General features: G+C 35.1%; 2 protein-coding genes across 2 annotated transcripts; both read left to right on the top strand.

The window, feature by feature from the left end:
* Positions 1 to 23,097: 23,097 nt before the first annotated feature.
* On the top strand, positions 23,098 to 23,733 carry LOC113312652. Its single transcript, XM_026561389.1, has one exon. The coding sequence runs from the start codon at positions 23,098 to 23,100 to the stop codon at positions 23,731 to 23,733; it is 636 nt and encodes a 211-aa protein (XP_026417174.1).
* A 9,786-nt stretch (positions 23,734 to 33,519) lies between these two features.
* On the top strand, positions 33,520 to 35,566 carry LOC113310186 (copper transport protein ATX1-like). The gene is made up of 3 exons (XM_026558775.1): positions 33,520 to 33,686; positions 34,288 to 34,363; positions 35,190 to 35,566. Exons 1-3 carry the CDS (start codon positions 33,678 to 33,680, stop codon positions 35,366 to 35,368), a joined length of 264 nt encoding a protein of 87 aa, XP_026414560.1. The 5' UTR covers positions 33,520 to 33,677; the 3' UTR covers positions 35,369 to 35,566.
* Positions 35,567 to 72,089: the final 36,523 nt, after the last annotated feature.

A 72,089-nucleotide genomic window follows, 5' to 3' on the forward strand; every position in this document is an offset into this window, starting at 1 on the left:
CAACAATGTCCCATTTGGCGAATGGCCATGGGATGATGACCAAGTTAAGCTCCGTTGCTGGTGTTTTAATCTTCCTGGCATAGCGTTGGCATCTTTCGCAACGCCTTTCTACGTTCTTTGCATCTTCGTCCATGCTTAGCCAATAGTATCCTTGGATTTTGGCTTTGATTGCCAAAGACCTTCTTCCGTTATGATTTCCAGCTTCTCCGCTGTGTATATCATGCATTATTCTTCTACCTTCGGTTTGTGAGAGGCACCGCATCAAAGGTCCAAGAAATGACCTTCTATACAGTATTCCGTCTCGTAGGTTGTACATTGCTGCCTTTGACTCGATTTTTCGAGCTTCTTTGACATCTGCGGGTAAGGTAACTTTATCAAGGCACTGGTGAATTGGAATTATCCAATCGTCCTCAGCTTTGACCTCGTTTCTTCCGTCTGACATGGGTTGATCTTTGTCAGACTCGTCGGTTTCGTTATCTGGTTCTTCCATTCCTTCATCATATTTTTCTTTTTCTTCTTCCCTCATGGCCCTGGTCTGGACGGCTAAGGTTTCGTCGGTGGCGGAGGTTAGTCCTTCTATCGAAGGTTCATAAATTCTCCCAATTTGGACCGAGGTAGTGTTTCTGTCCCTCAGCATTGATGATATAAATGCTAAAGCATCTGTGTGTCTGTTGTATTTTCGGCAGAATGTCTGAACGTGACCTCGTTGATCTTTGACGCATGCTCATGTGCTAGATTTAGGTACGAGGATAGTATTGGATCCAGAGTTTGGTATCTAAGCTCTATTTGTCTAATTGCCAATTGTGAGTCACTAGTCAAACGAACATCTGATAAGCCCAGCTCCTGTGCTAGGCGTAGGTCGTGTATGACTGCCTCATATTCCGTGATGTTGTTAGTGTATTGTTCGAATTCTAACCTGAATGCATAGATGAGTCGGTCTCCGGTAGGGGTTGTTATTACGATCCCTATACCTGCACCTTCTCCGTTGGAGGAGCCATCCATGAAGATCTCCCACCTTCGTGAGTTTTGTGGTTCCAAGAGGTCTTCTGGTTCCGGCTTTTCTTCCTCCATTCCTGAGATGTCGTCTATCTCTGCTTTGTCATTCAGATTTAGGTCCGCCAAGAAGTCTGCTAAGATTTGTCATTTCTCCGCTTTCCTGGTTTCGAAGATTATGTGAAATTGTTTGATCATGGCATTCCATTTTTCCACTCTTCCAATCTTCTCCGTGTTGTCGAGGATTTCACTTATTTGAGCCTTTGTGAATACTCGGATGGTGTGTGCATCGAAATATATCCTTAGCTTTTGTATTGCCACTACTAAGGCATATATGAGTTGTTCCACCTTGGTGTAGTTACGCTCCGTTGAACTGAGTGTCTTGCTGATGTAGTATACGGGCTTTTATCCTTTCCCTTGGTCTCGTACCAATATTGCGCTCACAGCCTAGCTTGTTGCTTCTAGGTATTAGGTGAGTATTTCACCTGGATCTGGTTTCTGCAGGATGAGTACTGATACTAAGTACTCTTTGATCTTGTGAAAAGATCGTTCGCACTCTTCGGTCCATGTAAACCTACTTCCTTTCCTTAGTGATGCTTTGCATTTGTCTGACGACCTTGATATGAATCTTCCCATGGAAGTTAAAATTCCATTTAGCTTTTGTACTCCTTTTAGAGTTTGTGGATATGGAATCTCCATTATTTCTCTGACCCTTTCAGGGGATACTTCGATTCCTCGTTTAGTGACCAAGTAACCCAAGAATTTTCCTGAGGTAACTCCGAACGTGCATGTGTCTGGGTTCACCTTCATGTGGAAGTTCCTCATGGCTTCAAATATCTCACTTAGGTCTGAGAGATGGTTTTTTGCTTCTTTGCTCTTGACGAGCATGTTTTCCACGTAGACCTCTAGTATTTTTCCTATCCATGGCTTGAAAATTTTGTCTACTAATCGTTGGTATGTTGCCCCCGCGTTCTTTAGTCCAAAAGGCATCCTTGTATAGCAATACATGCCTCGTGAGGTAAATAACGCAGTATGCTCCTAATCTTCTTCCGCAAGGGCTATTTGGTTATAGCCTGAGTATCCATCCATGAAAGATAGCCTTTGGTGGCCTTCAGTTGCATTGACCAGCTGGTCAATATTTGACAGTGGGTAGCTATCCTTGGGGCACTCTTTGTTGAGATTGCTAAAATCGATGCAAATGCGCACACCTCCGTTCTTCTTAGGAACAATGACCATGTTGGATATCCACGTGGGATATTTGACTTCTCGTATGAATCTAGATGCAAGTAGCTTTTGCAAATCTTTTTTTACCCCTTCGTGGTAGATTTCCGCCACCTTACGTATGCGTTGCTTAAATAGTGGTATTTCCTGTCTGAGCCGAAGGTGGTGTGAGACCAAATTCGGATCAATTCCTGGCATGTCTTCCATTGACCATGCAAAGACGTCTACGTACTCTTTTAGTAACCTTTGTAGTTGCACTCCTCTTCCTCTTCAAGTAAAGTTCCGATATTGAGCATATTTGGTTATGCCTTCGTCCCGATGTTGATTTTCTTTGTTGGTTCCACTGGTGAGCAGATTTGTTGCTAAGGTCGTTGAGGAGTGATTTTCTGTAATTGTCATTTGGCGGAGACATCTGCGCCTGGAGTGGCAGATGTACTTGTCTCCATGGCTGAGACGGCTTAGCTGCGTCCTGCACTTCCTTGATATTTTCCTTGCGTCTCTTTCTTTCATGCTGTTGAGCAGCAATTCTTTCTTCGCTGAGTCTGATTTCCGCTAGATTGCATAGCCTTGCGTCTTGCTGGTCGCCTTTGATTTCCATTTCACCCAAAGGTTTGGTGATACGTCGAAGTTGTTCCTCGAAATCTATGGACCCATAGCCTTCCCATGATTACATTGTAGGGCGAAGGTGCTTCTACCACACAGAAGCGTGTATTGGTTACTAAGGGTCCTTCATGTACCTGTAAGACGATTTCTCCCTTTGGTCTAGAGACTACTCCGTTAAAACTATATATTTTGCAAGTGGAAGAATCCATTTTCCATGCTGTCAAACCCATGTGTGGGTAGGGTTCGTAAAATAGCACATTTAACGAACTTCCCCCATCCACGAGGACCTTCGTAACATTCCATCAGTGTATTGTAAGAATGATCACTAGTGGATCGTTGTGCATTTCAACCTCCTGGTCGACGTCCTTTGTTGAAAAGGTTAATGGCGTGGCCATCCATTCCTCCCAAGTGCTAGTGGGTGGTCCACTTAGCTTGAACACTTCATGGGATTCAATCTTCTTTCTGTTTCGAGCTAACTCAAGTATGTCTTCGATCATTTCTTCTTGGCTTCCACTGGAGAAGGTGATCATGTTGATGTATTTTCCATCCTGAGGTAGTTCTACCATTTTCTTTGGGATCTCCTCAGTCTCCTCTGGATGTAGCTGTACGTACTCCATGAATTTGCCTTCGTCGATGAATCTTTGGATCACGTTGCGCAGGTGGTAGCATGTATCAGTAGTATGTCTGTAGTATTGGTGGTACGCACAGTACTCCTTAGCTTCCTTCGTTTTTTCTGGATGCTTTCCCCTAGTATTAGGGTAAGGAAAGCCTGGCTTTTCTCCCTCCTTTCTTAGGATGTGAGAGAAAGTTGTATTCAACTTCGTGTAGATTTTATCCATAAATTATTCTCTTCCTTTGCCTCTTTTTCCATCTCTGTGTTTGGATCGCTTGTATCGAGAGCTGGTCCTGCCCCTGGCTTCGTTTTGTCGCTTAGGTACCTCCGGAATTGGTTCCAGAGAGTTAGTTCGCTGTGGAGCTGTTGTTGTCTTTGCTTGGGGCCTGGGGTTGTCCTTCTGGATTTCTTCGAGTCTGATGTAACGGTCTTGGACAACCCTAAGCTCGCCTTCGGAATCGAGGGCTCTGTTGTGAAGCTCCACGAAGATGGCTGAGGTTCTATCAAGTCCGTACTTATAGCAGTTTATGCTAATTTCTGGATTGAATTTCCCAATTGCTTGGGATGTATTTTTCCACCTGTCTGTGTACTGCATCAGTGTTTCCCGGGGTCCGATAGCTAAAGCAAATAGCCTATCTAACTCTGCCTTTGTTGATTTTTTGTATATGTATGTCTCCAAAAACACCGTAGATAATTTCTCGAAGGAGTCAATTGAGTTCGCTGGTAAGTTGTCATACCATGCTAGTGCGGATCTCGTTAATCTTGCTGGGAAGTACCTACAAAGTACCACCTCGTTTCTTTCCCAATGGGAAAGGACACGAGTGTAATACCGTAGGTGGGATGCGGGATATGAGGTACCGTTGTATGCTTGAAACGTAGGTACCGGGCATTTCGGAGGGATGGATTCCCTCAAAATGCAAAAAGATAGTGGGGACGTGGTTGCCTCTTGTAGCACTTCTTCTAGTCTTGCGCCTGCGTGGCCAGTTTTTAGGCCTTGGATCTCCTTCCGCATTTTCTCCATTTGCTCCATGACCATGTTCACATTGTGAGCATCTTTGGAAAATGCTTCGTCGTAGTAGGTCTGAGAGGGTTTGTATGTTGAATCCGTTTCGTCTGGATTATGGTGCGCTCCCTTGCACCCTTAGGTTGATTCGTCTTTGGTGGGTTGAGATCCACCCTTCGTCTTCCTGAGATAGCTCCGTTTTCACGTCTCTGTTGCGGAGGGTGAGTTTGGGAACCTTCGATTTGTATGTCTAGAATACCTTTGAGTTTATGGTTCTCCTGGGCCATCTCGTGCATTGCATCTTAGTTTTCCTTGTTACGGAGTAACAAACCTGCTATTTGTGCCTCCATTTGGTCTGCGTTGTGGGCTCCACCTCCCTGAGGAGTGCTGTCGGCTGGATCTTCTGAGTTTTCCACTCCTTCGTCTACAATTGGCGCGTCTGGATCTATCTGAATTGGGGTTAGGTTTCCCAACCCTCGTCCCGTAGGAGCTAAGGTTCTAGGTAACCCTGTGTTGGCCGCAGGTGGTTTTGTAGTTATAGCGTGCTCCGGTAATTGCATGTCGTGGATTGGTTGGGCTCCCGATGTCTGACCCATCCCTTCAGCAAGAATAGGTGATCTTCTAGCAATTGTTCTTCTTGCTATTTCGCTTTGTCCGTCCTCCGCTTCATTCCTTTGGTTTGCTTGAGACGGCTTTTGGGATCTCCCTCTTGTGATAGATGGTCGTGAGCTTGTTGGTACATCAGTTGGTTTCTGCATGCCTTCGAATTTTGTTATCCTACGGTCACAGAAAAGGAGAAAAAGTCTGTTACTTGGGTATCTTCGTTAAAAGTAGCAATTAATGCTCTGACACGGAAGACAACTAAGCAGCTTTTTTAGAAAAAGGACTGAGATAACGTTTTTGACAGATGGGTATTAAATGCTTATGACACCCTTGGAAAAAACAACATTAAAACATTGAATACCAATGAAAAAGGGTGTCAGATCTTGCGAAAAACAAGGCTATTAAATGCGTTAGAAAATCTTTTTTCTTTAAAATTCGACTGAGATTCCTCTGTCAGTCAAAGGTTCTCAGATCTAAAATATGCTCTGTTTAAGAAGGGTTGTTTTAGTATAAAACAAACATTTTGGCGTTTTGTGAGTATGTTTTTTGAAAAAAAATTGTGGATCTATAACGAGGCACATTTTTAGAGGCTATGAACTCAAAAAACATACACAAATAATGGATGAACGAATCACTAGAGAGTGAGATTCATCGTTGGAACACAGATCCCTTCGTTTCAGAAGATGTATAAGTAAAATGTAAAATTGTGTCTAAACTCAGGTTCGTGAGCAAAATACGGTGGGCGCCAAACTGTGACTACTCGTTTTCCCGTAGTCTACGTAATGTATACAGCTCTGAGGATATGATACTAAGCAGTATTGATACCTCTGTTGAACTGATAATGCTAAGTAATAAATGATATCTAAGATCGCAATAATAACGAAGAACACAAATATAATGTAAAAGCTTCTAATTTATCATGAGACACAAGATATTACGTGGTTCGACATTCGTCTACGTCCACGGGGTAATGAGTGATTGTTTTGTATTAAGTTTGAGGTGGTTACAAAGATCTTAAATGCTTCCTAAAGTAATAGAGAGAACTCAAGTGGAAGTAAATACTTAAGTTTTAAACATTAAAGAGGTATAAGCTTAAGACTGGATCTTCTCTCCTAGATATTCAATGCCCTTAGTTTGTTGGTGAGGCTTGGTATTTATAGACCCTCTTGCTCCAGGTATATCTTTGCTGCCTCTGGGTCCATCGTCTGCTGATATCCTTTTCGTACCAATGGTACCTTCGTCCACCGCGTACCTTCTCCAGTTGTATTTCGCCACCTGAGCTGGCCTACATTCCTTCGGGAACTACCCAACCTTAGTACAGGTTGTACCTTCATTCACCGCCAACTTCCGCCAATCGGGTTCTGCCAGGCCTTCTCTCTCCACGTGCCTTGATTCATGCGTGTAGATAAGAGATTTGAGCATTTAATACTGATTAGATGCGTCATCTACCTCTGTCCCCTCGCCAGCTGCCTCTTTGTAGACTAGGCTTTTACCATTCTTATCTTGACCGTTTAGTCCTTCTTTCTTGGGATGAGATAAAGTAGATCTGCGGAGGTATCCTTTGCTACTTAGGCTTCTCAGTTCAGCGAAGGCTACACAGTTGAATATATGTGCGGCCACTAAGATCGTGACACGTGCTCCACAGAATATTGGTATTCACAATTCCAAAATATATTACGTACATAATTCAATTCTACGGGAAGAGTTAACCGAATGGAATATAGGTAATGACTTGTCCTTTCGTAACATTGTGGCATTTTCAACATAGTTGGATCCAAAGTTGGTTAAAAACACTGTATTTATGCGTTCTCGGGCGAGAGCATTGTGTCCTTTTCTGACAACGGGACCTTTTCAGCATAATTGGCTTCATAGTTGGCGAAAAATATCTGTAGTTAAGCATGCTTGGTATTGAGTAATCTTGAGATGGGTGACCTCCTGAGAAGCTGTTGTTGTATGACCGTGGCGGTGAACATTGAAAACCCCATGTTGAGATGACCGCATTGGCTAAGTGAGAAAATTATCGGTAGAGGGTCAGGCCATTACATTCTACGACATTACGCTTAAAAATGTGAGGTTATTCGTTACATAAAAATAATAAAACCATGATTAGTTAGTAAGTCAAATCGTTAAGTACTTAACCTAATAACAATACGCTCTACTAACAATAAACTATCTTATTCATAATCATTGAATAAAAATAACGTTAAACCATTTGTCAAAAAATATGTGAGACGATGCGAAATTACTCACTGGGCACCAATATTTGCCACCGTCACTATATGGCCCACTTATATAATTGTTAGACAATCTAACTAAGTTTGGTACTTCTTTTTTTCTTTCAAAAAAAAAAAAAAAACTTGAAAACATACTTATAGCAATATTTTTTCATCATAGTGTTTGGTAAAGATTTCATAAACTGTTTTATATGCAAAACACTTGCAAAATTTATCAATTTTAAAAGTGGAGGAGAAGAAGCTTTTAAAAGCTTCAAAAGAAAATGTTGTAGTTCACCCTCATTTCATTTTTTATTTTCCAATTCTATCCCGTCTCTTTTTATAACTGACAAAAATTATCCCTGAATCTATATATCACCAATTTTTATTCGTTATATTTTATTCTTCGAGGATAATTATTTTTTTATTTGAAACTACATTTTGATGTAAGTTTTTCATAGTTATGCAACCCGATATTTTGATGTTTCGGGTTGCATAACTTTAATTTATCAACAATAAATATTGAGCAATTATTGATTCTTAAAAAGTGGTTAAAAAAATATTACTTTTTTAATAATAATACTATACATATATATATGCACTCTAATATTAGAAAAATTAATTTATCTTAAGCACAATAAAATAAAATAAACAATTTTTTAGAGATATGTCTGCTTATGTCATTTTCTCACTAACTATAGTTGAACCCGATATTTTCCTGGACACAACTTGATCGCTTTTTTAAATAATTTTAGCTTTCGTTTATAATTTGCAACCATTCGATTGCTTTTTTTTACAGAGCTCGGCACAGTAACGTACATCGGCAATCATTCAATTGCTTTTTTACATAGCTCGGCACAGTAATATACATCGAAAAAGAACTTTTGTAAAGCTCATAGCAATGCCAAACTAATCCTAAGTATTAGCTAATAAAAATATATTTATTTGTAAAGAACGGGCCCCTAGCTCAGCTGGTCATCCCCGTTTCCCAAAGTTTCATGCGCTCCAGGAGGTTCCAGGTTCGAGTCCCCAATGACGTAATATTGCAGGAATTAACATGGACGGTAGAGTTAGCTTTCCCCCCTTGTGACACAATCTCAGCCCCCCTCCCGCTTCATCTCCCTTGGCTAGGTTACCCATGAGGCTCGCTGGTAGGTTAGCACGGCAACCTGTTCAATTCGTGTAGTAGTGCGTTGTTGGAGCTTAGCTTGTTAGGCTTCCAACTAGTTAATGTAATACTCTTTATCATGATTAGCAGAATAATATATATATTATCATTTTTATATTAACATTTGATAAAAATTATCATGCCAAATTAATAGAGTATTTATTATGAAGAATTATGGAACCTTAATGACATGATAAATTTTGTCTGTTAGATGCATTTCTAATCTCCATCACAACCATCACTTATGACAAACGAATACATCCGTAGATTTATTTCTTGTGGGGAAAAATCTGAACCACCACTTACATAGGCAAAGTTATCCAAACTGTGCTTTATATTCTTGATTTGACAATCATACTTGTTGAATAAGACCATTAAAAAGCTTTTCAACGTACAAAAATCAACAAATATCCATGCCTTTGTTTGGGAAATATGTTATATTGAAATTTTGTTATATTATTATCCATATGACAATAATTGACAAAAAACATTAAAAAAATTATATTCTCTCCTTTATTTCCTTAATAATTGTGCAAATAATAAGAATATTAACTTTCTACAGACGCAAGAAGTACTAGGTTTAGAGATGAGCTGAAAGACGAAGAAACATAAACATTCTTTGTGAGGGAAATGTAAGCTTGATCTGATGCATTGGATTTAATATAATTATTTATGGATTATATACAAGTCAGCTGTAATCTCCAAAGATATGAATCAGGGTGGGATTTACAGAATTGTTTGCTTATTGAATTATGATCGACATGTATTTGATGGATTTGGCTTTGGAGGAATTAAGGTTAAAGAGGTACGAAAAAACAGTTTCCATAATAACTTCATAACTAAAGCTAATTAATGTGCGGACATTATACGTCCTTCTCCTTTTTGTAGGTGGATTTATGTTTTTGTAGGTGGATTTATGTTTTTCTTCGGAAAATTATGATACCACTCTTCTTATTGCTTGATCAATAGTTTAGAAATTTTATTCTTTCTTTTGATACCTCTGTAAAAGTTTATCCGTTATTCTTCTTTAGTTCCTTAAAGATAGACTAATCTTTTCCTTTTTCTATAAAAAACTTCCATGCCTTTTTTATTTTTTGCATCCATTTATTTTTTGGAGGTGTGCTTTCCGAAGCATATTTACCATTCTGAATTGAGAGACTATAGGATCCTTTATCTCTTAAGTATTGAATGAGAGGGTCACAAAAATCTCTTAATTACCTTTAATTATACATTTTTACATTAGTTAATCTTTAACCAACAACAAGTCACCCAATGGTTACTTTAGGAATCTGAAATTGATTATGAAGTATACCCATATGGTATTCATGGAAGGTAAGTGGGAATAGATTGAATACTTATTTGGCTTGCTTCACTGCTTTGAAGTCATATGTGGTATGAATTAATACTTCTAGAACGAGACTTGTCAATGTGGGTCTGGTTGTTTGAGTTTACACAATGAGCTCATCCTAATGTGTGCAATAAAAAAACTTCCAATCACATACCTCGGTATTCCCTTAACCTTACAATAGTTAAATACTGGACTTAACATAATTCACTTTGTTTTTGTTTGCTCATATTTCGCTTTGTTTTTGTTCGCTCCTCTTATAAGCCCCAGAGCTATGGCAAAACAAACCTTTTTTTTAAGCATGCCATTTATTAAACTATCAAGGGACTATCACACAAGGGTATATAGTACCCCAAGATTCATCAATAACAACTAGATTGGTAGGCCATGAATCTTCATCAACATGATATCAGAGCAAAGTAGCAGTCTTCGGATCGAAGTCGTATGTATGGGGGATATTGGTTTCGAAGGTCGGAGGCCTTCGGCCAATGCTTTCCACAAAAAAAAAAATTGTATTTTTGATGGACACAACAGTGTCCACAAGAACTTAGTTGGAGGTATAGGTGTTCGATGCAATTGATTAAAGTTGCTAGTCTGGCCTTTGAATCGTGTTGTTGTGGTGAACTTTTCGAGTGATATATGTCCACTCCTTTATTTTTCGTCTTGATTCATAACTTCAAATTGAGTCTTTAACTTCGGTTATGTCTTGAAGTATAATCCAAACTCTACCTTGAAGGATTAGTGCTAAAAATGCTATTACAATATTACTAAAAATGAAGTACAAATACAATGGAAATTACAGACTCAACTCGGTTAAACTAATACTGCTATTCAAATTAGTATTGCTAGTATGTTATCAAATAAGTAGAAGTAACTAAACTAAAAAGATATAAAAGGTATTACAGATTTACCCTACTGTAAACTAAATAAATTGAAAAGAGGGAAACAACTTTGCTAAAAAAGGTGAAATACAATGAAAATTGGCTAAAAAATGACGAGTAAAGGTGTCGAATTCATCGGCCTATACACATACAATTTAGGTTTTGTGCTTGTTATTGTGATACAAGATGAACTTGAAGCTTGAAACATTCTCAGGGTGTTAGAGCATAGCTTAGTTGAACCCACCAAGTGTTGGTATGTCAAGTTTGGTTGTCATATTTTAGTATCAGAACTCATGTAGAGTCGCTTGATTAAATACTAGATTCAACTTCGTTTAGGTTAGGCTAGAAAGTCTAGGAATGTTAAGACATACAAGTATTACTCCGAAGACCTGAAGAATGAGAAGAAGTAACGACTACAACGATGACATCATCCTTCCACTTAAGGTTAGTAAAATTGACTTGAACTTGTTACATTCCTAACGTATCTTTCAAGTTTTGTTATACTAAAAACATAACATGCGAAGCTTGTATATAAATAATGCTCTAGTGGATAGACATGATCATAATAGTATGGTCATAGTGTTAAGGAATTATATTACGAAGTATAACGCTTATCTTTTGAACTTCGTAGATATTACATCGACATAATCTTGTATATAGTCTTATGATTATGTGGATGGGTTTATGATGAAGATTTCATCTTAGGAAACGTTGTTTTACATTTTTTTTAAAGGAAGTAGGTTCGTGAGATTGTTTCATGAATAGAAAGGGAAATCAATAGGTATATTGGTACGGCTATTCATTGCATATTTTTTGAATGACCAATATGAGTGAGTTGGTAGAACCGCTCTTAAGTCAGGTTATGTATCTTGTTATAACCGATCACAATACCTAGACATATGATTTGGTATGACCGGTTCTGATAATTGGTATAAAAGATCTTAAATAATCACCATGAGATGGCATGATCGATTATTGTAATTGGTGTGACCGATCCTTGTTATTGGTATGACCAATCCTAGTAATTAGTATGACCGATCACAAGTGGGTACCATGTTTAGGTAGAACCGATCCATGTGATTGGTATAACCGATCCGTACCCATGTATGTGACTTGCCATTGTGACTTGGTATGACATATCACATAGTAGTCTTGGAATTTTAGTAGAACAAATTCTAAACTTGTTTGAAAGTGTGGTAGAATGAATTCCAAGATGCAAATCCGTTTTCCATGAATTACATAATTTCTTCATGAACTTGTGTAGTTTCGGAATTAGGATTTGCTATATAAAGATGTCAACATACTTTGAACATGAGCATTAACTCTTATCATTTATTGTTCAAAGATATTCCTTGGTACTTAAGGTGATCCTGTACCGAAATAAAATAGATTGGTTAAAATTGAAACCATTTAAATTGAATTGAGAATCTCTTAATTAAGGTTTTTGGTTTTGTATGCTTTAATTACCAGCATTTAATGCATAGCTCTAGAGAATAAAAACTAGTAATGTGAATTACTAATTGGAGATTTTCTATGGGAGATTCTGAAATATTGGACTACATTTATTGGAATTAGGAAAACTGAGTATGGGAAATCATTGGATATCTTAACAATATTTTCGGTTTTGGAAATTCCTTGGTGTACGAATAACCTTGGTCTATAAATACCTAATTTTGCATTTCTAGCAAATTATCCTAAGAGCCAGGAAAACTTCATTTCTTGTTGTTTCTGGTGGAGCCGTCTATTCGGAGAGGAAAGTATCCCAATTAGGTGAAATCTCTTACGACTGCTCGTTTAAAGACTTTTGTGGGATGAAGAAGCTCTACGATTACAGTTAGTGAGAACTATATAATTGTAGTGTTATTAGTTTTCGATTATTGATTTGATTGACTAACTTTTGTTGAAACTTTGATTGCACCTAGTTTGTTTATTCTAGAGAATCTTATCTTCTGATATAAGATTTACTCAGACTAGATCAAAGTATCGACGTGATCTTTAGAACTGTTGTTAGATCTAAAGACATCTTGTGATAATTCATTATTAAAAGACTTTGTTATGTGTGTGATTGGTCACATGAGGATTCAAGTGTTGTGGTGCAGGTTTTTGAAGGCAATATAAGATTTGAAGACGAAGAAGAATTCTTCTTAGTTTTCATATCTTGTGGATTTAGTGCATAAAACTTGAGCGGCTGGGATCCAACTAGAATCGGTTTATCTTTGATAGATTTGATTGATTAGTTGAGAGAGATCGACATCACTTTAGTTTCTCTTTGAGATCTATACTGATTGATTGCAAATCTAAACTTGATTATTTCGATAGTCATTGGATAGATTGATCTAACCAGACAAAGGAGTTTATTAGATTAAACATAAGAGCCCTTGTCAAGAACTCACATATTTTCTGGCAAGATTGATTAGAGTGGTTATCAAACAGATTATTCCTTTGTTGTTTGGAATACGATCCAAAGGACTTGCTATTCACGTGCGTGATTATAGAAGTCGGAGGTGCAGGAATACTGAGGGAACTAAGTAGCTAGGGGTAGTTTGCTTGGTCTCAACTATACGAAGTTGGTATTTTATTTTGTATAGCGTCTTAATTCTGAAAGTCTTCAAAACTGGATTAGGTCCCGGAATTTTCTGCATTTGCAATTTCCTCCTTAAAAAAATATTACCGTGTCTTTTACTTTGTTTTCCGCATTATAATTATTATTATAATTAAGTAAAATACACGAGTACATTAACTCAGTGATACTTGATATTGATCCTATATAGTTTCGGTTATTTCCGAACCTATTATCAAGTACACACTTCGTTGTCGTATCGTCTCGATATTGTATCCATAGTCAATCACACAAGTGACCTTGTTGTTGTATTATCTCGATCTCGTATCCATATACGATCACACGAGGTGTGAAACGAATTGTCGTATTGTCTCGAATCTGTCCATAGACGATCAAATTCGGTAGAGGACTTATAGGTTGATGAATAAAATATTATGGTGTATTTAGGTACCCTCGTATTTTCAATTGGTATCAGAGCCAACAAACACAAAGAAATCTAACAAACTGTGTTTGGTGCGATCCAACCTATAAGATTTGAATATAATGGACGATTTAGTTAACGTTATGCAAGATTGTGAATACTCAAAAGTTGAAGATGTCACTACTTCGTTAACTCATGATCCAGGAGTTAAGGAAATCAAGAGTACATCCGAGTCTATCTCTCATGTTAAAGAAGATGCTGACAAAGAGTTGGTGAAACTTCTAAAGCCTATCAGATCTCCGTCTACTAGAATGTTATTATTAAAGACAAAATCTAAACTTCTTAAAAAAGATAAAAAAGAGATCAGATAAAAAGACATTCAACTAAATATTCTAGTTAAAGAGAATATGGATCTCTGTGTCAAAATAGAAGCCCTTGATAAAATTACTCAAAAGCAAGAGATTCATTCAAAGACTCTGACAAATGACTCTGTTGTGTTTTCTTCGGATGAAGAAACTAAAAGTCCTTACTCGACTTTTACAGATCGTGAAAATAAGACTTGTTTGATCACATCTAAAACATATCAAGATGATAGTAGTTTATCTAAATACATCAAGTCAGAAGAGAATGAAAAACTATCTTCTACAACTACTGATGATCAAACGAAATCTTGTCCAAAGGAAACTTTGAACCGGTTCCGTGAGAAAGATCTTAAGGAAAACATCTTTCAGTCACTTGACAAGAAACTCATACTTCTTCAAAATACTTTTGTAAAAGTATTAAAAGAAGTATTTTGTCTTAAAAAACTGAAAGATCATTCCTCAGTAGAAAGACAGAATGTACCCCAACCCGATAAAATCAACTCAAAAGAATCAGAAGAAAGAGTTGATGAAACTTCTGAAAGAAGGTTCCACCTCACTCATGTCGAAACAGTCTCTGTTTAAATCAGGGTAATTCCCCAACTGAACGATTCCATAAGAAAGGGAAGGAAATAATTTTTGCCAAGAAAATCAATCAGGGAAAATTCCCAATAATTGTTTTCGATGATCAAGCTGATGTGCATAGTAAGGAAATCCTTAGAATTAGAAAAACATATGAAAATATCATTAACAGAATTAAGAGAGATTTATCTATCTCTGAAAAGTCTCACATCAGTCAATTTTCTCCTCACGATCAAACCTATATCACAAGGAAAGATCACCTTCTTGAGAGAAAATACTTTGGGAAGAAACCTCCAAAGAGGAACATGAACTATGTTTCTAATACTCGTTGTAAGCATGATAAGGCCTACTCCGATACAACTTAGTTGTATGGAGTCTGTGCACCCTCATCCAGGCTTGTTCTCATAACTTTTGGGATGAGGAAGCACATAAAACGAGAGAACATGTTTTGTGTTTCTATCAGAAAATCTTTGTGACAATTTTTGGGTAACTGCGAATCCATTTTGTCTAAAATAATGTTTGTTCATGATTATCATGATCTTCCATAGTTAGGATTTAGTTGAAATTCTTTAATTTTAATAAATCTTCCAGCATGAGAGTTTTGGAAAAAGGAAACAAAATATATTTTTTATATATTTACGGAAATCTATGGGTATTTTCGGTCCGAAAGTTGTTTTTCTTAAGAAAACTCCTCTCTTTATTGTATTGAGAAATCCTGATTAATTATTATTTAAATCCTTGAGCATGCCTCCAATAACTCGTAGTGTTACAAAGGTAAATAAGGAGAAAGCTCAAATAGTTAAGGATTTTCAAGGAATCATTACGGAAAGGAAGAAGAAGATCATCTCAAAAAAAATGTCTGACTATGAGTTTGATAGTTCTACCGGATCCCAAGATGAGTCACGTCTGTTGGCTTTCAATTTCAAGATCCAAAATAAACCAAGTGGATATCTTATGATAGTATGGTAAACTTTATCAACGGTTGAAAAGACGAGGGTACCCAAATATACCTCAATCTAAAACTTTTCCACCTATAAGTGCTTTCTCCAAAAATGATTTTCTATAGACTGAGTCGAGACAATACAACTAATCGGTTCACACTTCGTGTGATCGTCTATGGATACGAGATCGAGACAATACGACAACAAGATAACTTGTGTGATTGATTATGGATACAAGATCGAGACAATACAACAATGAAGTATGTTTACTTGATAATAGGTTTGTCTATCAAGTAAAATAAGGATTGACGTTTCTGTATTTCACTTCTAATTATAATAAAACAATTATAATTGCGGAAATACAAGAGTAAAAGACACAACAAGATTTTGTTAACGAGGAAACCACAAATGCATAAAACCCCCGGAACCTAGTCCAGAATTGAATACTCTCAGAATTAAGCCGATATACAAAATCAAACCAACTTCGTATAGTTGAGACCAAGCAACTAAACCTATAGTTCACCTAGTTTCCTCGGTATCCCTGCGCCTCCAACTTGTTAATAAGTCACGCACTTGGAACAATTCCTTTGGTTCGTATTTTAAACAGTAAAAGAAAAACAAATTTGTTCGGTAACAACTCTTTCAAACAACGTGATTTGAGTTTGGAAAAGGCTCACCCGTTTAACCAATAAACTCCTTTGTCGAGTCCTTAGGTCAATCTCTCAACAACTACCGAAGTAATTTTTAGACTATGCAATCAATACTATTAATCACAAATAAGTGTGTTGATGTTGATCTACTCAACTAATCACTCCAATCTATCACAAAGATAAACTGATTATAGTTGGATCCCTTTCCAACCGAAACAAGTATTCTGCACACCAAAGATTATGAACCCAAAAAGTCTTCTTGTCTTCAAATCTTCTTTAATCTTCAATCAGCACCTGCACACAATCAACTTGAATCTCTTGTGATCAATCACACACAAAATGGAGTCTGTTAACGTTGGATTATCACAAGACGTCTTTAGAACTACAAACAGTCTAAATATCCCCGTCGAAACTTCGATCTAGTTTGAGTGAATATTATATCAGAAGAGAAGATTCTCAAGCATAAACAAACTAGGTGCAATCAAAGTTCAACAACCGTTAGTCAATCAAATCAATCGAAAACTAATAATAAACTGCAATTATCTAGTTTCCCACCAACGGTACTAATAGAGCTTCTGAATCCCAAAGAAGTCTTTAAACTGTGCGGCCGTAAGAGATTTCGCCTAATTAGGTTACTTTCCTCTCCGAATAAGCGGCTCCACCAGTAACAACACAACTACATAGTTTTGTTGGCTCTGAGGATTAGTTTGCTAGAAATGCAAACTTCAATATTTATAGACAAAGAAGTTTGGACACCAAGGAATTTCCAAAACCGAATATTCTCAAAGATATGCAATAAACACAAAATCGATTTTCATAATTCCTGAAAATGCACTGTCCAAATATTGACCGAAATCCCAATAGAAAAATCTTTAATCAATAAATGCACATTAATAATTATTATTTTCTAAAGATATGCATTTAATTTCTGGATATTAAATAGCATATAAAAACTAAGAAATCTTAATTAAATGATTCTCAATTTATTTCGATCCTGGGATTCTCCTTTAGCTATTAAGGAATATCTTTGAACAATTAATGATAAGAGTTACTGCACATGTTCAAAGTATGTCGACATATTTACTTTGCAAGTCCTTTTTCATACTTATAATCTTGGAAACGATTTGCCACACTTCCAAACAAGTTTAGAATTGGTTCGTCTGAATTCCAAGAACTATGTTATTTATTATCCTATCAAATCACCAATTATGGGTTTCTCGGTTCTACAAAAACAAGTTTGATTCTACCTCCATGTGAGTATTGTGCATAGTCACGCTAGTTACCAAAATTCGGTTGACTAGGTACTAGGATCGGTTCCCCACAACTTATCCTAACTACTTGTTTTCGGTTACACATGTCCATAGGATCGGTTCCCCAAAAACTACTTGTTGCACATGTTCATAGGATCGGTTCTCCCATCTACTAAAAACGTGTTGCACCTCTTACAAGGATCGATTCCCTCTTGCAAATTTGTTGCACCTCTTACTAGGATAGGTTCCCAAATGACTAGATAAAAGTTTTTATTTACAAGACATCGATCATACCATCTTGAGTGATTACTTAAGATCGGTTTCACTAATAAAAGTCATACCAATACATAAGTCAGGCCTTGTGAATAGTTTTTACAAGATACATAAACAAGTTTATGAGCGGTTATACTAAACACACGTATTGGTAATTCAAAATAGATTTGCAATGATTAACAATACCAATAAGCCTAGTGATTTCCCTTTCGATTCACAAAACAAGTTTATGAACTTACTTCCTTTAAACGAATGTAAAACATTGTTTCCTAGGATGAAATTTTCACTCATACCCATACATAATCACAATAGCATTCATATGATCATGTCGATGTCTTATATACAAAGTTTAATGGTTAAACAATAAACTTCGTATTGTATTCCTTAATACTATGTCTAACTAGAGTTTCATACACAGCTTCGTAGTTATGTTTTCAATATGCACGAATTGAAAGATATGTTAGGGAAAGAAACAATTCAAGTCAAATATTACTAACCTCAAGAGGAAGGATGATATTGTCGTTTTAGCTCCATACTTCTTCACATTCTTCAAGTCTTCATGTAATACTTGTAAGTCTCATATCCTAACACTTTCAAGCTAACCTATACGAAGTTGACTCTAGTATGTAATCAAGCGACTCTTTAAATGAGTTTTAATTCACTAAAATATGACAACCAAACTTGACTTACCAACGCTTGGTGGGTTCAACCGAGCTATGCTCTAACAATCTCCCCCATAGTCAATTTTAGTGACAAAACTCTTACATCATATGGATAAACAAATTAAAAAAATTCATTATACACATACGCTTGATTCCAAGTTCAACAACACAAAACCTGTATTAAATTCAATCCTTAAATGTCGTTGCTGACATTATAATAACAAAGTTAATACTCCCCCTAAAGGTAAGATAGGTAGATTTTCAATCCGCACGTCTTTGTTATTTCCATGTAGTTCCTCATAACTACATATCATATGGTATGTGACTCCCCCTTAGTCTATGCTTTCACTCTCTTCGTTAGAATAAATGTTTTAGCACAAATGGCATTTCCCTTAGTGATACCAACCCACAAAAAGTCAATATCACTTGTTTACTCCACATATTTCTCCCCCTTTTTGTCATGAAATGACAAACAAATGAAAAAATAAAGAACAAACGGAAAGGATCTTACAAATCTCACAAAGAGAATTTGCAAACCTATAAGAGTTGAGCACGAGGGTTTTACACACCATTTTAGATAACCAATATCAAAACCGAAACTACAAGTAATTTGGTTTTAACATTTTATCTAGAAAACAATTTCTTGAAGCAATATTTCCTAATAATTTAGCATATCAAAAATCGACTAAGCACCTTAGTTCTTTTGCTAAACCGATTGTACAAGTACAATCGCTTGTTCGATAAGACCAAGATAAAGGTCATAATTAACTTTATTTTTCTCATCAGGTTCTAATTATTCTCAAAAATAACTTAGACCTTTCGCTTTTAAACAAGACAAATACTAGGTTAGTTAAATAGTACTTCTTGTTAAGGCATTCGGTTAGACTTACATAAGCGAAACCTACACATTTGATAAGTGTAACTAAGATCCGAAAAACTTAGTTTCTCTTATCCGGAAATCACTTGGACTAAACAAATGATTCCGAAACACTTTTGTTAAGCCATAAACAATCCATACAAACCAAATAAATCAACTTGCATAATCATTTATCTTAACCGGAAGCAATTGAGACAAACATAGACATTATAGCACTGCAATTGCACCGAAATTTTGTAAGCCTAAAAAATTGATACCAAACAATAACGAAAGATAACAACAGTTTTTCTTAACCGAAAACAATTGAATCACACATCCATACCCAAAAAATGGAATCAACATCAATTGTACCGAAATTTTTTTAAGCAAAAGCAATAAGGATATGAAATAAAATCATGCTTTTCTTGAACAGGAAAACAATTAACTAACAAGATTGTTACCTCAAATTTCGCATCCTCTTCTCCAATATGTTTGCATCTTATTTCCAAGGATAATTGATACTGAAATATGATTATGTTGTCATCCTTATGCAAAACACAAGAATAACAACAACCAACCTTTACCAGAGAAAGGTTGAAAACCAGTTTTAACTACGCAATGCAAAAGTTGAAACCTCGAAACACATATACTTTTATGCTAAACCAAAAGATTCAACATATTGTGACTTTTTCACATATTGTTTCTATAGGAACCCCTCATGATCCTTTGATAAAGCCTACCAACATGGACTAGAACTTAATCCCGCTAAATCAAAAAGTCACCCAAACCATAAGGGTTCACACATTATGAGATCGAATATCAAGGTAATAAAACCAAAATCAAACATCCCATAAACACAAAGTAATGATAATTTTTTATAGTACTGAAATTAACATACTAAAGTTATCATAAGATCAGAACACAAAATTAAAGTTTTACAATACTTAAAACAAATTTTCAAAAGCTAACATAGTCTTATGGTTACAACAATAACCAAAAAGATTTAGACAAGAGTCTGAGAGTTTGAATTGGTGTCACTCAAGCCAAAATATTCTTCAGATTCGGTATCCTTATATTCTTCAGTAATCTCGGTGAGGTCTGAAACTAGTTATGGATGCTGGAGAGATGCAAAGCTGACTTGGCGCTCTAGACACTCATTCTTTATACTGAGCCTTCGATAGAAGGTCTCAAGATCAACATTTTGTGAAGAGGTGTTGGGACCAGCACTTGTTTTAGTCTTGGTATGACTTTGTCCTCTCATCCTTTTGATGATAGTGTCATTAGAGGCTTTGGCACAAGTCATTGAGAATCATTTGCATCAATTTAATAAGAGCTGCAGATTCGAGTAATAAGACATGGAAATCCCATGCTTTTTCCATTCTTCCATATTCTAATCATTTATTTGATAATGAACCTACAAAAATCAAGGTTTGAAGTTCCAATCACAATATGATAAATTAGTTCAGTTACTTCGGGACTCCACACTACCTTGTGCATATTACTAGGAGAAAGATTAGGTACAACAAGCTTACCAAAAAACTTGAGATGTTCTGGAACATCATCAATAGATAAACTGTTACCACTCCAACCACTACCACCAAGTATTTCAGAAATATGATGTTTGTTGAAGTCCCTGCTTCTGGGTAGTGAGACATTTTCTAACTGGAAGCCAAGAAGATGTGCAATAATACTTCTATTTACTTCAAACCTACGTCTCCTAACCATAGTGAAGAATTTACAGTCTTTTTCATCCACATTGTGTATATTACCATAAAACTCCCTAGTTAACTCTAGAGAACCAGGGTAGTTACCATAATGAATATCTCTCAGTCATTACGGTCATGAATCAATTCATCGTAAAACTTCATATCAACATACACAGACTTCTTTTCACAAATGATTTGTTTATTATGCATTGAACTATACATCTTGAAGCAGTTACGACCAAAAAAATAAATCCCAGCATTAACATCAAAGTAAATAGTTGCAAGAGAATCGATAGTTACATTAGTAATATTCAAATTCGGTGTGATTATCCTATGGGTTTGATTAAAACCTTCTCCTCTAGTAAAATCCCTATTGTGCATGTTGCTAGAATACACAAATTCGAAATAGAGAGAAAACCATTTACAATCGAAAATGTTTGTTAATGTTCGAACTGCACCCTTGGGTGTGAAGTTGATAAAAATGGCAAGTGCCCCTTGAAGAATGAGTGGGATTGAATCAAATTTTTGTTTCGGAAAAAGAAGAAATCAGGATTCTTGAGTTTTGATTTCGAACCAACTCTCTCTTTTTCTGTCGGACTGTTCGAAGAAGAGATTATAAGAGAGTTTATTTCTCTCTTTATTATTATCACCGAACATCATGTCAGTTCCGATTCGGTTTCACTAGAATCTGTTCTGGATTTGTACCATGAATCCGAAACCCATTTCTCAAATGGGTTATTTAGCCCATCTTCCAAACTCATGGGCTTAGAGGTGATTGAGTAACAAATGAGACTTTTGGACAGATCATCATTTGTATCCAACTGTTTCTCTCTGGTAACTGTATCTGTATAAAGTACATCGTTTATAAAAATATTAGAGCTGATATCAACAGAATTTGGACATGAATCCAGGCTGTCTTTTTCAAGAGAAAAATCCATGCAACACTCATGAAGATATTGCCTTCTTTCAGACATTGGCTCTTTAGAAGCTTGTTTTATAGATTCAAGTTCCAAGAAAAAATTATCCACTTCGTCTTGTAATTGATGACTATCACTGATAATTTTACAGGTCTTTTTGAAAGACTCATCTTCCTTTAACTCGTAAAGTTCGATTTCTAAAGATAGATCACTGATTTGTTTTTTATTTCAGCAAACTCACTGATTTTTCGACTTATTTTGTCTTTGGGATCTTCAGTGAGTCTGAGATACAATTGACATTCTTCTACAGACCAAATCTCTTTGGAGCGTAGAGACTCAACGATTTCATCGTTTGACATTTTCTCAAACAATTTTGAGTCATCTAATCTTGTTTTTGCGTTAACTGGATCATACATTAGATTCATACTTATAGGTTGGATCGCACCAAACACAGATTGTTAGATCTTTTCGTGTTTGCCTGCTCTGATACCAATTGAAAAGACGAGGGTACCCAAATATACCTCAATCTAAAACTTTTCCACCTATAAGTCCTTTCTCCGAAAGTGATTGTCTATAGACTGAGTCGAGACAACACAACTAATCGGTTCACACTTCGTGTGATCGTCTATGGATACGAGATCGAGACAATACGACAACAAGATAACTTGTGGGATTGACTATGGATACAAGATCGAGACAATACAACAACGAAATATGTTTATTTGATAATAGGTTCAGACTTAACCAAACTCTATGGATTGTCTATCAAGTAAAATAAGAATTAACGTTTGTGTATTTTACTTCTGATTATAATTGCGGAAATAGAAAAGTAAAAGACACAACAATATTTTGTTAACGAGGAAACCGCAAATGCAGAAAAACCCCGGGACCTAGTCCAGAATTGAATACTCTCGGAATTAAGCCTCTATACAAAATCAAACCAACTTCGTATAGTTGAGACCAAGAAACTAAACCCATAGTTCACCTAGTTTCCTCAGTATCCCTGCGCCTCCAACTTGTTAATAAGTCACGCACTTAGAACAATTCCTTTGGTTCGTATTCCAAATAGTAAAGGAACAACAAATATGTTCGGTAACAACTCTTTTCAAACAGCGTGATTTGCTTCGGCAGAAGTATTCTCAGTTAGAAGGTACGCAGCTTCTGTGGAGAAAAGAAGTTCATCCTGTTCTTGCTGCTCAGAATTGGAAATTCTTACGTGGAGCTTGTGCTACGTATGACCTTATCAGGCGCAGGTTCAAGATCTCTCTTGCTAACAAATGTGCATGTGTGATGTTCAAGAGGAAACTCTTACTCATGTGTTATATGAGTGTTGCTTTGCTACAAGAGCCTGGAATTGGATAGCTGATGTGTTCAAGTTACAACCTAATGCTAACCTTATTGTTTATTTTAAAGCAGCAAAAGCAAGGAGTCATATTGTCCGTGATATGTGGCTTATTACCAACCTTGTTCTTAGGTCGGAGCTATGGAAGTTGCGGAACAAGGCTGTTTTCGAGCATAAAAAGCCTAATTGGAGTATCTTTCATAAGCGCGTTCTGAAGTTGATACAAGATTATTCAATTCGGCTCAAGGGTCATATGAACAATAGTGATGATGATGTTGTTCTTCTGAACTATTTTATAGTTCAGCACCGTAGTGTGAAGTTGCATCATCCTGTGGCTTGTTTTTGGTTACCGCCTGAGGCTAATGAATTACAAATTTGTTGTGATGGAGCGGCGAGAGGTAACCCAGGCGTTGCGGGTGCAGGTGTAGTAGCTAGGGATGAGCATTGTTCAGTTCTTGGTGCTATGAGTATTGGGCTAGGAGTCACAACGAATTATTTAGCAGAATTGTATGGCATTATTGTTGGTTTGGAGTGGGCTATGCAATGGGGTTTTTCTTGTATTTGTATATGATCTGATTCTATGGGAGTTGTTGAAGCTTTCAAGAATGACTCAATTCCTTGGTTTGCAAGGAATAAATGGATTATGATCTGTAGACACTATACGTCTATACGTTTCATTCACACTTTTAGAGAGGTGAATTTTTCAGCTGATGCAATGGCGAAGCGGGGTTGTTTATTGAGTAATGAAGAGGGAATACACTACAATAGGAAACCACCTTTCTTAATTTCTGTTGAACATCCTAATGTTGCTTATTTTCGGTTCAAATAGTTTCAAGTTTTTGGGGTTGCTGTAACCTCTTTTCTTGTAAACTATTTCTTGTAAATTTTATTATCTATTAATACAATTTTTTAACTTATCAAAAAAAAAAAAGATTTGAGTTTGACAAAGGCTCTTCCGTTTAACCAATAAACTCCTTTGTCGGGTCCTTAGATCAATATCTCAACAACTACCGACGTAATTTTTAGACTATGCAATCAATACTATTAATCACAAATAAGTGTGTTGATGTTGATCTACTCAACTAATCACTCCAATCTATCACAAAGATAAACTGATTATAGTTGGATCCCTTTCCAACCGAAACAAGTATTCTGCACACCAAAGATTATGAACCCAAAAAGTCTTCTTGTCTTCAAATATTCTTTAATCTTCAATCAGCACCTGCACACAATCAACTTGAATCTCTTGTGATCAATCACACACAAAACGGAGTCTGTTAACGCTGGATTATCACAAGACGTCTTTAGAACTACGAACAGTCTAAATATCCCCGTCGAAACTTCGATCTAGTTTGAGTGAATATTATATCAGAAGAGAAGATTCTCAAGCATAAACAAACTAGGTGCAATCAAAGTTCAACAACCGTTAGTCAATCAAATCAATCGAAAACTAATAATAAACTGCAATTATCTAGTTTCCCACCAACGGTACTAATAGAGCTTCTGAATCCCAAAGAAGTCTTTAAACTGTGCGGCCGTAAGAGATTTCGCCTAATTAGGTTACTTTCCTCTCCGAATAAGCGGCTCCACCAGTAACAACACAACTACATAGTTTTGCTGGCTCTGAGGATTAATTTGCTAGAAATGCAAACTTCAATATTTATAGACAAAGAAGTTTGGACACCAAGGAATTTCCAAAACCGAATATTCTCAAAGATATGCAATAAACACAAAATCGATTTTCATAATTCCTGAAAATGCACTGTCCAAATATTGACCGAAATCCCAATAGAAAAATCTATAATCAATAAATGCACATTAATAATTATTATTTTCTAAAGATATGCATTTAATTTCTGGATATTAAATAGCATATAAAAACTAAGAAACCTTAATTAAATGATTCTCAATTTATTTCGATCCTGGGATTCTCCTTTAGCTATTAAGGAATATCTTTGAACAATTAATGATAAGAGTTACTGCACATGTTCAAAGTATGTCGACATATTTACTTTGCAAGTCCTTTTTCATACTTATAATCTTGGAAACGATTTGCCACACTTCCAAACAAGTTTAGAATTGGTTCGTCTGAATTCCAAGAACTATGTTATTTATTATCCTATCAAATCACCAATTATGGGTTTCTCGGTTCTACAAAAACAAGTTTGATTCTACCTCCATGTGAGTATTGTGCATAGTCACGCTAGTTACCGAAATTCGGTTGACTAGGTACTAGGATCGGTTCCCCACAACTTATCCTAATTACTTGTTTTCGGTTACACATGTCCATAGGATCGGTTCCCCCAAAACTACTTGTTGCACATGTTCATAGGATCGGTTCTCCCATCTACTAAAAACGTGTTGCACCTCTTACAAGGATCGATTCCCTCTTGCAAATTTGTTGCACCTCTTACTAGGATAGGTTCCCAAATGACTAGATAAAAGTTTTTATTTACAAGACATCGATCATACCATCTTGAGTGATTACTTAAGATCGGTTTCACTAATAAAAGTCATACCAATACATAAGTCAGGCCTTGTGAATAGTTTTTACAAGATACATAAACAAGTTTATGAGCGGTTATACTAAACACACGTATTGGTAATTCAAAATAGATTTGCAATGATTAACAATACCAATAAGCCTAGTGATTTCCCTTTAGATTCACAAAACAAGTTTATGAACTTACTTCCTTTAAACGAATGTAAAACTTTGTTTCCTAGGATGAAATCATCACTCATACGCATACATAATCACAATAGCATTCATATGATCATGTCGATGTCTTATATACAAAGTTTAATGGTTAAGCAATAAACCCCGTATTGTATTCCTGAATACTATGTCTAACTAGAGTTCCATACGCAGATTCGCAGTTATGTTTTCAATATGCACGACTTGAAAGATACGTTAGGGAAATAAACAGTTCAAGTAAAATATTACTAACCTCAAGAGGAAGGATCATGTTGTCGTTGTAGCTCCATACTTTTTCACATTCTTCAAGTCTTCATGTAATACTTGTAAGTCTCATATCCTAACACTTTCAAACTAACCTATATGAAGTTGACTCTAGTATGTAATCAAGCGACTCTTTAAATGAGTTTTGATTCACTAAAATATGACAACCAAACTTGACATACCAACGCTTGGTGGGTTCAACCGAGCTATGCTCTAACAACGGTTTTGAAGAACTAAGAACCACTCTCATAATAACAGTTCGAAATCAAGATTGGCTAAATGATAGCATTGAGGAAACAAATGCCGATCTTGCGGACATGAAGGAACAAGTTGAAAAACTTGAAAAACAAGAGGTCGTTGCGGACAAGTCTCTCGAGGCGAGCTTTAAGAGTTTGAACACTGAAGAAACCTCAGTGAACAATCAGAGCACCACTAAGGATTGAGTCATAATCTAGAAAATAGTCATCAATGTATTAATTTATTTCGATATTTTTGTATAAGGTTTATTCTGAATAAAACTATCAATATTATTATTTATAAATAAAATTATTATTTTATAATTTTTGTGTCATATGATAGTTAACGATTACTTATCATGTGCATGGATGTTTATATTTTTGCTACGTGATTTCGGTTTTTATGAGACATCTGATTTCGGTTTTTATTAACCTTAATATTCGATCTCATATGGTGTAGCCCTTTGATTTGTGTCACTTTTTGATTTAGCGGGATTAAGTTCTAGCCTATGTTGGTAGGCTTTATCAAAGGATCATAAGGAGTCCCGATTAAAACTCATATGTGAAAAGTCACTATATGTTGATATCAATTTATATTTACATAATTTGTGTTTAGCATAACATATGTGTTTCGGGTTTTCAACTTTTTCTATTGGCACGTATTAGGTAAAACCATTTAAACCTTTCTCTGGTAAAGGTTGTTTTTGTTATTGTTCTTTTGTTCTTGCGAGAGGATGACAACACACAGGGGGAGAGTTCTTATTTGAACTTACGCTTAATGATATATCTTTCTGGGGAGAAGTGGATGCGGAAATTGAGGCAACAATTTTATTTGTTAGTTAATCGTTTTTCCTGTTTATATTGCATATATTTTGCTTTTGCTTAACAAAATTTCAGTACAATTGATATGTTCCATTATTGTGTATGGATTGCTTTATATGATTCAATTGTTTCCGGTAAAGAAAAACTGTGTCAATTTATTGGCTTATGATTTGGTTTCTTCTTTATTGTTGGGTATCAAGTGTTTTTACTTAACGAAATTCGGCGCAATTGCGGTGCTATAATATATTTTTTTTTCAATTGCTTCTGGTTAAGAAAAACAATTGCAAGTCAATTTATTTTGGTCTGTATCCATTGTTTTTGGCTTAAAAAAATTACGGGGTCATTTGTTTAGTCCAATTGGTTTCGGATAAGAAAAACTAAGTTAATTCTGAGCAGGCTAAAGGATCATGAACTAAAGTGCTAATCATGTTCACCTCTTCTAAATTATGAATATCAGAAGACTATCTAATAATATTAAAGACATTTATCTCAGTATCCATACTACCAAAATATATGTTCATAAGTCTGGTTCTATAGTTGATGACATCATTGGATGTGGCTAAAAATGGGAGACCTAAAATCACTGGTATTTGAGCACTTTGGTCCCGAATAGGCTAGGTATCTAGAACAACAAAATTCACTAGATAAATGAACCTATCAACCTCAACAACAACATCCTCTATGATACCAAGAGGGACTTTGACATACCTATCGGCTAATTGCAGTGTCATTTTGGTCGGTTTCGACTAACCAAGACCTAGATGGGTGTAAGTCAAGCAATGTCTTATCAACCACGAGTCACACAAGATATGGTGGGGCATCCGGGATATTTATACTGAGAGAGTGTTTGGTTTATAAGGACTTGGCCAGCCAAAAAGGTTTTCTTATTACATGAAGCTTACACTATTCTGTACAAAAATCTTTAAGGAACTTGGCATAAGTAGACATTTGCCTAATTGCTTCTAATAGCAGAATGTTAATTTTTACCTGCTTAAATATTTACATTATCTTGTTGAAAGTCAATTCCTTCTTTGTTGGAGCTAACAACTGTGGATATGGGGCTCTAGGAACAAAGTCGGGCTTATCAGGAACCACGTTGGACCATTTAGAGACTCTATCAGTCTCTTCGGTTACTGGCTCAGAAGGGTGGACCACAACATTTTCACTATCGAGCATAGTTACCTTGTTTTCAACTACCTTTCCGCTCATAAGGGTTGCAATCGAATTCGCATGACTTGAAGATACTTCATGAACTCCTCTAGGATTGGGTTGTGTCTGACTAGGAAACTTATCTTTTTCTCTCAAAAACTCATTTATCTGACTAACCTGGATTCTTAACTCGGAAATAGCCTGAGAGTTGGCATGGACCATCTTTTTATTGTCTTACAAACCTTGAGAAACCGACTCTTGAAACTTCTCAGTGCTTCGAACAAATGAGGCAAGAGACTTCTCTAGACTTATGATCTTCTTATCAGAAGGGCTCTGAAATTGTGTCGGTCCTGAAGGATTCTTAGTATTGCCAAAACCTGGGAGAAACTGAGAGTTACTAGACTGACCTTGACTCCGGCCCTTAGACCAAAAGAGGTTTGGATGGTTTCTCCAACCACGGTTATAGGTTTCCGGATATGGGTCAAACTTCTAATGATTATCAAACCTAGTGTTATTATAAAGAGCATGAGCTTGCTCTTCAACTGTCTTTCCTTCCCAGAAAGGCTCTATTCTACCACTAGATTGACGCAATTCTAAAATTTCCAACCTTTTTTCTGTAGTTGTTATTTTGGCATGTGATTCATAAGATCTTTTTACCCTATTGACGTCTTCTTTACTTAAAAGAATTGTTTTCTGGGGCTCCCAACAATTTTCCTATTGCTGGGGTTTTTCGGCGATTTCGTTCAAAAATGTCATCGCCTGATCAACAGTTTTATTATCAAACCCACATGTGCATAAAGACTTAATCATGGTTGTTATCAAATAATCTAAACTATTCTCGTCTTTGCGCCAGATCAATTAATGTCACATGGGGGAATATCACTAGGGTTTTGATCTGGTGACCTACAACATGTGTAATGTGAGGCACATTCACGATGAGAAATGTGAGTAAGTCATGTTGACAGTTAAGGAGCAAACGGAATAGTGGATGGTCAATCAAACAAATCTTCCACGCAAAGTGGATTTTTTTTTGCACGTTCTCCCACTTCCCCATTCTTCAACTGTCACCACTTACAGGAGATCGATGTGCTGTGATAAATAGGTTCCTGAACCTATGATCTGATAATGAAAGACTCAACGTAAGCAAACCTACGACAGTCAATTATCAAACACTTACAGAGAATTCCTCTCGTATACACAGAGAATTCCTCTTCAAGGCATTTCAACACATCACAACCAACTGATCAATCTCCATTGATCTCCACACATTCTCAGCTTCCCTCCCTACATACCGAGCCTTCTCCTCCTCTTGTGACCGAATTAAACCTGGAACGACTATTGTCTTGGTTTAGGCCATGGTCCTACTGATTAGTCTCTCGAACTCAAAGTACTCCCGTACAGTACATTTGTATAAAGGTTCATACGCCTTGCTTCATCGAGCACTTGCCTCCTCCACCACTTCTTACCAGGAAACCAGCAGGTCGTTTTTGCTCGCAAACACCCTAGAACCAAATTTTAGGTGCAAACATATATGAATTTTTTATATATAAAAATAAAAAAATTAAACCACAAAAGAATTCGTTGATCAACTATGATCTTAAAAAATAACAACTATTAAATCAATGTCACTGATCTCTGTTAACTTATTGCTCTAATAAATTACCGAAGAAAAAAAGAAATGCTAATAACTAAATAAAGGAAAACAGGAGATTTATTTTCTCTTGTGCTTCAGAATTATTTGGAGAAGATTAAAAAGAACTACACGATAATATTGGCCAAATCGGCCATTATATCTTAATAATTCTGAAAGAATCTAGAAAAACTGCATCGTCATTGGCTTGTAATCCAACGGATAAGAAAACATGTGAGATATTATAAAATAAGACGTTGTCAACATATCCTCCCTCGATTATAATAAGAAAAATTAATTTCTTTTAAAAATTTTATTGCCATCAAAAACATTTTAATTTAATTACGAATTAATTATTGAAAACATACATTCCCAACAGATTTTAATGAATTTTAGTTTGTCTATTTTATTTTTGTTTTTATTATTGTGGATTAAAAGAACACATTCGACAAATGTGAAAAATGATTTGTGCTTGGTTTTTTTGGATATAGTGTGATCCACAGCTTCTTGCTTTAAGTGTAGATCATATCGAATTGGTTGCAGGAATAATTACCACACGATCCATTTTTTGATTCTTCGAATCCAAGTACTCTGTACTCCACAATTGTACTGCTCGAAACGTCCAGTACAACAAATGAACAACCCAACTTGAAAAGCCAGCAGAACAGAAAAATTAAAAGAAAGAAGGAAAACAATCAAAAATAAATAAAAGTAAACAGTGACCAAACACACATCCTTCTCAGAACATCCCACGTCTCATAGTTTATCTACATTAACGGTTCTAAAATATTAGCAAGTGACATAATATCAGTAATTATTGTCGACATTTAACAAAAATACAGCACTAGAATATTCCTTTAAATTATGTGAGATTTTTATTTTATTGAAAAACTTAGACAAACCTAAGAGCAAGAACTATAGAGTGAGGGGTTCTCATTCAATATGAATGTATCTCGTTGGATTTGAGCAAATTTAGTGCCACTATGGGTAGTGGACTCTCCACTTATCCCTAAAATCACTCATACAGCCAGTCATTGGATTGAACGAGTCGACAATCTTCACTAGGTGGTTGAAAATTAGCCTCTTCGGAAAAAAAATATATGGAGCGGCTAAAAGTATGCATCCTGTGGATATTTTTAGAGTTTTATCAACTTAAAACTCTTTAAAGTGAACCCTTTACAAGTTTTAATATTAAAATAACCTAAACAAAGGTTTAATGTTTAGCCGCTTAGACCATTAAATTTGATCATTATGGTCGCAAAGTCCCTTACTCAACTAGTCTCTTACTGGTTTGGGCATTGAATGAGTGTTAAAAAACACTCATTCCATAGTTCTTGCTTTAAAAGGAGTTCTCCTGGTTTGGGCAGTGAATGAGTGTTAAAAAACACTCATTCCATAGTTCTTGTTTTAAAAGGAGTTCTCTTACTGGTTTGGATAGTGAATGAGTGTTAAAAAACACTCATTCCATAATCCTTGCTTTAAATGGAGTACAAACTGGAATTAGCGGTAAGAACAAAACCACTACTCCTATAATCATAGTCTACATGCTAAAGTCAAATAAAATGTGTCTAAATTGTGCATTCGTGGATAGTTTTAAAGCTAGCTAAAACAAAAGTAATGACATTTATATTCGTTCCTCCATCTTCTTCAAAACCCCTTGTACTCCTCTCATGATAGCTGATGAAACCTTCCTTGAATTAGGTGAGATGGATAAGAGCAACTCGTGGCCTCCTTTTCGAAGAAAAAAATTTGGAAATGTAAAAGACCAAAAAGTGGCAAAATTATGTAACATTGGTGATAGTATCATAGTAGAACCATCCATTTGTACCATTCATTATTTTTTATTTATTTTTTATTTTTATTTTTTAATAAACAAAGAACCTTTTCATTAATGGGATTTCAAGATTATAATGAGTTTAAGATCGAAAATAAGAGAATACAAAATAACAAGAACACACCGTAAGAGTACAATACCGAGAAAATCCGACAAGAGAAAGAGAAAGATTACCAGAGTAAGATAAATACAAGTATGAATAAGATCCGATTAAATCGGAAGAAGGATGGTTTTTCTCGGAATTAAATTCCAACCATTTAGTTTGTTTGTCTTTTTTAGAAAGAAATGCTCCCAAAGTAGGAGTGATTTGCTCAAATTTCTTATAACTAGTGATGAAGCTTCCGTCGTCAAAAAGACCACCTATGGAGATTCTGTCGCCGGATAAGTTGATGATGAAGATTCCGATGAAGATTCCGTCGCCGGAGACAACTAAGATGAAGATTTTGTCGTTGGAGAGCATGGAGAGTATCACTATTGATCTTAAAACCCAATCCAATAACCAAGAATCGCCATTAAAGCGAAGATAAACCTCAAAAGAGTATATAAAACCACCAAAATGGTGTAGATAAGTAGAAAACATAATAAAAACCAAATTAATCTACTAATAACCTAGAAAGCAAAGAAAAATGAAGAAATCTGCTCAGATCTAGAGCAGAAAAGGATTATTTTTGATGGTTTTGTTGGAGAAGAATAATGAGTGAGAGAGGGAAGAGAGAAATCTGAATGATTTCAGAGAAAGCATTCAGATTCATACCATTCAACTGATATGTCACAAAAATTAAAGAAAATCTAAACTAAATTCGGACATGTCTCAAAAATTACCCTAATTTATTATGGTTTTACCTATTTCTCATCCCATTTTTCCTAATTCCCATCCCAATCAAACAAATAAATTTTTATATAACTCTTTTTAAATTGGGTAAATAAAACCCACTCTATTATTTTCCATAGTTATATGCTAAACCCTCACCAAATCGATTAAGTGGGAAATTAACTTCTAAATCACCCTTTTCATCAAATTTAAAGATTGAATTGTGAAACTCATTTATATTTTCGTACAAATATTATAATGCGGACAGAAAAAAGAATCCATTAACCTAAAATTATTAATTTGGGGATGATTGAATATAAGGAAAACTTAATTGAAATAGCAAATGCCCGTGTAAATTATATATTCCCTTAGCATCTCAATTTCTGTTCATTTACACTGTTTCTATCGCTTCAGTATGAAAGTCCAATAAAGATTAAAAAATCTATTTATGGATAACGGTTTGATTAAACTTATCGTTCCTCTGGTTTTGGGTATATAACTACAGTAAGATCATTAGAAATAGTGATGGTAATATATATATATATATATATATATATAAGGTGTCGGTGGTAGTATGGCAAAAGTTACAAACTATAATAGTGATGGATCGAGATTAGAGGGGGAGGGGAAAAAGGAAGACGATGGTGGATGGGATTTAGGGGAGCCATCGTAATTGCTTCTCTTCTGGTCAGTTGAGATGCTAGCTAGGGTGAGTTTTGTTCACCAACCATACGAGGAGTTAAACAGAAAATCATTGGTATGATTTGGATGGGATTTAGAAGGGATGGGATGGGAAATAGGTAAAATCATTATTAATTAAATTCTAAACTAAATTCCGGCATATGTCGCAAAAATTTCCCTAATTTATTTTTTCTATGTTCATAGAAATATAACGAATTTTTGGTGTAACAACCTGTTATTGCGTCATTGTCAAGCAAACATAGTGGGTGAGAATATATTCGCCGGTCATATCTTCGTCTCCTTTTAAATACCGAACCTCGAGGCTAGCAAAATATACAAATTAATCGCGTCATCTCTATCTCTTTTATCACCTAATTCATTCCCTCGATCGCAATGGCTGAGGTATTATTATTGATTTCTGCTCAACACTCTTTTTCAAAATTCCGTTTGCTTTTAGTTATCTGTTAGGGTTTGGTGAATTGAATTGATTGGTATCTGATTTGGTCATGGTTATTGGATTAGCTTTAGTATCTTCTTAATTTGTTTGTCTAAATTTGATAGTTTTAATTTACGTCACACCTAATTCATGATCACTTTGTTGATCTCCCCATAATTTTTAATTTCCTATTGGATTACGGTAAATTGAAAGAATCATCTGGAATTTTTATGCCTTGATTAAATTACACATATAGCTTCAAACAATGAGAGCACGAGAACTAGAACAAGAGATTCTCAACAGAATGAGTCATGTTATGTGATGTTGTGAACTACAGTGCAATCCAGGGCTTGGGACCTGTGGACAATAGAATCCATACTCTATGGCTCTGGTTTGCTGCGCGGTCCTTTATTAAGTAGACATGTTAAAGTCATGGGGAGTTAAGCTCTCTCTCACACGCCAGTATCATATATATGAAACTCCTCTAATACTGATCAAACTTGAAATCTTGAAGTTGTGGAGAACTTTGGTGTAAATGCGTAACTCACTCTATTTTCTCACTTGCAGACAGTGGTACTTAAGGTGGCTATGTCATGTGGAGGCTGCTCTGGGGCAGTGAAAAGAGTTCTAGACAAAACTCAAGGTATTGATTCTATTTCTTCACCTATGACTATGAGAATGAACAACAGTGCTCCATGTGAATTGGACTGAATTTTCATATCACTAAGAATGTTCTGGAACAATAGGGCTTAGAAGAGAGAGCATTTTTCAATAAAGAAAACTGAAGCATGTCAGAGATGATTCCATGGTATTATCTTTTATTGTGTGTGAATTGTTGTTGTTTTCGATTGATACACATGTGGTGCAAAGGTTTCTTATTTCACCATCAAGATGCATCTATGGTTTTGTGCCTGTTATGTGATTGCGAAGGGAAGGAGTAGTTTTGTGCATGTCAACTACAGTATCTGAAACCCTCGTCCTGAAATTCTGAATTGGGCATTATGCAAGAACGTTTCCCATACAATCTGTCTGTACAAAACTTGCATAACGTGTACATTATTCGGCCTTCTGAATAGGATTTTCTTTGTCTTGGAGATGGACCGGTGGCTATTTTTTTTGTGACGAGATAATCTCGAAATTACAAGATGATAGTATCTTTTAAGGACTGTGTTTTTCGAAAAATTCTCCTGTTTTGGAAAAATTAAGTGAGCTGGAAAAACATAGCAGTTCATCTAAGAGTTTAAATTTAAAATGTCTTGGTTTGTAGCATAAGGCAAGATGATTGTTCGATTCTGTACTTAAGCTAGGAATCGTTAACCTTATTGTGTGAAGTGAATATTTGTGGCTATGGCTTACTGGTTTAAATACCGCTGGTAGCGTTGTGAAGTGAATATTTGTGGCTATGGCTTACTGGTTAAAATACTGCTGGTAGTGTTGTTGGTTATTAAATACTGATGTGCATTTTGCAGGTGTGGAGTCGTATGACATTGATATGGAGCAGCAGAAAGTGACAGTGAAAACCAACTTGGCACCAGACGTTGTTCTTCAGACAGTTGCTAAGACGGGAAAAAAGACTGCCTTTTGGGAGGAAGAGGCACCTGCTAAAGCCGAACCAGAAGCTACTGAAGCTGTTGCTACAGCCCCTTGAAGGACCTTACTTTGTGCTTAAAAGGGGGTGTCTTAGTGGGCACCAACTTGATTCTCCTAAACCAACTTATTTTGCTTCTTGCTATATATGATATAACTTGTCACTTTAGAATGGTATTCTAATGTAATACTTCACTATTTATGTTGATAAATTGGGTTTTATGTTAATGATTTGGGTTTAAGTATTCATTCTACAAAATGATTTTTAGATATAGTAGAATACAATTTATAGAATCGGTGGTAAGACAGATTCCTTGGATGTTAATTTTTCTTTGGTTCGAGACATTTTTATGCTGTATACCCTGGACCACTGGTTTTGTCTCGCTAAATTCAATAAAATCTAGACACAACATAAACAATTTTTATTTTCTTTATTTAATCTTTTTTCGCTTTAGCTTTAGCTTTAGCTTTAACTTCGCAATGCTGCTAATGGGTAGTAATTTGCTTCGGGCTGTACCGTCCCAGTGCTGCTAATGCGTAATAAGTTTTACATGTTTTGAATGTCTTATACTAGCTACTATTTTTGCATAGTACTTGTTATTACGTTTGTTTTCTACTTTGTAGCCTTTGTCGGGAAAACAACCAAAAGAAGTACTACTAATGACCGAAGGACCAAAGACTAAAGTCTACTATTTCAAATCCATGAGTTCTTAATTTTCGAAGAGACGAGGATACAAAGTGGATACAAAAAGAACTATCGGCACAGATTTTCTGTATGTTTTTGCTCCAATGACGGAATGGTTCACTACATCATCGATCATGCCAGAAGTTACACTTTTCCATACAAAAATCTTGGATTTTAAGGTTTCAAAGTTGGCATGCCGATTCGGGCTAACTCATTGGACCTGGAAGAAATTCTCTCAAAAAAATTACATCAACTGGAATATGACGGGGCGCTCTCGGAAAAAATTACATCAACTCGAATATGATGGGGCGCTCGAAGAAACTCTCCAAGAAATTAGTAGGACTATATGTATGGAAGTCAAATGATATTTTGTTACTAAAGAATATAAGGTCGATGAAGATCAGAAGGGGAGTATGATATTGATGACGATGAGTATACAAGACCTTTATTTGAGAATAAAACTGAATTGAGTAATATCGTGGGTAACCCAATTAAGCTTGTCAAGGATTATAATGATAATGTCGATGCCGAAATTTTGCTTATGGTAGAAACTGATGAAGACTGGTTGAAAAGTTTGATAAAGGACCACAATGTATATGAGCTAAATAATTCATTGGAGTTCTTCAAGAAAAATGAGGATCCCGTACTACAAGAGATAATGAAAGGTTTTTATAATCATTTGCATAATTTTCTAAAAGAGTTGTTAACCCAATTACCTCACTTAGGATTGGAGTTGCGTGCTTCCAAAATTTTAATGGATTATTTTGCTTCTTAGTATCTACCATTAAAGATGCTTGATTCTAATAATGTGAAGGTTACCGAGGAGGAACCCATTGAAGTTCCTGAATTATATGTTCTTTATACACTTCCAAGTGTAAAAAGAACTATGTATGAGGGTAACTTCCCTCTATAGTTTTATCTTATGCTAATAATTTTGTGAAGTTGTTATTCGAATTGCAGATTGTTATTTGGATTGATCCTCAGGTTTTCGGATTGTTGGTGTAGGGGTGACAACCAAAAGGTCAGACTGAGGACGTTAAACTAAGCTTTGAATGAGAGACAACTCATTGGTTTTGTATTTCTATCCATTTTTTTTTTTTAAAAAAATTAGTCTTTCATATCATTTCAGGAATTTCCCACCTTGAATTCTACTTTGGATGAGTCAATTACATTGAGGACAATGTAAAGTTTAAGTGTGGGAAGTATTTACATATTTTTCATATAAAGTTTTTAGTCTCTGGTTGTTGTTCACTTCGTAGAATAACATTTTTCAATTTTTTTTTATAGATTTGCGTAAAACCTCCCAACTAGCTTTAAAAATTCTGGTTTTGAAACTTGCAATAGACATCTCCCTAGGTATCGACAATAATTTTGAGGTGGTTCGCGCATTTGCTATCATTTTAATTTAGTTTTCAAAATTTCTCTATAAAGGAGGAAACAAACTATGTTAAAACCGCCATTCACATGTTTTCTTCTTTGCTGGGTACTATGGCATTTAACAAGGGGCTCATAGCTTCCAACATGTTTACCATCACCCTCCTTTGCTCCTTTTATTTGGTATCTCAACAGTTTGATATTAAAATGGACTGCATTGTTCTTATTTATACAAAAACTCATATAGATAAAAGGAAAGGTACTAGTCTAAAGCTGTTTTTTTTTAATTAATTTTAATTGCTTATAACGTTTTTGATGCGCATGTGTGTTATCGAGCACTTTTTTTTACTTAAACTTAATTATCAATGTTTCGTAACCAAAAACATTGATATTCATTAAAAAAATAATTAAACTCATAATGTTAGAAGAAATTAAATAATTTGGGTTAGTCAAGCCGCAAGGCAGACTAACTCTCATAGTTGAGGTTAGAGGTTTGAAGCCTCCCGCTCCTAAAAATCTCTTATTCGCTTTAGTGCTGTAGTTTCCTCGTGCATATATAGGCTTAGGTGTTGGTTGCCCGCCCCTACATGGGTGTTATTCACCACTCTTTTGTGGATGCCACTTATACCCTAATGAAGCACCGACATAAATACGTGGTTTCGTCAAATCTTAGAAAGTAGGGGTATGGGATACGGTGGTATACATCTGTTGATCAAAAATATTTTAATCCAATTTAATAAAAAAAATATCTGAGATAAAAATTATAAAAAAATAAAAATAAAAAAAATCATAAATATTATTTGGAACACGAAAAATTGTCTAAGTCAATGCACCTTCCGAAATTATCATTATATTATATTTATTAATAAGCATTAATGCTTCTAGTTCTAGCTCTTCAAGTGAAAATTTTGTAACTTCGAAAAAATATTACAACTTCGGTACTCCCATACAATCAAGGGATCAAATGAATCTCCACTAACATCCCACATTTATTTTTCTTCATATAATTTTTGCTTTTCAGACTTATATTTTTTATTTTCACGTCTCTTTATAATTAATAAGTAATCACTATGTCTAGTAGTTTAAAGAATTATATGATCAATACAAATATCTATATTATATTGAGAACAAAAACATGACGAGATTTTAAAATATGTAAATCGTGTGTATATATATATATATCAAACTGAAGAAAGTATCCCTTCTTAAAATATCTAAAAAGTATCCCCAATTATCTCCTACCATTTTCGTAAATCTAAAAAAGGGATACCTCAGATAGAGTATCCGATAAGGATAGGTCATCATTGTTGAAGTATCCGTGTTTCATAGCTGTGAGAATCTTCATAAAGTGTTGTTTCAAAAGTATGAAAAATTGAAGAGTAAAAACAAATCCCAATCGACACGAGGAATTATGTTTACTATGTTTCTCATTTTCATATTTAAGGATTTTCCATTTTCACCCAAATTTCTAATTCTAGATCAATTTTTACGACTCACAAAATACTGAGTACGTTGGTCCTTAAGTGAAAGTTATTATTGGGAATGCACATATCGTTGAAATGGAGTGTTTGAGTAAAATAAGTTTTTCTGGAAGAAGTATACATTGGAATCACCCACGGCTAAAAAGAATGTTAGAGCATTGGTCTATTGAACCCACCAAGCGTTGGTATGCCAAGTTTGGCTGTCATATTCCAGTATCAAAACTCAATTAGAGTCGCTTGATTAAGATTACTAGAGTCAACTTCATTTAGGTTATACTAGAAAGTCTAGGAATGTTGAGACATACAAGTATTACCTTGAAGACCTGAAGAACATGAAGACGTATTGACTATAATGAAGACATCATCCTTCCACTTGAGGTTAGTGATACTGAGTTGACTTGTTTCCGTCCCTATCTTTACTTTCAAGTCGTATTAGTATCATCAAAGTGTCAAGGAAGAATATTTGATTACGGAGTATAACGTTTATCTTTTAAACTTTGTAAATGCGACATTCACATAATCTATGTAACTTGTTACTTGATTGTGTATTGGATATAGGTGTGAATTCATCATAGGATACTATGTTTCATTACATATGTTTAAAGTAATCGAAAGTACATCAATAGGTGTTTTGGTCCGGTTTTCTATGAAGATCTATTGGATGACCAATTCGAACCAAAGGTGGGAATTCAGGTAGAAACGATCTTAATTTCTGTTGAGAGACAAGGTAGAAGCGAACCTTACCTATGTTGGGATACATGGTAGAACTGATCCTAGATTTTGTTGGGAGTATTGGTAGAACCGGTCACTACCTCTATTGAGAGTCTTGGTAAAACCGATCTTATATTTTGTTGGGAGTCTTGGTAGAACCGATCCCTACCTATATTTAGAAACTTGGTAGAAACAATATTAATCAATGTTAGGAGTCATGGTAGAACCGGTCCCAAGAGAAAAATCGATTTTCAACATTCACATATTACTTACGGTTTTGTGTGAGTTTGTAATTAGGGTTTGTTAAATAGGAAAGTTCTAGGTGACGATATAATTTGAACATGTACATAATTATTATCTCTAATTGTTCAAAGATATTGCATGATACTCAAGGTGATCCCAGACGAAATATTGAGAATCTTTTAATTAAGATTTTCGAATTATATGTTTTTGATTTTCCAGCAATCGAAACATATATCTTGAAAAACTATATTAGTTGAGTGCTAGACTAATATTAGATATTTTCAAAAGAGAGATTTCGGAATTACAAGTTGGATATTAGTTGGAAATATGAAAACATAAATTAGGTACATATTGCATATCTTGAGAATCTTTCGGTTTTGGAATTTCCTTGTTGTCCAAACAACCTTGGTCTACAAATATTTGAGCTTTCATTTCTTGCAAACTATGCTATCATTCGTGTTGTTTCAGGTGGAGGCGACTATAAGGAAAGGAAAATACCCTAGTTAGGCGAAATATCTTAGGTCCGCCGGTTTAAAGACTTCTGTGGGATCATGAAGCTCTACGAGTACCGTTGGTGGGAAACTAGATAATTGCATTTATACTTTAGTTTTCGATTATTGATTTGAATGAATAATGGTTGTTGAAACTTTGACTGCACCTAGTTTGATTATTCTTGAGAGCATTCTCTTCCAACATAAGGTCACTCAAACTAGAAAGTTTTGACGGGATCTTCAGAAATGTTTTTAGATTTGAAGAAAACTTGTGATCATCCATTGTTAACAATCTCCGTTTCTTGCTTGATTGATCATAAGTGGAATCAAGTTTTTGTGTGCAGGTACAATTGAAGGCAATTAAAGATTTGAAGACAATAAGATTTTTCTGATTGGTTTTTGCATCTTGTGATATTTTTGTACGTATCTTGATCGGCTAGGATCCGACTAAGATCTAATTTATCTTTGATAGATTTGATCAAATATTTGTTTAGATTGGCAACTATCATTTGGTTATATTCCTCGGTATTCGAATCTGATAGTTGTGAATCTAGATCTGATTATTTCAGATCTTCATTGATCTAACCCGACAAAGGAGTTTACTTGTTTAAACGAAAGATCCTTTGTCAAAACTCAACATATATTTTCTTAAAAGATTATTGGAGTAGTTACCAAACAACTTTGTTCCTTTACTATTTAGAAGATGATCAAAAGGTGTAGAGTGCTTAAGACTTTACATTGGCAAAGCAACTCAAGATGGTGATTTCTGTCTTGGGATTCACGTGCCTTGGCCAGACAGTTGTAGAAGCGGGGATACTGAAGGAACTAAGTAACCAGGGGTATATTACTTGGTCTCAACTATATGAATTTGGCTTTGTTCTTTGTATAGCGGCATAATTCTGAGAGTATTCAAAACTGGACTAGGTCCAGGGGTTTTTCTGCATTTGCGGTTTCCTCGTTATCAAAATATTTCTATGTGATTTAGTTTTACTTTCCACTATTATAATTGTTTTATTATAATTAAAAGTAAATACACTTGTATGTTAATCCAAGACACTTGATGTGCTCCTATAGTAATCGGTTTCATACTGTAACTATTATCAAGTGTATACCTTGTTGTCGTATTGTCTCGACTCTGTCTATAGACAATCACACTTGGTATCAGACTTTAGGTTGAAACGAAAAGGTTGTGGTGTACTTGGGTACCCTCGTCATTTCAATTGGTATCAGAGCAGTCAAACACGAGAAGATCTAACAATTTGTGTTTTGCGTGATCCAACCTATAAGACATGAGTCAAATTAAGATGAAAGGAAATCGAAAATTAATGAAAGACTCAGTTAACGTATCACAAGAGTTTGTTAAACCACTCTCACAATCAGAAGTTACAAACAATGATAATGGTTCTTCTTCATCTGAATCAAGTTCAAAATGTTCTTCTGATATTGTCTCGAATGAGTCTAAATGATCTCATGATGATTTAAAACTAAGTCATATAGACTTGTCCGATGAGTCAAACAAAAACCCTTCTAGGGATGATGCGAGTCATGTGGATGCAGTAGTATCCATCTCTAGTGAGCAATTGCTTACTTTAAAAAATCGCCTAAATATCTCTAGTGAGATAATAAAGAAACTTCAGGTAAGTTTAAAATCAAATACTGCTGAATGTGAAAGGTTTCGTCAAGATCACGAATAGTTGTGGGAAAGTAAAACTAGATCAAGGGATTAACGATTGTTCAGATCTGTTTTTAGGTCTGACATTGACTTGTGATCGTACATTGTTAACAAACTCTGTTCTATGCATGAGCGGTCATAAGTAGGAATTAAGTTTGGTTGTGCAGGTACAAAAGAATACATTGAAGATTCGAAGACAAAAAGATTTCTTATTGGTTTCGCATCTTTGTTAATAAACTTCATGCACAAACTTGATCATCTGGTATCCGACTAGATCTTGTTTATCTTTGATAGACAATTGATTGATAATCGTATTAGATCGAAAAGCTATCTGTAAGGACGCTAAAATTTTTGTTGGGCTTTCATCCGGGCCTAACCCGTTTGGCTAGAACTGTGTAGTGAGCGTGTGGGATCCTAGTACCAGATGCTTATAATAGTGGAGAGTGCTCTAAACCAAGTTTAGGTTTTCTTAACAAAATGGTTATCCTTTAGAGAAAATTTTGTTCCTAATTAGTAGGTGTTATTGGAATTGACACATGAATGCCACGTAATGGACATGAGTAGCTAAGCTAGGGAGACTTTTGTCTATAAACCAAGTGATTTCTGAGAAAACCATTTTCCTGTTTTCCTTTATCATTCTATCATCTTTCCTTTCCCTCGATCTAGCTTCCACCACTAATTTCATTTCAAAATCATTTTGAGCAAAAGAAGGATCGTTGATTTCCAAAAGCAAGTTTGAGCTCAACCCGCACTTCGATTTTGGCCGAATTCGTCCTCTATAAAGGTAGGGGTTTTTCTTCTCCTATTGCAAACTGATTTTCGTATTAATTGATTGGTTTTGATATCATTTGTTGTTACTTGTTCATTTTCTTTGGATCGTTTCATCATTTTTTCACTGGTTTATCTTTGTGTAATTGTTAAGACAATCGCTGATGTTGGTTTTGTTCTCATTGATTTAATTAAGTGGAACTCATACATATGCATACATGCGAGTCAATTTACTTCGTCTTTTTCACCTTTGATTTCTTTGGTTTAAAGAAAAAAGTATTTACTAAAAGTGCAGATGGATTTGCCTTAAAAAAAAAGGCTATCCAAGGCTTCAGTTGGATTCTTTTTATACTAACCTATCACCTATTTGTAAAAATGACTTAACAAATTTGCTCTTTGGTTTTAGCTTTATGCATGGCACTGTTTTGTTTTATGAGATATACATGTTTACGGATCATAATAATTGTGATTATGTATTAATTGAACCCATTGTTTCAGTAAGCTATTGGAACCGCTTTAAACCTAATATTGTTCCTTTTATGTCATCTCAAGTTTAACTGTTTTTTAACGATTTTCTTGATGCTGAAGTAGCTAATTTTGATTGTGTATTAGTATCAAAAGTGTATTGATTTTTGGCTTACCTATTTTCCTCTTGTCATTGTCTCTTTAACTCATTTGGTTCCTTGTAAATGAAATGCTTAAACTGACAACAGTGTGCCATGAATGTGACCCACCAGTACTTAACTTAGTGACCTTGCATAAAGAAAATGGAGATGCACTACTAAAGGCCTTGCTATTGTTGCTTAGTTACATCATGGTTTTGTAAACTTTGTTGTTCTTTGGACGTTCATCAAATTTACACTAAAATATTTATGTTAAATTTCCATGTGTTGGTTTACTATTTCTGTTGGGTCAGACACAAAGGGACTGAATGACTCTTCATTGTTTTGAGTTTTTGAGTTACACTTATTTTTAGCTAAATGCATAAATTTTGTACTTTCGAACTGTACGACAGTGTTTCTTATAGTTTGCACTAATGAGATTTGAAATAGAAAATGATATTTTGCCGTGTTTGCTAACTCAATATAGACATGTGCATCCTTTTAAATTGATCTTGTTGCTTTCCAGTTTTTATTATGGTAAATCACCTTTTTGCTTGCTTAAATATTATACTCTTCTCAAGATTCTAAGAGACAATTTACCGTATTTAATCCATTCAAATGGTTTGAATTCTTTTATGGAATCTATACTTGTTGTAAATGTTATTGTAAGTTTTCTTTTTGTGAACAAGCATAATTGGAAGCTAGATGACTCTGTTAGAGCACTGCTCGGTCGAACTCGCATGCGTTGCGATCTCAAGCATGCTTGTCAATGTTAGTGATCAAAACTATAAGTCTTGATTTCTAGTCTACTATAGCTAAGTCTCGGACTAGGATAAAAAGTGTAGTTGAGCTCAAGAACTCCATGGCGATCATCATACAAGATGAAGAACTACTCAAGGAACTGGTGGAACTTCATCGACTAAAAGGTATGTGGAAACTTGAACTTATCTATCACTCAAAAGTATATCTACTCTATCTCCTATCTTGAGACAAAAGTCGTTTTGCTATATAGACTTTGATTAAACACATTTGCTATTTCGAGCCGAGTTTATCTCGCTTATCTATTTCTTGAAATATGTGTTGGTAAGCTTTCACTTTGGCCAATTTCATCTTTATCTAGTGAAGAAAGTCATGCTATGTTTCAATCACCTGAAAATTGCTTTGACGAAAAATAGTTTGTGAATAACAACTATATAACGTCCTCTAAGAATGTTTCAATGTTTGAAATGAGAGTTTAGATTATATAACCAATGTTGGATATAAGCATTATGTGGTAACACATACATGTATAAGTCCTTATTCCTTGAACCAAAATCTGTGTACTTTGCTGCTTAGGAAAACGGAACAGAGTCCGCGAACCCAGTCCGCGTACTGCCGGAGGTTCTCTTCCCGAGAAAATCTGCTGGAGTTTGTGAACTATTTACAAACTCACTCTGGGTACTTAAGTCCGCATACCTGGTACGCGTACTTAGGTTGGTTATATTCTAAAAATGATTATTCGTGAACTTATACTTATTAACTAATGAATGCAAGTTTGCAAACCGTGGCTATGAATTTCATGAATCAATTCGAGTGAATCAAATTGTTTTTGCTTCGATTGTGTCTTGTATACTTCTATAAGATCTAAGCAATTGAAAAACTCTATAACTAGTTCATTTGAGTCATTTGAACTAGTTATGGTGAAGAATAACATGGTTGATATGAAAGTGCTCATATGGCTAACCATTTGGTTACTACTGTTGAACCAACAAATGTACATGTTTGGTACGATTAAACAAACCTAAAACATGCATTTCATTTGTGTGTAACAAGCTAAGTTTTTGATCTAACAGTTGAAAGATATTAGCTTGAATCTAATAAGGTTTTCATCTAACGGTGAATATTGAATGCTTTGTTACTAAGCTAACATTGATTGCAAACCCTGATTTGAAAGACTATATAAAGGATAACTCTAGCAACTGGGAAACCTAGTCCCCACACCTCCTGTGTGATACTAGTCGTATAAGCTAGAGTTGATTCTCCTTTAACCTTAGGTTTCTACCGAGACCCTTTAGGTTAACGACTTGAAGACTTCATTGGGATTGTGAAGCCAGACCGATACTACTTTCTTGTAGTTGTGTGATCTGATCTTGCTTATTCTATCTTATTGAGTATAATCGTAACGATTGGCTTGAGATTGATATCTCCGATAGGCAAGATAGAAAAGTAATCACAAACATCTTCGTCTCATCGTTAGTGATTCCACGATATCTTCTTTCGCTGCGTCGATTAAGATTATTTTGAGGTGATTGATAATTTTATGCTGTTCTTCGAGAATATAAGTCCGGTTTATCAATTGGTTCCTGTTCACCTTGATTTATCAAAATACGGAACAAAACTCGTAGGTATTTCTGTGGGAGACAGATTTATCTATTACCGTAGACTTTTCTGTGTGATACAGATTTTTTTATTAAAGTCTTCGACTTTGGGTCGTAGCAACTCTTAGTTGTGGGTGAGATCAGCTAAGGGAATCGAGTACGTAGCATCCTGCTGGGATCAGAGACGTATGAGCATAACTGTACCTTGGATCAGTGTGAGATTGATTGGGGTACAACTACAGTCCAGACCGAAGTTAGTTTTTAGTAGGTTAGTGTCTATGGCGGCTTAATACAGTGTGTGTTCAATCTGGACTAGGTCTCCGGGTTTTTCTGCATTTGCGGTTTCCTCGTTAACAAAACTTCTGGTGTCTGCGTTATTTCTTTTCCGCATTATATTGTTTATCTTTATTATTGAAATATCACAGGTTGTGCATTTGAATCAATCAATTCGGAAATCCAACCTTTGGTTGTTGATTGAAATTGATTGATACTTGAACATTGGTCTTTGGTACCGTTCAAGTGATTTCTCTTGTATTCAATTAGACTCGCAGATTTCTATTTGCTTGAGTAAGTATTGAATCGATAAAGAGAGATATAACTCTTTGATATACTTTATTAAGATTGAGTCTAGTTGATTCTCTTGAAAGTATATTAGAGTTAGTCCATACAGATTGCTAATCTTAATATTGGGAGTGGTCGTTGTACCCCCCGTATTTTCAATTGGTATCAGAGCAGGCGAACACATTAAAGACCTTATAAGTCTGTGTTTGTAGCGATCTGACTCTATGGACAGGAATTCTATCTCCATAAACGTACCACCAGTCTTCGATGGCTCAAACTACTTGTGGTGGAAAAATTTTATGCGTGCTTTTCTTCAAGCTCGTGATTTTTAAACAATGGTACTTGTTGTTAATGGCTATGATCCTCCGGTTAATACAGAAGGCGATGTATCTATACCGAAGGATATAGATAGATATAGTCAGAAGAAATTCTTGCTGCAAAGCATAATTCTGACGACTTAAATGTTATCATACATGCCATTACCCTAGACCTTCAGCACCATGTGACCATGTGCACAAAGTCTAAGGAAGCCTGCGATATCTTAGAAACCATATTTGAAGGAAATACCAATGAGAAAGAAGCTAGGCTTCAAAAACTTAGTTTTGATTGGGAAAACCTTCGTATGGAAGATGAAGAAAAGTTTGATGATTTTAATCACAAAGTGTCTGGAATTGTTAATGTATCTTTTGCATTGGGTAAGACTATTCCTGAAAAGGACATTGTGATGAAAATTTTCAGATCGCTGCCATCTAGATACGATTCTAAGAAGCATGCCATCGTTGAAGGAAATAATCTCGCAACCCTTTCCATAAATACTTTGGTTGGAAAGCTAAAGATCTTTGATTATGATCATACGTCCAAGGCTAGTAAGGATGTTGCTTTCAAAGCACTAAAAAACACTAAATTACTTGATAAAAGTAAAAGTGTTTATATCTCTGAAGATAATCTTTCTGAGGTTGATTAATCAGATGAAGATCTTGACAAGTCGGTCTCGTTGATCACAAGACATTTTAGGGATCTTCTTTTGAAGAGAAATAAACGGTTTTCCAGAGATAAATCCAAGTCATCAGATAAACCTTATAATCGTGTTCCTCCTAAAAATAAGGATATTGATGAAACTGATGACGAGGATATGCCTCAGTGCTTTAAGTGTAAAGGTTTTGGTCATTTTGCAAATGAGTGTCCAAATCGAAAGAACTACACTGGGAACAAAGGTCTTGCTGCAACTCTTGATGAAATGTCTGACAGCTATGATTCTTATGAAGACGAAAAATCGAGCGTTGCACTTCATTGTGAAAATATTGAGTTTGATAATTGTAGCAATACACACATCAATCTTGATATTATTTCAGAAGAAAACCCAACTAATCTGGAAGATAAAATTGACCCCTTCTTTGGAAACTCTATGTATGATGTTTCAGGTTCCACTATGTGTCTAGCTGCTTGCACATCTCAGATGCCTGAATTATATTTAAGATTGACGTTCTCATATTGTTCACTCAAGGGTCATGAACTATCAAAGTGTTACAAGTATAAACACAAATTGAGACATGTCAACAAACTTCAACGAAGAGCAAATCGATTAGCAAACAAGCTTAAACTCGCGCAGAAGACTGCTGAGGTATGTAATATTTTATCTTCGTCTAAGAAGTTAGTTTTCAAAGACAAAACAAGACCATTAGAGAAGAAAATATGGTCAAATCTTTTTGATAGACAGAGGTCTGTGGATTCCTCTCAAGAGAAACATGGTGGACAAATTGTTGTTCACCGCAACACAACTTGATTGTGTTTATTTGTAAATATTGTCTCATGTGCCTGATCAAAAGAGACAAGATTGTGTACCTCTCAGGATTTAGGAAAATTTTGGTTTCTTATTTTCTTAGTTTTGATTTTCTAGATTCCCTGTCTATCAATAAAGGAGGGTCACTCTCGACAATTCAACTCTCTTTAGGATTCAGAATTGTGCGTGCACGAATCAATTAAAGGTTAACCCTACATTCCCGTTTCCTTTCCTAAAACTTCTTTTATCTTAAGACTACTTATTGAGATTGTGATTACTCTCACAAATCCATACATTTGTGGATACTCCAAGCATTATGTCTTCTGATGGAAAAGATGTTGATATGGTTGTCAAACCATCAATCATGAAGGAAAAGAGAAATCTCTGTTGCCTCCAACTTTGAAAAGAAAAAGAAGGAATGTGAGGAAGCCAAAAGCCGTTCCTTCAAATTCTCAGAAGTTTTCTGATGTTCTTGAAGTGTTGAAGGAGACGCAAAATGATATTCAACAAATAAAGGCTTTTGTGTTTAAGACTCATGAGATTCAGATGGCCCTGGTTCGATATCAGTCAAGAAGGTTTATTGATATTGACTCATATCTTCATGAACCTTATGTCCCAATGACTGTTGACGACAAGGAGTTCGGGGACTATAAAGAATTCTTCAAAGGTCTTAACATCTAGTAAATCTTGTTTTTTGTTTTGTTTAGAAGAATAACTAGAGTTTGGAATAGCCATTATTATGATTACACATAGCTATGTCCAACGTTTTCATCTTCATGTTTTTAGATTTATTTGTTTAAATTCTAAAAAATTGTTTGAAAGATCATTTTTGCAGTATAAATCTTTATGGTTTTATTTATTGCAATTTTTTATGGGATGTGTGTGTTTGCGTCGGTGAACTATGATTGTCCCATACCTAGTCAACAGTTAAGTCTTTCAAATGTCGATATGCATGTATTGATAAAAGAATGAATGATCTTTTGACATCACAAAAGTTTGAAGCCTATAATGCCATTATACAAATATTGATGGAAGATAGGATGAACTTTTGTTTACGAGTATTATGTCTATTGTATGTCATTGTGCAAATAGTGATGGAAAATAGAATGAATCCTTGTCTATTCCGCAGTATTGATCTTCCCTAATCCATATTTTATGTATATACTGTGAGGCTCCACAAGTTCACTTATGTTGAGCATGACCAATTAAATTGATCTTGTGGTAATTTAGTTGTGTATTCCGATTGAATTAATCATGGGTTTTCTTGTGGTTAATTTAATTGAGTATATTTGGATTCAAATATATGGGGGAGAGTTCTTAATTGAACTTGTGCTTTACTGCCAAATCTTTGTGGGGAGTACGGTTGTGGAATATTATAGGGGCTATCTTGTATCTTTATAAACTCCTTGATGAAAGCATTTAGCTTCGGCTATATGATTGCATCTAAATAAGTTGATATGTGCTTTCTTTTGGTCATGAAATGTCTCTATGGAAATTTTCATTAAGATCCCGTTTTCGTACCTTTGCCAATTTTATTGACAAAAAGGGGGAGAATTAATGTGTAGTTCACACTACAAATACATATGGTTTTCTGATCATTATGTAAGGGGGAGTGGTTTCCATGTGAAATGGAGTATTGACTCAGGGGGAGTGATACATATCACCATAGTATTGTTGTCAAAGTTGTGATACAATTGAACTTTCATACTGTATAATAATACTATGACATCGTATAATAATGATTGAGAATTTTTGTTTTCTCATTGTTATAGCTACATATTTTCAACAACGATGATGCTAAACTTACAACCTTTGGAATCATTGGAGTACTTAGAAGTGACGAAGATTTCGAGTAATGTTGAAGATTAGGCATGTGGAAGAAGAGCTACAAAAGTTTATTTATCTATTTTTGTATTCTATATGTATTGCTAGTTTTGTCACTAAAATTGACAAAAGGGGAGATTGTAAGAGCACTGCTCGGTCGAACTCGCATGCGTTGCTATATCAAGCATGTTTGTCAATGTTAGTGATCAAAACTATAAGTCTTAATTTCTATTCTACTATAGCTAAGTCTCGGAACAAGGATAGAGAGTGTATTTGAGCTCAAGAACTCCATAGCAATCATCATACAAGACGAAGAACTACTCAAGGAACTGGTGGAACTTCATCGACTAAAAGGTATGTGGAGACTTGAACTTATCTATCACTCAAAAGTACATCTACTCTATCTCATATCTTGAGAAAAAAGTCGTTTTGCTATATAGACTTTGATTATACACATTTGCTATTTCGAGCCGAGTTTATCTCCCTTATCTATTTCTCTAAATATGTGTTGGTAAGCTTTCGCTTTGGTCAAGTTCATCTTTACCTAGTGGCGAAAGTCATGTTATGTTTCAATCACTTGAAAATGGCTTTGACGAAAAATAGGTTGTGCATAACAACTATATAAAGTCCTCTAAGAATGTTTCGGTGTTTGAAATGAGAGTTTATATTATATAACCAATGTTGGATATAAGCATTGTTTGGTAACACATACATGTATAAGTCCTTATTCCTTGAACCAAAGTCTGTGTACTTTGCTGCTTAGGAAATCGGAACAGAGTCCGCGAACCAAGTCTGCGTGCTTTCGGAGGTTCTCTTCCCGAGAAAATCTGCTAGAGTTTGTGAACTATTTACAAACTCATTCCGGGTACTTATGTCCGCATACCTGGTCCGTGTACTTAGGTTGGTTATATTCTAAAAACGATTATTCGTGAACTTATACTTATATTAACTAAGGAATGCAAGTTTGCAAACCGTGGCTTTAAGGTTCATGAATCGATTCAAGTGAATCAAATTGTTTTTGCTTTTATTGTGTCTTGTATACTTCTATAAGATCTAAGAAATTAAACAACTCCCTGACTAGTTCATTTGAGTCATTTGAACTAGTTATGGTGAAGAAGAACATGGTTGATATGAAAGTGCTCATATGGCTAACCATTTGGTTAACTACTGTTGAACCAACAAATGTACATGTTTGGGTACGGTTACACAAACCTAAAACATGCATTTCATTTGTATGTAACAAGCTAAGTTTTTGATCTAACGGTTGAAAGATATTAGCTTGAATCTAATCAGGTTTTCATCTAACGGTGAATATTGAATGCTTTGTTACTAAGCTAACATTGATTGCAAATCCTGATTTGAAAGACAATATAAAGGAGAACTCTAGCAAATGGGGAACATAATACTCACACCTCCTGTGTGATACTAGTTGTATAAGCTAGAGTCGATTCTCCTTTAACCTTAGGTTTCTACCGAGACCCTGTAGGTTAACGACTTGAAGACTTCATTGGGATTGTGAAGCCAGACCGATACTACTTTCTTGTAGTTGTGTGATCTGATCTTGCTGATTATATCGTATTGAGTACAATCGTAATGATTGGCTTGAGATTGATATCTCCGATAAGCAAGATAGAAAAGTAATCACAAACATCTTCGTCTCATCGTTTGTGATTCCACGATATCTTCTTTCGTCGTGTCGATTAATATTATTGTGAGGTGATTGATAATTCTATGTTTTTCTTCGGGAATATAAGTCCGGGTTATCAATTGGTTCCCGTTCACCTTGATTTATCAAAAGACGGAACAAAACTCGCAGGTATTTCTGTGGGAGACAGATTTATCTATTACCGTAGACTTTTCTGTGTGATACAGTTTTGTTTATTGAATTACTTAATAAAAGTAAAAGTGTTTATATCTCTGAAGATGATCTTTCTGAGGTTGATTCATCAGATGAAGATCTTGACAAGTCAGTGTCGTTGATCACAAGACAGTTTAGGGATCTTCTTTTGAAGAGAAGTAAACGGTTTTCCAGAGATAAATCCAAGTCATCAGATAAACCTCATAATCGTATTCCTCCTAAAAATAGGGATATTGATGAAACTGATGACTAGGATATGCATCAGTGCTTTAAGTGTAAAGGTTTTGGTCATTTTGCAAATGAGTATCCAAATCGAAAGAACTAAACTAGGAACAAAGGTCTTGATGCAACTCTTGATGAAATTTCTGACAGCTATGATTCTAGTGAAGACGAAAAATCGAGCGTTGCACTTCTTTGTGAAAATATTGAGTTTGATAATTGCAGCAATACACACATCAATCTTGATATTCTTTCAGTAGAAAACCCAACTAATCTGGAAGATAAAATTGACCCCTTCTTTGGAAACTCTATGTATGATGTTTCAGGTTCCACTATGTGTCTAGCTGCTTGCACATCTCAGATGCCTGAATTATATTCAAGATTGACGTGCTCATATTTTTCATTCAAGGGTCATGAACTATCAAAGTGTTATAAGTATAAACACAAATTGAGACATGTCAACAAACTTCAACGAAGAGCAAATCGATTAGCAAACAAGCTTAAACTCGCGCAGAAGCCTGCTGAGGTATGTAAGATTTTATATTCGTCTAAGAAGTTAGTTTCCAAACACAAAACAAGACCATTAGAGAAGAAAATATGGTCAAATCGTTTTGATATACACAGGTATGTGGATTCCTCTCAAGAGAAACATGGTGGACAAATTGTTGTTCACCGCAACACAACTTGATTTTGTTTATTTGTAAATCTTGTCTCATGTGCCTGATCAAAAGACACAATATTGTGTACCTTCAGGATTTAGAAAAAGTTGGGTTTCTTCTTTTCTTAGTTTTCATTTTTTAAATTCCCTGTCTATCAATATAGGAGGGTCATTCTCGACAATTATACTCTCTTTAGGGTTCAGAATTATGCGTGCAAGAATCTGTTAAAGGTTAACCCTACATTCCTTTTTCCATTCCTAAAACTTCTTTTATCTTAAGACTACTTGTTGAGATTGTAATTTCAACTCACAAACCCATACGTTTATAGATACTCCAAACATTATGTCTTCTGATGTAAAAGATGTTGATATGATTGTCAAGCCATCAATCATGAAGGAAAAAGAGAAATCTCTGTTGCCTCCAACTTTGAAAAGAAAAAGAAGGAATGTGAGGAAGCCAAGAGTCGTTCCTTGAAATTCTCAGAAGTTTTCTGATGTTCTTGAAGTGTTGAAGGAGACGCAAGCGGAGATTCAACAAATAAATGATTTTGTATTTAAAACTCATGAGATTCAGAAGGCCCTGGTTCGATATCAGTCAAGAAGGTTTATTGATATTAACTCCTATCTTCATGAACCTTATGTCCTAATGACTGTTGACGACAAGGAGTTCAGGGACGATAAATAATTCTTCAAAGGTCTTAACATCTAGTAAATATTCTTTTTTGTTTTTTTAGAAGAATAACTAGAGTTTGGAATAACCATTATTGTCATTACACATAGCTATGTCCAACGTTTTCATCTTAATGTTTTTAGGTTTATTTGTTTAAATTCTAAAAAATTGTTTGGAAGATGATTTTTGCAGTATTAATCTTTATGGTTTTATATATTGCAATTTGTTATGGGATATGTGTGTTTGCTTCCGTGAACTATTATTGTCCCATACCTAGTCAAAAGTTAAGTCTTTCAAATATCAATATGCATGTATTGATAAAAAAATGAATGAGCTTTCGACATCACAAAAGTTTGAAGCCTATTATGCCATTATGCAAATATTGATGGAAGATAGGATGAAATTTTGTTTACGAGGATTATGTCTATTGTATGTAATTATGCAAATAGTGATGGAAAATATAATGAATCCTTGTCTATTCCGCAGTATTGATCTTCCCTGATCCATATTTTATGTACATACTGTGAGGCTCCGTAAGTTCACTTATGTTGAGCATGACTAATTAAATTGATCACACTCTTGTGGTAATTTAGTTGTGTATTCCGATTGAATTAATCATGGGTTTTCTTGTGGTTAATTTAATTGAGTATATTTGGGTTCAAATTCATATTCGTATGTGATTTGTTATGTCCAAAGAAATCCTTCTTTTCTTATGAAATTAAGGTCGCTCTTGTTGTTCTTTCGAGAATGACATTTTATAGGGGAGAATTCTTAATTGAACTTGTGCTTTACTGCAAAATCTTTGTGGGGAGTGCGGTTGTGGAATATTATAGGGGTTATCTTGTATCTTTATAAACTCCTTGATGAAAGCATTTAACTTCGGCTATATGATTGCATCTAAATAAGTTGATATGTGCTTTCTTTTGGTCATGAAATGCCTCTATGGAAATTTTCATTAGGATCCCGTTTTGGTACCTTTGCAAATTTTCTTGACAAAAAGGGGGAGAATTAATGTGTAGTTCACACTACAAATACATATGGTTTTCGTATTATTATGTAAGGGGGAGTGGTTTCCATGTGAAATGGAGTATTGACTAAGGGGGAGTGATACATATCACCATAGTATTGTTGTCAAAGTTGTGATACAATTGAACTTTGATATTGTATAATAATACTATGACATTGTATAATAATGATTGAGAATTCTTGTTTTCTCATTGTTATAGCTACATATTTTCAACAACGATGATGCTAAACTTACAACCTTTGGAATCATTGGAGTCCTTAGAAGTGACGAAGATTTCGAGTAATGTTGAAGATTGGGCATGTGGAAGAAGAGCTACAAAAGTTTATTTATCTATCTTTGTATTCCATATGTATTGATAGTTTTGTCACTAAAATTGAAAAAAGGGGAGATTGTAAGAGCACTGCTCGGTCGAACTCGCATGCGTTTCTATCTCAAGCATGTTTGTCAATGTTAGTGATCAAAACTATAAGTCTTAATTTCTGGTCTACTATAGCTAAGTCTCGGACTAGGATAGAAAGTGTAGTTGAGCTCAAGAACTCCATGGCGATCATCATACAAGACGAAGAACTACTCAAGGAACTGGTGGAACATCATCGACTAAAAGGTATGTGGAGACTTGAACTTATATATCACTCAAAAGTATATCTACTCTATCTCCTATCTTGAGACAAAAGTCGTTTTGCTATATAGACTTTGATTATACACATTTCCTATTTCGAGCGGAGTTTATCTCGCTTATCCATTTCTCGAAATATGTGTTAGTAAGCTTTCGCTTTGGCCAAGTTCATGTTTACCTAGTGACGAAAGTCATGTTATGTTTCAATCACTTGAAAATGGCTTTGACGAAAAATAGTTTGTGAATAACAACTATATAACGGCCTATAAGAATGTTTCAATGTTTGAAATGAGAGTTTAGATTATATAACCAATGTTGGATGTAAGCATTGTTTGGTCGCACATACATGTATAGGTCCTTCTTCCTTGAACCAAAATTTGTGTATATTACTGCTTAGGAAACCAGAACAGAGTCTGTGAACCCAGTCCGCGTACTGTCGGAGGTTCTCTTCCCGAGAAAATCTGCTGGAGATTCTAAACTATTTACAAACTCATTCCGGGTACGTAAGTCTGTATACCTGGTCCGCGTACTTAGGTTGGTTATATTCTAAAAACGATTATTCGTGAACTTATACTTATATTAACTAAGGAATGCAAGTTTGCAAACCGTGGCTATAAAGTTCATGAATTGATTTGGGTGAATCAAATTATTTTTGCTTCGATTGTGTCTTGTATACTTATATAAGATCTAAGCAATTGAACAACTCTCTAACTAGTTCATTTGAGTCATTTGAACTAGTTATGGTGAAGAAGAACATGGTTGATATGAAAGTGCTCATATGGCTAACCATTTGGTTAACTACTGTTGAACCAACAAATGTACATTTTTGGGTATGATTACACAAACCTAAAACGTGCATTTCATTTGTGTGTAACAAGCTAAGTTTTCGATCTAACGGTTGAAAGATATTAGCTTGAATCTAATCAGGTTTTCATCTAACGGTGAATATTGAATGATTTGTTACTAAGCTAACATTGATTGCAAACCCTGATTTGAAATACTATATAAAGGAGAACTCTAGCAACTGGGAATCCTAATCCCCACACCTCCTGTGTGATACTAGTTGTATAAGCTAGAGTCGATTCTCCTTTAACCTTAGGTTTCTACCGAGACCCTGTAGGTTAACGACTTGAACACTTAATTGGGATTGTGAAGCCATACCGATACTACTTTTTTGTAGTTATGTGATCTGATCTTGTTGATTCTATCGTATTGAGTACAATCGTAACGATTGGATTGAGATGGATATCTCCGATAGGCAAGATATAAAAGTAATGACAAACATCTTCGTCTCATCGTTTGTGATTTCACAATATCTTCTTTCGCCGCGTCGATTAAGATTATTGTGAGGGATTGATAATTCTAGGTTGTTCTTCGGGAATATAAGTCCCGGTTATCAATTGGTTCATGTTCACCTTGATTTATCAAAAGACGGAACAAAACTCGTAGGTATCTCTGTGGGAGACAGATTTATCTATTACCGTAGACTTTTCTGTGTGATACAGATTTGTTTATTAAAGTCTTCGACTTTGGGTCGTAGCAACTCTTAGTTGTGGGTGAGATCAGCTAAGGTAATCAAGTACGTAGCATCCTGCTGGGATCAGAGACGTATGAGCATAATTGTACCTTGGATCAGTGTGAGATTGATTGGGGTTCAACTACAGTCCAGACCGAAGTTAGTTTGTAGTAGGCTAGTGTCTGTAGCGGCTTAATACAGTGTGTGTTCAATCTGGACTAGGTCCCGGGATTTTTCTGCATTTGCGGTTTCCTCGTTAACAAAACTTTTGGTGTCTGTGTTATTTGTTTTCCGCATTATATTGTTTATCTTTATAATTGAAATATCACAAGTTGCGCGTTTGAATCAATCAATTGGGAAATCCAACCTTTGGTTGTTGATTGAAATTGATTTATACTTGAACATTGGTCTTTGGTACCGTTCAAGTGATTTCTCTTGTATTCAATTAAACTAGTTGATTCTCTTGAAAGTATATTAGAGTTAGTCCATACAGATTTCTAATCGAAATATTGGGTGTGGTTGTTGTACCCCCGCATTTTCAGACTCTACTATAGGACCGTCAGGCCTTAATTAGCACCCCACCTACGGGTGGCAACCGAGAAGACTGTTTGTTTAATAACGGTGGCTAGCATTGGACCCCTGGCAATGGCGTTCGCCAAAGGAATGGTAGAGTAACTTATCCTCATTTTACAACACTAAATCTTGGTTACCAAATTTTTGTTTAAAGCTTTACGTTTTTACATTTTTATATTGATCTAGTTGCTGCTCATTGTCGAGGCCTTTATATTTTGTCAATGGCATTGTGTCTTCGTTGTTGTATCCTCTGCTTGGCATTCGCTCACCATGTTTTTTTTGCCCCCCCACCCAGAGTTTAGAAGGAATCCAGAATCTGTAACACCAATCTTGACCGAGCTTACGACAGGCTTCGGGAGCCTTAAGTGTTAGTATTTTGCCGTCTATGATGCATATATCACGAGGCTATCTAGGATAGTTTGTGTTGTTTTTTTCCCATGAATTTGTCACATTTTGCTTGTATATATCGTAGGGATCGTGTTCAAAGTAATTACATATTTTGTAAGTGGTTATGTCGTGTATGTTGGGTCTGATTTTGGGCGTATACTGAGTACCTTTGGATTTCCTTTTACTGTCCAGTTCAATGCATTGTAAATTTTATTTTGCTGCCCGAGTCTAACCATTATTTCCATGCATGTATAACTATGTCATCAACTGTCGTGAGACTAATATATATGGCATAAAGTACTTGTTTTATGTTTAAAACTTTTTGGCTTAATTTAAATACTTTAGTTTATATTATGAATTTTTTCCCCACTGTATTAGTAGGTGTCCTTGTACTTGTGGCCGACTCTCTATTTTTTACCCTATGCAATCCTAAGTTTTTAACTATTACGAAAGACAAATGGATTCATATCTTATTTATTTTCGAGTGACGTATCAGGGGTTTAACCTTGCTAATTGGGTTGAAATCCAACCTACTGGAAGGGTAAATTTCTGATCTGTTACAGTTGGTATCAGAGCCCATGTTCCAACTTACTGGGACTGTGTTTTGTTTTCTGGTATACTATAATTTTTTTATGGTATACTATAATAATTGACTTCCTAAGGATGTATTTACACTCTTTCACTTTTGTAGTTATTATATTTTAGTTTATATTTGAGTCTCTTTATTTGCATTACCGATTTGTTATGAAACTACATGGTAGCTGAAATAAAATGATTTTGGTAAAATATTTTTCTTGAAGATTTTGTGAGGACTTCCATTATACTGTTGTTTTAATGTGTCGCCTTGGTTTTAGGAATGGGGAAAATTTAACCAGTTACCGTGATATACATTTCACTGTGTAGGTTAGTAATGTATATTACTAACCAATTGTGACGCATGTATTGTTTTGAAGATACAGCGGTGCGTGAAATATATATCCTCCTTGTTTGGTAGAGGAAGTCTCTCAGCAAAAGACGGAACTCCTTGAATACAATTTGGAACAACTGGTGAGTTCGGTGATGACTAATTGTCGATGTCATTAGATATTTTAGGCAGCCAAGTACATCTATAGACTTGAAGAAATTCAAGGAAATAATGGGAATGACAAAAATTTTGATGGGATGGAGGATTTTTCTCTCGAAGTAGACTAGTGGTTGATGGGCATCGATAAGGAGTTTGATGTTGTGCAAGTACAATTAGACGGGAACTTTAGGTTTGTATTAAGGTAGGCATTTCTTTTTTCTCTTACTAGATTTGGTTTAACTTTCACTAGGTGCTAACTGACTTTAGACAGTGAAACTTTAGTGACCTTCTTTCAAAAGTCTGCACTTTTAGTTAAGTTAGAATTTGGTTTTGCTTTGCTTTATTTATAACATGTTTTTGCTAAGACGGTTCGGAATTTTCTTTGCCAATTTGTTCTTAATTTTTCTTTAAAAATAAATTAATAAATAAATATTACAATTTCCTGTAGGATTTGAGATAAAGAAATCTATATATTTCTTTTTGATTAGCCAAACTTGGCAAGGGCGAAATTAGATTGAATTTTGACGCAAAACGTAATGAAATTTTTTCACGAACTTGGTTAGTTATTGAAAAAAAATTACCCTTTAGTGACATGAGCCTGACTTTTTGTTTTGAAAAGAATTTCTTTCCTTCACAGTGGTTGCTTTGATGACCGGGTTTCCCCATATTGATTTAACATAATACTTCCCTTGTTATCTAGTTCTCATTCTTACTTAAAATTAATTTTTTATCATACCTTTTTCCCTTGGAGGGTTAATCAAAAATCACAATTTTAATGTATGTCATTTTTCTGTTATTCACCATTTTGAACACGCAATCCCTTTTCTGTGTTACTGCTTGATAGTAAAAGAACATGATTTTCTTTATGTTTACATCCTTGATATACAAAGTTGGTACCCAAATTCACTTAGTGATTCTCTTTGATGTACTCCTCTTATTTTGAAACAAAAAGATATCATTTGGTTCCATGTCAAGTCTGCATACTTTCATTCTTATGCATTAGTTTAAAAAGATTTCTTATAAAAATTTGATTCTAGTTACTTGTATGAATTCCCTAATTTTTTCATAAATTTTCCTTCCCATCTTTGCGAGGGAAACGAAGTTATAGAATACGAGAGAAGTCGTTTTAGTGGTTAGAGATTTTGCTAATGTGTTCCCAGAAATTTTGCTCGTGTTACCACCAAAGAGAAGATCAACGTTTTTATTGAAGCACGAGCATGGACATCACTAATATCTATACCTCCTTATCATGTGGAACCTACCAAAAAATTTGATGAGTTGACTGTATTAGGTTTTATAAGGTTGAGTACATCACCGTGGAAGGCACCAGTTCTAGTTGTGCTTATGAATGATAAATCAATAAGAATGTGCAACGATTATCGTCGGTTAACCATATCGTAATCAAGAACATGTACTCATTGCCAAGAATATCCTTTCGATTAGTTAAAGGGTAGTAGCATACACAACCCGACAGTTGAAGACCCATGAGAGACTCAGGACTTATAATTGGCAGCAGTAATGTTCTACTTCATGGGATACTCGAACCACAAGAGCCTGAAGTACATTAGATTTGAATAAGAGAAAACGAAGATGTTTCAACTTATTAGAGGACTACAAGTTCAAATTGAACTACCACCGAGGGAAGACAAACATAGTGGATGACGCACTCAGCTGAAAGGAGTCGGGGTTTGTGGCCTATTTGCAAATGCTAGAAATGGTGAGAGTAAAATGGATCGCATCATTTTCTTGAAGAAGCTACTTGGGTCGAGTCTGGCGTGAGAGCAAAGTACCGGGTGCAACTTGAAGGTAACTTTCATAACACTTTCGTTTAATTTTTGAATTTGGGGACCAAATTGTTGTTTTTAGTGGATAATGGTGTGAGGACGCCAAAATTTCTCTTGGGGTTTTAACCGGGCCTAACCCGTTTGGCTAGAACTGCGTAGTAAGCGCTTGGGATCCTAGTACCATATGCTTATAACAATGGAGAGTGCCCTAAACCAAGTTTAGGTTTTCTTAACAAAATGGTTATCCTTATGAGAAAGTTTTATGCCTAATTAGTAGGTGTTATTGGAATTGACGCATGAATGTCATGTAACAGACATGAGTAGCTAAGCTAGGGAGACTTTTGTCTATAAACCAAGTGATTTCAAAGAAAACCATTTTCATGTTTTCATTTTCATTCAACCATCTTTCCTTTCCCTCGATCCAGCTTCCACCACTAGTTTCATTTCAAAATCATTTTGAGCAAAAGAAGGATCGTTGATTTCCAAAAACAATTTTGAGCTCAGCCCACATTTCGTTTTTGGCTGAATTCGTCCTCTATAAAGGTAGGGGTTTTTCTTCTTCTATTACAAACTGATTTTCGTATCAATTGATTAGTTTTGATATCATCTGTTGTTACTTGTTCATTTTCTGTGGATCGTTTCATCATTGTTTCACTGATTTATCTTTGTGTAATTGTTAAGACAACTACTATTGTTGGTTTTGTTCTCGTTGATTTAATTAAGTAGAACTCATCCATATGTATACATGCAAGTCAATTTACTTCGTCTTTTTCTCATTTGATTTATTTAGTTTCAAAAATAAAATAAAAATGTATTTACTAAAAGTGCAGATGGATTTGCCTTCTTTAAAAAAATAAAAAAAAAAATAAAAACTATGCAAGGCTTCAATTGGATTCTTTTTATACTACCCTATCACCTGTTTGTGAAAATGACTTACCAAATTTGCTCTTTTGTTTTAGCTTCATGAACGACACTAGTTTTGTTTTATGAGATATACATGTTTACAGATCATAATAATTGTGATTATGTATTAATTGAACCATTGTTTCAGTAATCTATTGGAACCGCTTTAAACCCAATATTGTTCCTCTTATATTATCTCAAGTTTAACTATTTTCTAACGATTTTCTTGATGCTTCAAATTTTAGGGAAGTAGCTAATTTGGTTGTGTATTAGTATCTCAAAAGTGTGTCGATTTTTGGCTTACCTATTTTCCTCTTGTCATTGTCTCTTTAACTCATTTAGTATCTTGTAAATGAAATGCTTAAACTGACAACAGTGTGCCATCATGTGACCCACCACTACTTAATTTCAGTGACCTCACATAAAGGAAATTGAGATTTACTAAAGGCCTTGCTACTGTTGCTTAGTTACATCATGGTTTTGTAAATTTTGTTGTTCTTTGGATGATCATCAAATTAACACTAAAATATATATGTTAAATTGCCATGTGTTGGTTTACTATTTTTGTTGGGTCAGACATAAAAAGACTAAATGACTCTTCATTGTTTTGAGTTTTTGAGTTACACTTATTTTTAGCTAAATGCATAAATTTCGGACTTCCGGACTGTATGACATTGTTGCTTATTTTTAGAGCACTGCTCGGTCGAACTCGCAAGCGTTGATATCTCAAGCTTTTTTGTCAAGTTTAGTTGCCAAAACTATAAGTCTTGATTTCTAGTCTACTGATAGCTAAGTCTCGGACTAGGATAGAAAGTGTAGTTGTTAGAGCATAGCTCGGTTGAACCCACCAAGCGTTGGTATGTCAAGTTTGGTTGTCATATTTTAGTGAATCAAAACTCATTTAAGAGTTGCTTGATTATGTACTACAGTCAACTTCGTATAGGTTACATTGAAAGTATTAGGATATGAGACATTACAAGTATTGCGAAGACTTGAAGAAGTGAGGAAGTAAGAAGCTACAACGACAACCTCATCCTTCCACTTGAGGTTAGTGATATTTGACTTGAACTGTTTCATTCCCTAACGTATCTTTCAAGTCGTGCATATTGAAAACGAAACTGCGAAGCTTGAACACTCTAGATAGACATAGTATTAAGGAATACAATATGAAGTTTATTGATTAACCATTAAACTTTGTAGATAAGACATCGACATAATCGTTTAAATGCTATTGTGATTATGTATGGGTATGAGGTGAGGATTTCATCCTAGGAAACAATGTTTTACATGTGTTTTAAGGAAGTAAGTTCATAAACTTTTTTATGAATCGAAAAAAAAATCGCCAGGCGTTATTGGGATTGTTATTCGTAGCATATCTTGTGAACATCCAATATGTGTGATTTAGTATAACCGCTCACGACTTGTTTGTGCTCTTGATAAAACTATTCACAAAGGCCTGACTTATGTATTGGTATGACTTTTATTATTGAAACCTATCTTAAGTAATCACCTGAGATGGTATGATCGAGTTTGTGATTTGTTGAACCGAATCTTGGTAAAGGGGAACCGATCCTATGAAGAGGTGGAACACATCACAAAGGGGAATCGATCCTTGTATGACGTGCAGCAAGTTTGTAGCAGAAAGAGGAACCGATCATATGGACATGTGCAACACATATAATTTAGATACCATATATATGTGGGGAACCGATCCTAGTACCTAGTCAACCGAATTTTGGAAAGATAGTGTGACTATGTACAGTACTCACATGGAGGTAGAACCGAAACTTGTTTTGGTAGAATCGTTAAACCCATGATTTGTGATTGATTGTTTCTTAATCAATTGCATAGTTCTTGAAAGTTAGATGAACCAATTCTAAACTTGTTTGGAAGTGTGGCAAATCGGTTTCAAGGTTGTAAGTATGAAAGAGGACTTACAAAGTAAGGATGTCGTCATACTTTGAACACGTACAATAATGTTTATCTTTTATTGTTCAAAGTTATTCCTTAATTGCTACAGGAAGAAAATCCCAGGATCTAAATATAAATAAGTTAAGAATCTTTTAATTAAGGTTGTTAATTTTATTTTAGGAAAATGAGAATTAGTAATGTGCATTTACTAGTTGAGATTTTCCAAAGAGATTTTCGGTCATTATTTTGGACAGAGCATTTCCAGGAATTGTGGAAACTGAATTTGGAATATATTGAATATCTTTGAGAATATTTTTGGTTTTGGAAATTCCTTGGTGTCCAAACTTCCTTGTCTATAAATACTTGAAGTTTGCATTTCTAGCAAACTAATCCTTCGTGACAGCAAACTTCATCAGTTGTGTTGTTACTGGTGAAGCCGCCTATTCGGAGAGGAGAGTAACCTAATTAGGAGAAATCTCTTATGTCCGCTCAGTTTATAATCTTCTTTGGGATTGAGAAGATCCACGAGTACCATTGGTGGGAAACTAGATAATTGCGGTTTATCTTGTGTTTTCGATTGATTTGATTGACTAACCGTTGTTGAACTTTGAATGCACCTAGTTTGTTTATGCTTGAGAATATTCTCTTCTGATATAAGATTCACTCAAACTAGATCGAAGTTTTGACAGGGATCTTTAAACTGTTGTTAGTGCTAAAGACGATCTTGTGATAATCCATTGTTAACAGAATCTGTTCTGTGCATGATTGATCACAAGAGATTCAAGTTGTTGTGTGTAGGTTTTTATTGAAGATCTAAGAAGATTTGAGGACAAAGAAGATATTAAAGATTTCTGATTTGGGGTTCATAATCTTTAGTATGCACAATACTTGTTTTGGTATAAGAGGATCCGACTATAATTGGTTTATCCTTGTGGTAGATTGGATTGATTAGTTGTGTAGATCGGCATCAATACAATTCTTTGTGATTAAAAGTATTGATTGCAAAATCTTAACAATTACTTCGGTGATTGAACATAAGATAGATTTAAAAACATGACGAAGGAGTTTATGTTAAGATAAACAGAAGAGCCTTTGTCCGACTCACATCACTTGGTTGAATAGAGTTGATGCCAAATAGATTTGTTGTTCCTTTACTGTTTGGAATACGAACCAAAGGAATTGTTCCAAGTACGTGACTTATTCATAAGTTGGAGGCGTGGGAATACGGAACTAGGTGAACTATAGGTTTAGTTGCTTGGTCTCAACTATACGAAGTTAGGTTTTATTTTGTGTAGCGGCTTAATCCTGAGAGTATTCAATTATGGACAAGGTCCCGAGGTTTTTCTGGATTTGTGGTTTCCTCGTTAACAGAATCTTGTTGTGTCATTTACTTTATATTTACGCATTATAATTGTTTTATTTTAATTAAATTAAATTACACAAACGTTAGTTCATATTTACTTGATAAGCACTCCTATTATGTTTGGTTATGTCCGAACCTTTTTATCAAGTAAACATACGTCGTTGTTGTATTATGTCGATATCGTATCCATAGACGATCACACAAAGTGTGAACCGATTAGTTGCATTGTCTCGACCCAGTCCATAGACAATCACTTTCAGACAAAGGACTTATAGGTAGTAAAGGTTTTAGCTTGAGGTGTATTTGGGTACCCTCGCCTTTTCAATTTGTATCAAAGCAGGCAAACACGAAAAGATCTAACAATATGTGTTTGGTGCGATCCAACCTATAAGAAGTTGAATCCAATGGATGATTTAGTTAACATAGAGCAAGAAGGTGATATACTTCAGAAAGGATGTTTGTTTTCAAAACCTGATAAACAACTCAACATTGTTAGTTCTCCGGTGGAACACATCTCAGGAAATATTAACCATGATGAGTTAATACGGAAACAAATACTTGTGACAAATAAGTCGGATTCAGAAGACTGTAATGAGATTAAATTTTTCATAAAGCTTGCTGAAAAATATAATATAAAGGATAATGTATATTATCCATCTGCCGAGAAGCTCGTCAGAGAATCATTGATTCATGAAAATGCTGAATCTAAAGAACTTGATGTTGTTCAAGCCAAAAGGAGCATATTAGTTAAAACAAGGATATGCGATTCTAATCTTCAGAATATCTTAACTAGTATACTACATCATGATTCTAATAGCCTAACCACCTACAAGAATCAAGATAGATGTGCTTTAAGGGATAATCCTCTGACTAGTATCCAGTCAATATCATCCAATGATTATTATCTCTTAAACAGAGAAAAAGATCAACTCTTGAATACAAAAACACATGATTTCAGATCATGCTGCTTTGTTGTTGATCAAGTGTCTAAAATAGAATCCAGGAAAAAATCTCATCAAATGATGATGTCATATTCCAAGAAATTCCTGAGTCGATATAAGAGTTTTGGTTATTTAGCAACTTAAAAAACTTTAAGTCACGCTTATGATTTTGATCATCGATCTGATCATTCTGTTAGATCAGACCACTCCATCCGTGACACAGTGAAAGAAGTTTACTCTTGGATCAATCCCGAAGGATAGATATTCAAAAATATCATGATGGATTATGTTCCATAAATTCTGAGCTATCACTAGCTCACTCCAACAACTGATGTTGGTCTTTGGAATTTCCCTACATGTGCTCAATTCAAATAAAAAGGAAAATTCTCCAAAAAGAGCACAAGAATATGAAGATCGTATAATACTCTTGTAAATCTAAAGTATTTTTCTATACTTGGAGTATCTTTTCTATTTTTAGAAAAAATACTTTCGAACCTTGGAAAGTCCATGAGAAAAGTTGGAAAAATATTTTCAGAACTCCTAGGTTATGCTGGTTCGGAAAAGCTCTATGATGTTTCCGAAAGTTTATATTTTCACAAATAAAAATACCATGATTATGTATTTCAATCTTAGTAACCAAGGTTAGGTTATTATATAAACCATCTATAGGACCGATCTTCTGTCCACGGTAAAAGATGGGTGAAAATACTATTGACATCGAATCTCAACTTCGGAAACTTGAGACCTTTCCAGTTGAGTTCAAATGCTACTTCTCAAACGAACATAAAAAGAATCATATTTATTTTGAGATTATGCTTATGTTAATGAGAGATTTTGAAGCTCGTGATCTTTTGGAAACTGCAGTGGTGAATGAAAAACTGCTTGAGTGAAACCTATTGAAATCGATTGTGGAATTGAATCTTCTGAAACAAAGACTCAATCATCTGAAAGAGAAAGAAGACTCAAGAATCAAAACACCGAGGAATCATCGGTAAATAATGGAAGCACCACTAGAGATTAAGTTATTTGTTGTAATACTTAATCTAAGAAAATAGACATCAATTTTTGATTTCTTTCAATGATTGTATTAAGTTTATTATGAATAAAACTATTATGAATAAAATAATTTGTTTTATAATTTTTCTTGTGATGGTTTTTGATTTACATAGCCTGTGCTTGAATGCTTTATTATTGATATGGATGTTTATGGGATGTTTGATTTCGGTTTTATTACCTTGATACTCGATCTCATAATGTTGTGAACCATTATGGTTTGGGTGACTTTTTGATTTAGCAGGATTAAGTTCTAGCCCATGTTGGTAGGATTTATCAAAGGATCATGAGGGGTTTTGGTAGAAAAAATATGTGAAAAAGTCACAATATGTTGAATCGGTTTTGGTTTAGCATAAAAGCATATGTGGTTCGACGGTTTTCAACTTTTGCTTTCAATTGCTAAAACCGATTTTCAACCTTTCTATGGTAAAGGTTGGTTGTTGTTATTCTTTTGTTTTGCATAAGGATGACAACATAATGATATTTCGATATCAATTCTTCCTGGAAGAAGATGCAAACATATTAGAGAAGTGGATGCGAAATTTGAGGCAACAATCTTGTTAGTTAATTGTTTTCCTGTTTAAGAAAAGCCTGATTTTTATTTCATATATATTTTGATTTTGATTTTGCTTAACAAAATTTCGGTACAATTGATGTTTTATTCCATGATGTGTGTATGGATGCGTGTGTGATTCAATTGGTTCCGGTTAAGAAAAATTATTGTTATCTTGCTTTATTGTGTGGTATCAATTGTTTAGGCTTACAAAATTTCGTTGCAATTGCGGTGTTTTAATGCTTATGTTGATTCAATTGCTTCCGGTTGAGGTGAATAATTATGCAAGTTGATTTATTTGGTTTGTATGAAGTATTTATGGATTAATGAAAAGATTTACGAGATGGATTGTTTAGTCCAATTCGATTCTGGATAAGAGAAGCTAAGTTTATCTTAGTTAAACTTATCAAAGTGGAGGTTTCGGTTATTCAAGTTTAATCGAATGCCTTAACAAGAAATGCTAGTTAACTAACCTAGTACTTGTCTTGTTTAAAACTTAAAGGTCTAATTTATATGGATAATTAGAACCTGGTGAGAGAAGTAGAGTTATCTTTATTTTGGTCTTATCAAATGAAGCGATTGTATTTGTACAATCGGTTTAGCAAAGGGACTAAGTTGCTTAGTTGATTTTTGGTTTGCTAAACTAAATTGGGAAGATTTCTTCGGGCAATTTTTTCCTTGATAACATATAAAAACAAATTACTTTTTAGTTTTGGTTTTGATATTGGTTATCAAAAATGGTGCGTGGAACCCTCATGCTTAACTCTATAGGTTTGCAAGTCTATTTTGTGATTTGCAAGATTCTTTTCATGTTGTCCTTTATTTTTTCGTTTATTTGTCATTAGGTGACAAAAAGGGGGAGAAATATATGGAGTAAGCAAATGATACTAGAATTGATTTTATACTGATTTGTATCACTAAGGAAAAGAACATTTGTGCTTAAACGTTTATCTAACGAAAGAGTGAAAGCATAGACTAAGGGGGAGTAGCATATCATATTAATTGGTATAACAAAGACGTGCGGATTGATGAAATATACCTATATCACCTTTAGGGGGAGTATTAGCTATGTTATTATAATGTCAACAACGACATTTAAGGATTGAATGAATGCAGGTTTTTGTGTTGATGAATTCGGAAATCAAGCGTATGTGTAATGAATTCTTGTAGTTTGTTTATCCATATGATTGTAAGAGTTTTGTCACTAAAATTGACAAAGGGGGATATTGTTAGAGCATAGTTTGGTTGAGCCCACCAAGCGTTGGTATGTCAAGTTTGGTTATCATATTTTAGTGAATCAAAACTCATTTTAAGAGTCGCTGGATTATGTACTAGAGTCAACTTCGTATAGGTTAGCTTGAAAGTATTAGCATATGAGACATTACAAGTATTGTGAAGACATGAAGAAGTGAAGAAGTAAGAAGCTACAACGACAACATCATCCTTCCACTTGAGGTTAGTGATATTTGACTTGAACTGTTTCATTCCCTAACGTATCTTTCAAGTCGTGCATATTGAAAACGAAACTGCGAAGCTTGAACACTCTAGATAGACATAGTATTAAGGAATACAATATGAAGTTTATTGATTAACCATTAAACTTTGTAGATAAGACATCGACATAATCGTTTAAATGCTATTGTGATTATGTATGGGTATGAGGTGAGGATTTCATCCTAGGAAACAATGTTTTACATGTGTTTTAAGGAAGTAAGTTCATAAACTTGTTTATGAATCGAAAAAAAAATCGCCAGGCGTTATTGGGATTGTTATTCATTGCATATCTTGTGAACATCCAATATGTGTGATTTAGTATAACCACTCAGGACTTGTTTGTGTTCTCTGAAACTATTCACAAAGTCCTGACTTATGTATTGGTATGACTTTTATTAGTGAAACCGATCTTAAGTAATCACCTAAGATGGTATGATCGAGTTTGTGATTTGTCGAACTGTATCTGGGTAAAGGGGAACCGATCCTATAAAAAGGTGCAACAGATCACAAAGGGTAATCGATCCTTGTATGAGGTGCAGCAAGTTTGTAGCAGAAAGGGGAACTGATCCTATGGACATGTGCAACACGTTTTTAGGAAAAGGGGAACCGATCCTATGGACATGTGGAAAACATATAAGTTACATACCATATATATGTGGGGAACCGATCCTAGTACCTAGTCAACCGAATTTTGGAAAGCTAGTGTGACTATGCACAGTACTCACATGGAGGTAGAACCGAAACTTGTTTTGGTAGAACCGTTAAACCCGTGATTTGTGATTGAGTGTTTCTTAATCAATCGCATAGTTCTTGAAAGTCAGATGAACCAATTCTAAACTTGTTTGGAAGTGTGGAAAATTGGTTTCAAGGTTGTAAGTATGAAAGAGGACTTACAAAGTAAGGATGTCGGCATACTTTGAACACGTGCAGTAATGTTTACCTTTTATTGTTCAAAGTTATTTCTTAATAGCTACAGGAAGAAAATCCCATGATCGAAATATCAATAAGTTAAGAATCTTTTAATTAAGGTTGTTAATTTTATTTTAGGAAAATGAGAATTAGTAATGTGCATTTACTAGTTGAGATTTTCCAAAGATATTTTCGGTCATTATTTTGGACAGAGCATTTTCAGGAATTATGGAAACCGAATTTGGAATATATTGAATATCTTTGAGAATATTTTCATTTTTGGAAATTCCTTGGTGTCCAAACTTCCTTTTCTATAAATACTTGAATTTTGCATTTCTAGCAAACTAATCCTTCGTGACAGCAAAATTTCTCGGTTGTGTGATACATATTTTTTTACATATTATTCGTGGGAGACGGATTTATCTATTACCGTAGACTTTTCTGTGTGATACATATTTTTTTATTAGTCGTAGCAACTCTTAGTTGTGGGTGAGATCATCTAAGGGAATCAAGTACGTAGCATCCTGCTGGGATCAGAGGCGTAGGAGCATAACTGTACCTTGGATCAGTGTGAGATTGATTGGGGTTCAACTACAGTCCAGACCGAAGTTAGTTTGTAGTAGGCTAGTTTCTGTAACGACTTAATACAGTGTGTGTTCAATCTGGACTAGGTCCCGAGGTTTTTCTGCATTTGCAGTTTCCTTGTTAACAAAACTTCTGGTGTCTGTGTTATTTCCTATCCGCATTATATTTTGTTATATAATTGAAATATCACAGGTTGTGAGTTGAATCGATCAATTGGTAAATCTAACCTTTGGTTGTTGATTGAAATTGATTGATCCTTGAACATTGGTCTTTGGCAGCGTTCAAGTTGATTTCTCTTGTATTCAATTAAACTCGCAGATTGTTATTTGCTTGAGTAAGTATTGAATCGAGAAATTGAGATATAACTCTTTGAAATACTTTTTATTAAGATTGAGTCTGACTGTCTAGTTGATTCTCTTAAAAGTATATTGGAGTTAGTCCCTACAGATTGCTAAGAGAAATATTGGGTGAGGTTGTAGTACCCCTTCTTTTTCAAATGGTATCAGAGCAGGCAAACACGGTTAAGACCTCATAAGTCTGTGTTTGTAGCGATCTGATTATGGACGAGTCTATCTCTAATAACGTACCAGGTCAGAAATTAGCAGATGATTTTCAAAGATTGAATTCACCTGAGAGAATTGTCACATCTAAGTCAATATCTAAACATTCTCTGAATGTAGAAACTGTTGATTAGGAAACACGCCTAGAAGAACAGTTGGAACTTTCTGATAAAAGTGATTCAGATATTGATAGAGATGTTGATAAGGAAGTCTCAGAGTATGTTAAGTTTTTGGATTCATTGAAAATGAAGAAGATTACAACTTCTTATGTCACACCTTTTCTGACTCCTCTCTGTCAAGAAAACAAGAAATTGAAAAGGATTTACGGAGATCTTTATGGTTGGAATCGCTCTTGAGAATCGATCCTCAAAGATACCGAGGAAAACCTGAGTAGAAAGGCACTTGAATGTGATTGTGTTTATCAAAAATACTTCTTGTTATAAGAGAAACTTGCAGAAATTGAAACTAGGATTAACTCCCAGCCAACAAGTTTTGATGACAGAGAAAGCGCTTATCTCGCTCGAGAAAAACGCCTTGAGGATGATTTAGCTACTGCTCTGATAAAATCAAAATGTTAGAAGATGACTTGAAAAAGTTCAATACCAGTTCAAGCAAATTAACCACTATGCTAGGAGCAAGTAAAAATCATCATGATACACGAGAACTGGGATATAAGGGAATAGATGCTCCAAGTATTAGCAAAGAGGTAAAATTTGTCAAGGCTAGTGATTCTTCTCAATAAAAGATTTCCACTGATGGCAAAAGTGAAATACCTTTACCAGCGGTTAAGGTTCGAAAGAGAAAAGTATATAAACCTCCAAACTCATCACACACAGATCGAGGTAAGAACATTCCTTATGTTTGCCACTATTGCAGAAATAAAGGTCACTTGGAAAAGAGATGTCATTTCCGTATAAGAATGAGAAACTTCATGATGTTATTGTTTGGGCATCACAAGAAGTTGTGAAACCAAGATCGTATGTTAAGACTAATCCCCTTAACGCTACAGTTTGTAACTGTCCAACCTTTAAGCAAAGAAATCAGTGTTGTGATAAATCTAGATTTTCCTATAAACGTCATACGAATCTTTTTCACAATCGTAATGGTTATCAAAAGGATAACTTCGTAAAGACTAAGACAAGATCCGATGCTCCCAATTGGAGAAAGACTAACTTGCAAAAGAATAGTCAATCCAATTCTCTTCCGAGAAATCTTGAAGAGAGTAATGGTAAGAAGGTTCCGGTTGTTCCTAAACGCAGGCAGAAGTGGGTACCAAAGAAAGCCAATAATGCTTTGAGTGTGAAAAGGAATTATCTTCCAGAAAATTCCATGACTCTGGAGAAGGCAGTATCCATGATGTTGGAGCTTAACAAGTTTTTTGGAGAAATGGAATTGGATGTGGAAGGTTCTAAAAGCGATCTCTTTCATGATAATCCAAAGGTCACTTGTGGTGAGTAAGACATTATTCACCCCAACACAATTTTATTGTATTGTAAGTACATCCTCACCAAGGACTGCCCTTCTATGTATACAGTGAGGGAAGCACGGGAATTTGGGCACACAAATTATGCTTGGTAAGGCTGTAAAATT

This window comes from Papaver somniferum, chromosome 9, assembly GCF_003573695.1.
Source record: "Papaver somniferum cultivar HN1 chromosome 9, ASM357369v1, whole genome shotgun sequence".
In the NCBI taxonomy this organism is placed as follows: Eukaryota; Viridiplantae; Streptophyta; class Magnoliopsida; order Ranunculales; family Papaveraceae; genus Papaver; species Papaver somniferum.

Coding starts and splice junctions, on each gene's coding strand:
- LOC113312652 (XM_026561389.1), top strand. CDS start 23,098: ATGTGCATGTGTGATGTTCAAGAGGAAACTCTTACTCATGTGTTATAT.
- LOC113310186 (XM_026558775.1), top strand. Junction 34,364..35,189: donor AGTTCTAGACAAAACTCAAG/GTATTGATTCTA, acceptor TGCATTTTGCAG/GTGTGGAGTCGTATGACATT.